Source organism: Zea mays, chromosome 2, assembly GCF_902167145.1.
Source record: "Zea mays cultivar B73 chromosome 2, Zm-B73-REFERENCE-NAM-5.0, whole genome shotgun sequence".
Taxonomy (NCBI): domain Eukaryota; kingdom Viridiplantae; phylum Streptophyta; class Magnoliopsida; order Poales; family Poaceae; genus Zea; species Zea mays.
The window spans coordinates 202,313,517-202,385,004 of NC_050097.1; the positions used below are offsets into that span (position 1 = coordinate 202,313,517).

The window sequence follows — 71,488 nt, forward strand, 5'->3', positions numbered from 1 at the left end:
AAGGTGGAAAACTTGGATGCCATTGAATGTGGGGTGGTTGGGGTATTTATAGCCCCAACCACCAAAAATGGCCCTTGGAAGGCTGTTGTCGCATGGCGCACCGGACAGTTTGGTGCGCCACCGAACACTGTCTGGTGCGCCAGCCACGTCAGCAGACCGTTGGGGTTCGACCGTTGGAGCTCTGACTTGTGGGGCCTCTGGGCTGTCCGGTGGTGCACCGGACAGGTACTGTAGACTGTCCGGTGCGCCAACTGCGCGCCCTCTGTCCTCTGCGCGCGCAGGCGCGCATTTAATGCGTTGCAGTCGATCGTTGCGCGTGAAGTAGCCGTTGCTCCGCTGACACACCGAACAGTCCGGTGTGACACCGGACACTGTCCGGTGCTTCACTGGACAGTCCGGTGAATTATCGCGGAGCGGCCTCCTGATTTCCCGAAGGTGGCGAGTTCATCATCGAGTGCCCTGGTGCACCGGACACTGTCCGGTGGCACACCAGATAGTCCGGTGCGCCAGGCCAGGGTGCCTTTCGGGATGTCTTTTGCTCTCTTTGTTTGAACCCTTTCTTGATCTTTTTATTGGCTTATTGTGAACCTTTGGCACCTGTAGAACTTATAGACTGGAGCAAACTAGTTAGTCCTAATTATTTGTGTTGGGCAATTCAACCACCAAAATCAATTAGGAAAAAGATGTAAGCCTAATTCCCTTTCAGTCTCCCCCTTTTTGGTGATTGATGCCAACACAAACCAAAGCAAGAATAGAAGTGCATAATTGAACTAGTTTGCATAATGTAAGTGCAAAGGTTACTTAGAATTTAGCCAATATAAATTCTCATAAGATATGCATGGATTGTTTCTTTATATTTTCATCATTTTGGACCACGCTTGCACCACATGTTTTGTTTTTGCAAATTCTTTTGTAAATTCATTTCAAAGTTCTTTTGCAAGTAGTCAAAGATAAATGAATAAGATTTTTTGAGAAGCATTATCAAGATTTGAAATTTTCTCACCCTGTTTCAAATGCTTTTCTTTTAACTAAAACAAAGCTCCCCCTTAATACAAATTCTCCTCTTAGAGTTCAAGAGGGTTTTAAGATACCAATTTGAAAATACTATTACAATAAGATATCAATTGAAAAATTCATCATTTCAAGACTTTTTCTTAACTTAAATTTTCAAAAATGGTGGTGGTGCGGTCCTTTTGCTTTGGGCTAATATTTTCTCCCCCTTTGGCATGAATCGCCAAAAACGGATACTAGAGTGAAATATAAGCCCTTAAACTACTTTCTCCCCCTTTGGCAAACAAAATATGAGTGAAGATTATACCAAAGTTGGAGAGTTGCTCGGAGCGACGGCGAAGCATGAGTTATGGAGTGGAGTGGAAGCCTTTGTCTTCGCCGAAGACTCCAAATCCCTTTCAATCTATGACTTGGTTTAAAATTCACTTGAGAACACATTAGTCATAGCATATAAAAGAGACATGATCAAAGGTATATTAATGAGCTATGTGTGCAAAACATCAAAAGAAATTCCTAGAATCAAGAATATTTAGCTCATGCCTAAGTTTGTTAAAGGTTTGTTCATCTAGTGGCTTGGTAAAGATATCGGCTAATTGTTCCTTGGTGTTAATATAAGCAATCTCGACATCCCCCTTTTTTTGGTGATCTCGAAGAAAATGATACCGAATGGCTATGTGTTTAGTGCGGCTATGTTCAACGGGATTATCCGCCATGCGGATTGCACTCTCATTATCACATAGAAGAGGAACTTTGGTTAATTTGTAACCATAGTCCCTAAGGGTTTGCCTCATCCAAAGCAATTGCGCGCAACAATGGCCTGCGGCAATATACTCAGCTTCAGCGTTAGAAAGAGCTACGGAATTTTGCTTCTTTGAAGCCCAAGACACCAGGGATCTTCCCAAGAACTGGCAAGTCCCCGATGTGCTCTTTCTATTAATTTTACACCCTGCCCAATCGGCATCCGAATAATCAATTAAGTCAAATGTGGATCCCCGAGGGTCCAAAGCCCAAACTTAGAAGTATAAACTAAATATCTCAAGATTCGTTTTACGACCGTAAGGTGAGCTTCCTTAGGGTCGGCTTGGAATCTTGCACACATGCATACGGAAAGTATTATGTCCGGTCGAGATGCACATAAATATACTAAAGAGCCTATCATCGACCGGTATACCTTTTGATCGACGGATTTACCTCCCGTGTCGAGGTCGAGATGCCCATTGGTTCCCATGAGTGTCTTGATGGGCTTGGCATCCTTCATCCCAAACTTGGTTAGAATGTCTTGAATGTACTTCGTTTGGCTAATGAAGGTGCCCTCTTGGAGTTGCTTCACTTGAAATCCCAAGAAGTACTTCAACTCCCCCATCATCGACATCTCGAATTTCTGTGTCATGATCCTACTAAATTCCTCACATGTAGATTCGTTAGTAGACCCAAATATGATATCATCAACATAAATTTGGCATACAAACAAATCATTGTCAAGAGTTTTAGTAAATAAAGTAGGATTGGCCTTTCCGACTTTGAAGCCATTAGTGATAAGAAAATCTCTTAGGCATTCATACCATGCTCTTGGGGCTTGCTTGAGCCCATAAAGCGCCTTAGAGAGTTTATAAACATGGTTAGGGTACTCACTATCTTCAAAGCCGGGAGGTTGCTCAACATAGACCTCTTCCTTGATTGGTCCATTGAGGAAAGCACTTTTCACGTCCATTTGGTAAAGCTTAAAGCCATGGTAAGTAGCATAGGCAAGTAAAATGCGAATTGATTCTAGCCTAGCTATGGGTGCATAGGTTTCACTGAAATCCAAACCTTCGACTTGTGAATATCCCTTGGCCACAAGTCGGGCTTTGTTCCTTGTCACCACACCATGCTCATCTTGCTTGTTGCGGAAGACCCACTTGGTTCCTACAACATTTTGGTTAGGACGTGGAACTAAATGTCATACCTCGTTCCTAGTGAAGTTGTTGAGCTCCTCTTGCATCGCCACCACCCAATCCGAATCTTGAAGTGCTTCCTCTACCCTGTGTGGTTCAATAGAGGAAACAACAGAATAATGTTCACAAAAATGAGTAACACGAGATCGAGTAGTTACCCCCTTTTGAATATCGCCGAGGATGGTGTTCACGGGGTGATCTCGTTGGATTGCTTGGTGGACTCTTGGGTGTGGCAGTCTTGGTACTTGTTCATCTTCCTCATTTTGATCATGGGCATCTCCCCCTTGATCATTGCTCTCCTCTTGAGGTGGCTCAACTTCTTGATTTTCTACTTCATCATTTTGAGCCTGATCCTCATCTTGGGTTGGTGGAGATGCTTGTGTGGAGGAAGATGGTTGATCTTGTGCATTTGGAGGCTCTTCGAATTCCTTAGGACACACATCCCCAATGGACATTGTCACACCCAGATTTTAGGGGCACCAAGACCCGGGCGCGAACATAATCACCAGGTGTGCTGGGACCAAGTCTCACACATATGATGAATCATGGCACAGGATCGAATGTCACATCTTTACTATATAATAGGAGTTCTATACAAAATAAATAAATAATTACATTATAAGGAGACAACGGTCCAGCAACCCAAAGTTGACTGGGAGACGACGACCTAGATCTCTCACGAACACATCGCAGCATCCTCCATGCGCCCCATCCTGCAGTACCTGTTCTTGACCTGTGGGGGGGTGTGAGATAGCAAGAGTGAGCTCACATACGTTCATCGCTCAACAAGTTGTGGGGAATAATGTGCATGAACTCGCCAAAGGTGGGAGCTCATGTGAAGTGTAAGGCTTACCAAAGAGGATGGTTAGAGCTGAGCATTGCTTTTAAAGTTGGTCAAAATTTTATTAGCAATTACTAAGTATAAGTAAATACCAACCCAATTAAGTAGTAGAACAAAAGTAACAACCTCACCTGCGATGCAATGCATATGACAAATTGAATTTAGGTTCCATAAATTAATCATGTGAGTGTCCGAGCTGCTCATGACCGTGAGCACGGCTAGTATACCAGTTTTACACTCTGCAGAGGTTGCGCATCTTTACGCACAAGTCATGTTACCCATCTGCCAAGAGACGGCCAATCCCATACACCTCTACCGAGGAGGCGAGGCAGGGTAACACTACGAGGCCTTTACAAAGTTCCACTAGCTTCAGAAAACCCGCTACAGTTTATAGGAAGCTCCAATGCAGGAATCCCTCGCATGACCGCCATCGCAGCAAAATCATCCCAAGGGCCTCCCTACACTGACCACTCCCCTACTGCCCTTGCCCCTTTCGGGTAAGATAGTCATCCACTAGCTTTCCTAATTAATCAGCCAAGGGCATCCATAAACCCTTGTGGTAGCACTATTTTCTCGGGTGGTTCTCCATGTTCCAATTAACATAATGATCTTAACATAAACAATAAATAACAACTGATAACAAGAGTATAATCATGAATAGTGTAATCTTCATACCCAAAACCACATAAAGCAATAGCAGGTACTACCCAAAAAGTTTAGTGGAGTCAAGGTATAAAGATAATCAAACTAGGGTAACCTGTTGGGTCCCATCAAAATTAACCTATGCAGATCATTATGATTAATCAGAACATGACTGGGTAAAAAGAAGTGATCAAGGGCACAACTTGTCTGGCACTTGAGATTCCAGGTATCAATTTGCTCTTCAGATGACACGTAACCTCGCGCTAGTCGTAGCAATACAAACAAACATGGTATAGACAAAATTAACATCACACCAAACATAAGAATAAATTGTGTAATATTATTCTACACTGCGTAACGAGATCGTAGAAACAAGAACCACTAAATTCGGAATTATGGTTATTAAGTTATGAATTTCCGAAATTATTTAGTGCTTAGAATAGATTAATCCAAATGAACAATTTTAATTCATGTTTCATGGCTAAACAGTGTTACTAGTTGATAGACAATATTAATACAAAATTATTGCAACTGGAATGACTCAATTTGGAGCTAAAATGAATTAACTATGAATTATACAAGTTTATAGAATTATTTTCATACTAAAAACCTATTTCTTTATTAATTTCTGAATATCCTAAGTGTTCTGGACTGGCTCAATATTTCTTAAAAGATTAGGGGCTAACCCGCAAGATTTACGCAGACTCAGAAATCCCTGAGTTGGACGGCGGGTTAATACTAATAAAACAGAGGGGCTCTTTTGTAAACTAGCTTCGGCGAAGGGGTACGGTTGTATTCTGACCGTTCGATCTATTCCGGATGGTCCAGATTAAATACGTGAAGGGGTACACAAAGTTCTAATCCTGAACCTACAACTCCAATCCAACGGACCCTATCCATCCTCAATCCTGCCCGTGGATCTATCCATCTACGGCCTGGGTTCAACCTCCGAATGGGTAAGTTACCTTCTAATCCTGGACATCCGCATTTGATCCAACGGTTCTAAGCTTTCTTCCCCACCGATCAACCGAAGCCGTTGATCCCAAGATCAACGCCCCAGTGTTGTCTTCTTCCCCGGTCACACGCACCGACTGAGGCGGCGCTCCCGCCGGAGTACCGCCGAGCAAGAGCCGCCCCACTATTCCTTAATCCCATCGGTTCAACGAAATTATGTGATCACCATAGAGAGGGTTGATGGCTTACCGAAGGCAAAGACGACCGCGGGGATGCTATCCACAGCAAGCGGCCGCATCCAAGCAGTGGAGTACCCTGCCTCATTGCCTTCCTATGCGTGCGGACAACATAAGCATGAACATCGGGGCGACGTTGGCGAGCGTGAACATGGGCACCCCGGCGAGCCGCAGAAGAAGCGCACCCCCAGCCGTCCACCCGACTCCGCCACATGGGCACCATGTGCTGACCGCACTCTCTTTCTTCTTGCTCCCGCCATTGCCCATGGCGGCATTCATCCCCAATCTCATTCCGATGCGCAATTCCGGCTCCACCGTTCGACAATCCCCCCGTTGCGGCTACGAGATCCCTTCCCAGAAGTTCGGCGAACTGCCCTATCGAGTGCTTGGCTTCTTCAACGGAGACGAATTTGGATGTGGTGACTTTCCTGCTCGGCTCCCTGTTGATGGAGCAGGCGCAGGTGTTCGGAGCTCGGTCCTTATAGTCGCGGGGTGATTCCGAGTTGGCAAATGACTGGTTGCCCGAGGACGCCGCCGAGATTCGCGGCCGGCGGAGCAACGGACAGAGAAGAGGATAAGTCCCAACGGCGAAGTAGCGGTGTCTGTTACGGAGTTCGCGCGGAAGAAGAAATATCCGGCCTGACCACTAGGGTCTGCATGGCAGCGATCCATGAGTGAGGCCACACACGCAAGGAGACGCTGGACAGTGGGTCCCAGTCGTCAGCGTAAAGCAGGCAGCACCAATTTGAGCTGCGCAGGTGGCCAGGGTTGGTGGGCCGGTGGTGATTTTGGCCCACAGCGCAGGTTAGGTGAGTCTTTTCCATTTTTTCTTCTTATTTTCTTATTTCATCTCTAAAATTAAATTTTGGACCCAAATTCAAATGTGGTTTTTGGGTTTTCATTTCAAATTGAATGCAAAATCAGAATCCAACATGGATGCAAATATACATATAGTTTTTTTGTATTTATTATTCATGCTTCAAAACATAATGATTTTGTAAAGACTTATCCCTTTCAAATAGAATTATTTCAAACATATTTAAATATAGTCCCTATTTATTACTTGCTTGTTTAAGGATATAGCGATTTACATTTTTTTTATTAAGAGTTCTTTTGATCCTTAATCTTTTTGAGAAAAAAATATATAAAAATCCCAAAATAGGATTTTAGGTGTTACAAACTCTACCCCCCTTAACAGAAATCTCGTCCTCGAGATTTGTAATAAAAGAGACATAAAATAATTGGTTTATGCTTTTAGCCTTTAATTTCTAATTGGTTCAAAAATTCAGAGTCTCACATTTTTTATAGTCAATAGTGGACGATTGGCAGAACATAGGTATCATGCCACTTATTATGTAGGATATAAGAGATGGATAGGTTTGTGTAAGAATAGCCAGGGGTAAGAAAGTTTATAGTGAGGAAGAACTCCGTGTTGGGTGGTAATGCATCTGAAGTTTGAGTTTGACTTCTCTCCTTCCTTGACGAGGTTGATCTTTTCTTCTCCAGTCTTGGTCTCATTGATTCATGGTTAGTGTATATCATCGGTTGGGGAATATGGTTAAGATAGATATGGATGAGATAGACTACATGATGTAGGTCAAAGGTTCGTTTGATGATAGGTGGGGATAGGCAGATTATGCAATCCATCATAACTCTATTGGTTGGGTTGGTCTATCAATCTTTATTTAGTGTAGGGTGAACTAGGTTAAAACATGTGGATAGGGTCTAATCTATTTCACAAGTATTAACTCACCTATTTGAGTGAGTTACATTAGGTTAGTTTAGATTAGATGGAAACTATATTAGTTTAGCGTAACTAGATTTGACTAAATAAGATCTAATTAATTTGATTTAGACCATGTTTATTACTCTAGGATGAGATAAGTAAAGTGGTTAGGATAAGACGAATCTTTTAAGATAAATTGAATCTATTAAGATAAGCAAGAATCTTGTAGGATAAGATAGATTTATTAAGCTAGATATATTTTAATTAGGATAAGTTAGGATCTTTTGAGATGGGATGGATCTATGAGTGTAGGATAGAATCTTTTAAGATGAGATGAATATTGTTAGGCTAGATACTTTAATGAGGGATAATCTAGTTCATCTAGTTATTTTATAAATATTATCCTTTATGCCTATATGTATATGCAGATGTAATTGTGGACATTACTCCACAACTCATCACACTCAATCAAAGAATCAAATCAGACAATTGTCATAAGAACAAACAGTCAAGTGCCTAGATACCTATAAAGAAAATATAGTTTCGTTTTTGTTCCTATGAATAGGTCTCCTATTCCTAAAGGTCACTTTAGGTATAGGATTTCAAAGTGTGAAATCCACATTTGTCTTTAGAAGGAAAAGGTAAGAATAATCAGAGTAAAGCGGAAATAGATGAGAAAAGATTAAGAAAAGTTTAGAAAGAATCAGAGTGGCAAAGGTAAGTAGAGAATGGTTGTCTAGTTCTATCTAGGTTTCGTCCTACAGTCAATATTCCTCTGATACCACTTCTGTCACACCCGGATTTTAGGGGCACCAAGACCGGGCGCGAACATAATCACCAGGTGTGCTGGGACCAAGTCTCACACATATGACGAATCATGGCACATGATCGAATGTCACATCTTTACTATATAATAGGAGTTCTATACAAAATAAATAAATAAATACATTATAAGGAGACAGCGGTCCAGCAACCCAAAGTTGACTGGGAGACGACGACCTAGATCTCTCACGAACACATCGCAGCATCCTCCATGCGCCTCATCCTGCGGTACCTGTTCTTGACCTATGGGGGGTGTGAGACAGCAAGAGTGAGCTCACATACGTTCATCGCTCAACAAGTTGTGGGGAATAATGTGCATGAACTCGCCAAAGGTGGGAGCTCATGTGAAGTGTAAGGCTTACCAAAGAGGATGGTTAGAGCTGAGCATTGCTTTTAAAGTTGGTCAAAATTTTATTAGCAATTACTAAGTATAAGTAAATACCAACCCAATTAAGTAGTAGAACAAAAGTAACAACCTCACCTGCGATGCAATGCATATGACAAATTGAATTTAGGTTCCATAAATTAATCATGTGAGTGTCCGAGCTGCTCATGACCATGAGCACGGCTAGTATACCAGTTTTACACTCTGCATAGGTTGCACATCTTTACCCACAAGTCATGTTACCCATCTGCCAAGAGACGGCCAATCCCATACACCTCTACCGAGGAGGCGAGGCAGGGTAACACTACGAGGCCTTTACAAAGTTCCACTAGCTTCAGAAAACCCGCTACAGTTTATAGGAAGCTCCAATGCAGGAATCCCTCGCATGACCGCCATCGCAGCAAAATCATCCCAAGGGCCTCCCTACACTGACCACTCCCCTACTGCCCTTTCCCCTTTCGGGTAAGGTAGTCATCCACTAGCTTTCCTAATTAATCAGCCAAGGGTGTCCATAAACCCTTGTGGTAGCACTGTTTTCTCGGGTGGTTCTCCATGTTCCAATTAACATAATGATCTTAACATGAACAATAAATAACAACTAATAACAAGAGTATAATCATGAATAGTGTAATCTTCATACCCAAAACCACATAAATCAATAGCAGGTACTACCCAAAAAGTTTAGTGGTGTCAAGGTATATAGATAATCAAACTAGGGTAACCTGTTGGGTCCCATCAAAATTAACCTATGCAGATCATTATGATTAATCAGAATATGACTGGGTAAAAAGAAGTGATCAAGGGCACAACTTGCCTGGCAATTGAGATTCCAGGTATCAATTTGCTCTTCAGATGACACGTAACCTCGCGCTAGTCGTAGCAATACAAACAAACATGGTATAGACAAAATTAACATCACACCAAACATAAGAATAAATTGTGTAATATTATTCTACGCTGCGTAACGAGATCGTAGAAACAAGAACCACTAAATTCGGAACTATGGTTATTAAGTTATGAATTTCCGAAATTATTTAGTGCTTAAAATAGATTAATCCAAATGAACAATTTTAATTCATGTTTCATGGCTAAACAGTGTTACTAGTTGATAGACAATATTAATACAAAATTATTGCAACTGGAATGACTCAATTTGGAGCTAAAATGAATTAACTATGAATTATACAAGTTTATAGAATTATTTTCATACTAAAAACCTATTTCTTTATTAATTTCTGAATATCCTAAGTGTTCTGGACTGGCTCAATATTTCTTAAAAGATTAGGGGCTAACCCGCAAGATTTACGCAGACTCAGAAATCCCTGAGTTGGACGGCGGGTTAATACTAATAAAACAGAGGGGCTCTTTTGTAAACTAGCTTCGGCGAAGGGGTACGGTTGTATTCTGACCGTTCGATCTATTCTGGATGGTCCAGATTAAATACGTGAAGGGGTACACAAAGTTCTAATCCTGAACCTACAACTCCAATCCAACGGACCCTATCCATCCTCAATCCTGCCCGTGGATCTATCCATCTACGGCCTGGGTTCAACCTCCGAATGGGTAAGTTACCTTCTAATCCTGGACATCCGCATTTGATCCAATGGTTCTAAGCTTTCTTCCCCACCAACCAACCGAAGCCGTTGATCCCAAGATCAATGCCCCAGTGTTGTCTTCTTCCCCGGTCACACGCACCGACTGAGGCGGCGCTCCCACCGGAGTACGGTCGAGCAAGAGCCGCCCCACTATTCCTTAATCCCATCGGTTCAACGAAATTATGTGATCACCACGGAGAGGGTTGATGGCTTACCGAAGGCAAAGACGACCGCGGGGATGCTATCCACAGCAAGCGGCCGCATCCAAGCAGTGGAGTACCCTGCCCCATTGCCTTCCCATGCGTGCGGACAACATAAGCACGAACATCAGGGCGGCGTTGGCGAGTGTGAACATGGGCACCCCGACGAGCCGCGGAAGAAGCGCACCCCCAGCCGTCCACCCGACTCCGCCACATGGGCACCATGTGCTGACCGCACTCTCTTTCTTCTTGCTCCCGCCATTGCCCATGGCGGCATTCATCCCCAATCTCATTCCGATGCGCAATTCCGGCTCCACCGTTCGACAATCCCCCCGTTGCAGCTACGAGATCCCTTCCCAGAAGTTCGGCGAACTGCCCTGTCGAGTGCTTGGCTTCTTCAACGGAGACGAATTTGGATGTGGTGACTTTCCTACTCGGCTCCCTGTTGATGGAGCAGGCGCAGGTGTTCGGAGCTTGGTCCTTATAGTCGCGGGGTGATTCCGAGTTGGCAAACGACTGGTTGCCCGAGGACGCTGCCGAGATTCGCGGCCAGCGGAGCAACGGACAGAGAAGAGGATAAGTCCCAACGGCGAAGTAGCGGCGTCTGTTACGGAGTTCGCGCGGAAGAAGAAATATCCGGCCTGACCACTAGGGTCCGCATGGCAGCGATCCATGAGTGAGGCCACACACGCAAGGAGACGCTGGACAGTGGGTCCCAGTCGTCAGCGTAAAGCAGGCAGCACCAATTTGAGCTGCGCAGGTGGCCAGGGTTGGTGGGCCGGTGGTGATTTTGGCCCACAATGCAGGTTAGGTGAGTCTTTTCCATTTTTTCTTCTTATTTTCTTATTTCATCTCTAAAATTAAATTTTGGTCCCAAATTCAAATGTGGTTTTTTGGGTTTTCATTTCAAATTGAATGCAAAATCAGAATCCAACATGGATGCAAATATACATATAGTTTTTTTGTATTTATTATTCATGCTTCAAAACATAATGATTTTGTAAAGACTTATCCCTTTCAAATAGAATTATTTCAAACATATTTAAATATAGTCCCTATTTATTACTTGCTTGTTTAAGGATATAGTGATTTACATTTTTTTATTAAGAGTTCTTTTGATCCTTAATCTTTTTGAGAAAAAATATATATAAAAATCCCAAAATAGGATTTCAGGTGTTACAAACATGTTCCTTAGCGCGACACACGGAGCCTCTTCATCACCTATCTCATCAAGATCAACTTGCTCTACTTGAGAGCCGTTAGTCTCATCAAACACAATGTCACAAGAAACTTCAACTTGTCCAGAGGACTTGTTAAAGACTCTATATGCCCTTGTGTTTGAATCATATCCTAGTAAAAAGCCTTCTACAGACTTAGGAGCAAATTTGGATTTTCTACCTCTTTTAACAAGAATAAAGCATTTGCTACCAAAGACTCTAAAATATGAAACATTGGGCTTTTTACCGGTTAGGAGTTCGTATGATGTCTTCTTGAGGATTCGGTGTAGATACAACCGGTTGATGGTGTAGCAGGCGGTGTTGACCGCCTCGACCCAAAACCGATCCGAAGTCTTGTACTCATCAAGCATGGTTCTTGCCATGTCCAATAGAGTTCTATTCTTCCTCTCCATGTAACACCCCAGGTGTTACCATGGCTAGAACCCACCTTGATACTAAAGGCTATGATCACATGTGGAAGAACTTAAGGAGCAAAAGCATGAGGGCCTTGGAAAGCTAGATGTTAACCAAGGATTGTGAGTAACCAAAAGCATTACTCTAATCCTTGCACACTTACTACCTTGGATAAGAGGGGAGAAGAACCCTAGACCTCTCTTAAACCCTATCTCCCAAAACCCTAGATAAGAGGGAAAAGGAGAGTGAACAAGTGTGCAAAGCATGAGTAATTTTTACCCAAACCTTAAGAAACCTTATAACCAGCAATTAGGGGAGGGAAATATTGCAAAAAGACCCCTGAAAAAACCCCAAATCAAATCTCCAAGTGGAGAGAGAGCTAGAGCTCTATATTTCTCTCTAAGTTAAAAACTACACCTACACTAAAGATCAGTTGTGTTCACCTCGAAGCTGGCATCAAATCCACCTATGTCCTATACCAAAAATGTGGCATACCACCCAAGGCACCCACTGGAAAAAGCTGAGCCCGAGACTTGGACGTTTGACATGCCTTGGCATGGTTTTTGTCGCGAGGTGGGCAGTGTGACACACCCGATTTGGCGACCAGAGATCTCCCTACCTAGGCCATATCTGCCATGGCAGCTCACGGATGAGAGACAGCCCTAGGTGCCAGGAAAAGACTCGCGCCGGATTTTTGCCAAGATTTGCACGTTTGCGACTTGGGTGAGCTGTGGAACACGGGCAGATTGAAAGCTCCACGTGTTCGACGCGCCCTGAGCTTGCCAGAGCACGCCCGCGCGCGCCCCGCGTCGCGCCAACGGCCAGCCGGCGCCCTGTCCCCCGCCCGCGCCTATAAAGCCCTCCCAGGCGTCGGTTACACTCTTCCGCGCACGCTCAAGCCTCACCGGAGTTTAATTCGCCGTCGTTTGCCCGTGCGCGGTGTGTCCGCGGCCACCCGAGCCACTGCCGCCGTAGACCGGCCAGTCCAGCTTTCCCCAGCCCTATCCAACCCACGGAGACGAGCGTGCACAACTCAGTGAAGCTTCCCGAGCGAGGAATCGAAGCCTGCTTCGCCGGAGAAGCCAGTCCACGGTCGCCGGAGCTCTCAACCCCGCCGGAGTACGTGGACCGGGTAATCCACTCGACCATTTTTCGATTCCTTGTGCACACGGTCACTACGTTACCCCGTGAAGCTCACCGTGTCCTTGGATTGAACCAGATCGCCGTGGTTTGGCCGGTACACTCGCCGCCGACGAGAACACCCGCCTGCGCACGTGGATCGGGCGATTCCGGCCATCCCCGCCGTCAAGCCGCACCTCGCTGTGACCGCCAGAACCTCCCCGAGCCAACCCTGCCCTTCGCCGGACCTAGCTCGCCGCCGGTAAGCCGCGCCACCCTTTTCTTTCCCGCGGGTACTGTTTACATTGGGGGAAGGACTGCGGGTGAGAGGAAGAAATGGTCAGGGGGCTTTTTGATCTGTCAGCGACTCAGGGGAATAGTGGCGCAAGGGTAGAACTGCGAGGATTGATTTAGTTTTAACCCAGGGACCTCGGTGTAAACTGTTTTTTCAGAAAACCTTATTAAACCTAATTTTAAATTTGAGCAGAAACTTTAAAAATCCATAACTTCTGTTTAGTTCATCCAAATTTGGTCAAATCAATTTTGTCAGACTCTAAATAATATAGCCTACTTAAGAAAAATACAAAACCCCCTATGCACTATAGAAAACTATAAGGTTATGATTTAATTATAGTTTTGGCCAAAAGCTCAATAATAGAAAAAAAATAGTTGCACTGTTTGGCTAGGGCTAGAAAAAAATTGAAGAAGTTTATATCTACCTACTGACCTAAATAAAAATGCTAAACCTCTCTGTCCACACCATTAAGTTAGTTTTTACCCTTTATTTTACAATATGCTTAAGGTTAAGAAAAATAGAAAATGTGATTTAAATAATGAACCAGAAGGCACCCCTATTTTTGTTAGGATACTTATTCAATATAGTTCACTGGAAAATATATCATACCCTGTTTTAGTATAAAATAAGTAGGATACCTTTTAATTGAATAAAACAGGGATAACTTAGAAAAACCCTACAAAAATAACCCCAAGGTGAAAACACCCCCACCCTTGGGATAGTAAATGTTTTGTTATTAAGAACCTAAGAAAAATATGAAATCTGCTGTTTGACATTTTTCAAATAGCCATGTAGTAGAAAGTGCCTTTTTGGCATTAAAACTTTAGAAAATCATAACTAAATAACCAACCCTTAGCTTTCTGTGATTTTTGGCACAGAAGCCTATTACTACTGTTTGATGCCAATAAAAATAACCCTTAGGACAGACCCCACCTCTAATTAAGAGTTGTAGTACAAAGTAGCCATTTACCCAACTTTTATTCTTTTTGTCTTCAGCATAGCCTTTTAAATGTTGAGCCTCAAATTCTTAAAACAGGCTAGGATGGCAAATGGCAACCCACTGTAATTTTTACAGAATTTTTGGAAATTATTAAAACACTGTCGTAGTTCAAACCTACACTAGAAACCCTAAGTAGAAATTAAAGAAAGGAAAATGAATAATGTAAATTAATGTCATCCTAAAACCTTTGTAATTTGTCCACTGAAATGTATCAAGACAATACAAATCCACTATGTTATCCTCACTGAAAACCTAAGCTTAAAAAAGTAATAAGCCTAACCCACTGGAAGCCCCGCATGACTAAGAAACCCTAAGATACTTCTTGACGTAGCTTCTTTTTAACATAATGTTATTAAATCCTGCATAATCATGACATACATGTTCATTGCATTTCTATAGATTGTAACCTTGCTGACGGAGAGTACGTCCTCGTGCCGGAGCAAGGAGCTGCTCAGGAGGTAGCCCCGGACCTAGCACCAGAGCCTGCATCAGAGGACCTGCCTGCCACTGCTTTGGAAGGCAAGCCCCGGTTTATGCATAACCTGTTAATTATGCTATTTTAATATACTTAATGATTGTAGGATTGATTGTGCACTTAAGTGTAGGAGTTGTTTGAAACCCTAGTTGCATGATCTCAGGGACCCCATTGAGATGAATACTAGTATGCTAAGTCGAGTAGCTGCTTTATTAATTAGGATCTCGGTAGAAGTCGAGTGATTTTTCTAGCACTCGCGCGAGGTCAGGAAATTGGTTGTATCCACTTTCTATCATAATGGTGTTGGTTTGTGGACAACAATCCATGGGGATTGGTTGTCCACGGGATAAAAATTGGAATAAGGATTAAGGTGTGGTACCGTGAGTCAAGCGTTTGAACGTACTAAGCACATGCCGAGAAATATGGTAAATCGGTAAGCCTAGTACCTGATTGAACCTGGCAGTGGACTTTACCCCTCACGCGACCTGAGACGTGGTCTCCCATTCCGGTTATGGTGGGTACAAGTGCGGTCACTGCACGACGGCAGTCGGGGTCAGTGAGGCATTGTACGCCAAGGCGGTGAGCCCTGATCTGCTGACGGGGAATCGATGGGGACGGTTGATGTGTGTGGGGACGGAGTGCCCCTGCATGTCGTGTGTTTAGGTTTACCTTGCAAGGATAAAAACTCGATTCGAATCGTCTGCTTCTCGCAGCTAATGAGACTGCTTGATCCATGCTGCTACATTGAGTAACAAGTGGAAATGTGATGAGTTGATATAAGCTGTTGATTGCTAATAATGCTTGCTACTATGTATGAGTAGATAGTACACTTTTAGCCTTAAGAGAGTCACACTTAAATTGACAAAGTTAAAACTTGACTTAGAAACTCAGCTAGTGCTTTTGGCAACCAAACCCCACCGCCAAACAGCTGCATGTCTAGAGGTAGAGGAGTAGACTCCTCACACCGGGTAAGTCTAGCTGAGTATTAGTATACTCAGCCTTGCTTGTGGCATAATTTTTTACAGGTTCTCTGGAGGAAATGGTTGCTGGAGTGACTTGGCCGTCCATCTTGCCACCGGGTTGGACTGTCGAGTGGGACCCTGCCTCGGCTGAGGAGGAGCATGAGGAGTGATGGGACAGGCTTCCCCATCTCTCTGTTTAATTATCGTTAGTTTTATTTCGCTGCACTTCGAACACTGATGGCTACTTTTGCAAAACTCCGATGGTGATGTAATAATTTTAATACTCTTACCTGCATGGTTTTATGCTTTATTGTATTTGCTCTGTGACTCACCTTCGAGTGAGATTGTGGTACTTGATCCTGTCAGTGGCCGCGTCGGACTAGATCCGAGGGATTGACGGGTTATTCCCCTTTAAGTGTGGTCCAGCCTCTAAGGTGGGGCTTAGGCACTTAAGTTGGAATAACTCGGGCAGTTCCGCCACACTCCACTACACCATTTTGTTGTGGCGTGTAGGGAGAGGAGAACTCATGCTTGATCCCCTCCTCCTCAAGGAAGCCTTCGATTTGTGAGTTCTTGAACTCCGTCCCGTTGTCGCTTCTTATTTTCTTGATCCTTAAGACGAACTCGTTTTGAGCTCATCTCAAGAATCCCTTTAAGGTCTCTTGGGTATGAGATTTTTCCTGTAAAAAGAACACCCAAGTGAAGCGAGAATAATCATCCACAATGACTAGACAGTACTTACTCCCGCCGATGCTTATGTAAGCTATCGGGCCGAATAGGTCCATGTGTAGGAGCTCGAGTGGCCTGTCAATCGTCATGATGTTCTTGTGTGGATGTTGAACACCAACTTGCTTCCCTGCCTGACATGCGCTACAAATCCTGTCTTTCTCAAAATGAACATTTGTTAGTCCCAAAATGTGTTCTCCCTTTAGAAGCTTGTGAAGGTTCTTCATTCCAACATGTGCTAGTCGGCGATGCCAGAGCCAGCTCATGTTAGTCTTAGCAATTAAGCAAGTGTTGAGTTCAGCTCTAACAAAATCTACCAAGTATAGCTGACCCTCTAACACTCCCTTAAATGCTACTGAATCATCACTTCTTCTAAAGACAGTAACACCTATATCTGTAAAAAGACAGTTGTAGCCCATTTTACATAATTGTGAAACTGATAGCAAGTTGTAATCTAAAGAATCTACAAGAAAAACATTGGAAATGGAATGGTCAGGAGATATAGCAATTTTACCCAATCCTTTGACCAAACCTTGGTTTCCATCCCTGAATGTGATCGCTCTTTGGGGATCTTGGTTTTTCTCATAGGAGGAGAACATTTTCTTCTCCCCTGTCATATGGTTTGTGCACCCGCTATCGATGATCCAACTTGAGCCCCCGGATGCATAAACCTACAAAACAAGTTTAGTTCTTGATTTTAGGTACCCAAATGGTTTTGGGTCCTTTGACATTAGATACAAGAACTTTGGGTACCCAAACACAAGCCTTTGATCCCTTGTGTTTGCCCCCAACATACTTGGCAACTATCTTGCCGGATTTGTTAGTTAAAACATAAGATGCATCAAAAGTTTTAAATGAAATGTCATGATCATTTGATGCAGTTGGAGTTTTCTTCTTAGGCAATTTTGCACGGGTTGATTGCCTAGAACTAGATGTCTCACCCTTATACATAAAAGCATGATTAGGGCTAGAGTGAGACTTCCTAGAATGAATTCTCCTAATTTTGCTCTCGGGATAATCGGCAGGGTACAAAATGTAACCCTCGTTATCCTGAGGCATGGGAGTCTTGCCCTTAACAAAGTTAGACAATATTTTAGGAGGGGCATTAAGTTTGACATTGTCCCCCTTTTGGAAGCCAATGCCACCCTTGATGCCAGGGCGTCTCCCACTATAGAGCATGCTTCTAGCAAAGTTAAATTTTTCATTTTCTAAGTCATGCTCGGCAATTTTAGCATCTAATTTTGCTATATGATCATTTTGTTGTTTAATTAAAGCCATATGATCATGAATAGCATCAATGTTAATATCTCTACATCTAGTACAAATATTGACATGCTCAATGGTAGATGTAGAGGGTTTGCAAGAATTAAGTTCAACAATCTTAGTACGTAAAATATCATTCTTATCTCTAAGATCGGAAATGGAAGCATTGCAAACATCTAAATCTTTGGCCTTAGCAATTAGTCTTTCATTATCATTTCTAAGGCTAGCAAGAGAAACATTTAATTCTTCAATCTTAGCACGTAATTCAACATTATCATCTCTAAGATTGGGAATTTAAGTATCACAAACATTAGAATCAACCTTAGCAATTAAACTAGCATTCTCATTTCTAAGGTTGGCAATGATATCATGACAAGTACTTAGCTCACTAGATAAATTTTCACATTTTTCTACTTCTAGAGCATAAGCATTCTTAACCTTAACATGCTTCTTGTTTTCTTTAATTAGGAAGTCCTCTTGAGAGTCCAAGAGTTCATCCTTCTCATGAATAGCACTAATTAGTTCATTTAATTTTTCTTTTTGTTGCATGTTTAGGTTGGCAAAAAGGATGCACAAATTATCCTCCTCATCACTAGCATTATCTTCATCACTAGAGAATGCATATTTAGTGGAGGATTTTAATTTTACCTTCTTCTTTTTGTCGTCCTTTGCCATGAGGCACTTGTGGCCGACGTTGGGGAAGAGGAGTCCCTTGGTGACGGCGATGTTGGCGGCGTCCTCGTCGGATGAGGAGTCGGAGGAGCTCTCGTCGGAGTCCCACTCACGACACACATGGGCATCGCCGCCCTTCTTCTTGTAGTATCTCTTCTTTTCTCTCCTCTTTCCCTTCTTGAGCGAGATGTCAGTCGACGAATTGGTGGGGAGACTCAAGGCGGCTGAGGAGCGCCTCGTGAAGGAACATGGCGTTGTGGCGTCGCGGCTCAATCTTACGGAGGACGAGCTGATCTCCAAAATCGCCTCGTGCCTCAAGGTTGCTGGCGAGGGTGGATCGAACAACATCAAGCATCCATCGTTGTCGGGCAATGCTCATGGTCGTGGGCGCAGCCGTGGCCACGGACGCGGTCGAAATGCAGGAAGGCGCGGTGGTGGCAACACCGGCCGCGGTGGTCGCTCGATCGCCAATGATGAGTGTCGCTACTACGGGATTACGGGCCACTGGGCTCGCGAATGCAGGAAAAAGAAGCGCGATGAACAGGTGCACGCCACGTAGGCTGACGTGCAAGTTGAAGAGGCGGTTGCGTTGCTGCTAGCGGATGCTTCCATCGATGGCGATGTGGTGACCCAGCCCAGGGATGTCACGTCAGGTGCAACAACACCACCGGAGGTGCATCTCAAGGAGGACAAGTTGTTCGTGCAGCTCGGTGACATGGCTGTGGCCGACGCCCGGTGGGTGCTAGACACGGGCGCGACGAATCACATGACTAGTGACAACACTGTGTTCTCGTCGTTGGACACTGACGTGCATGGCACGGTCTAGTTCGGGGACGGCTCCGTCACGACCATTCAAGGTCGAGGGACGATCTTGTTGAAATGCAGGAATGGCGCTCATCATGTCCTCGCTGGAGTCTACCTGATCCCTCGACTCACGACCAACATCGTGAGTTTGGGACAACTCGAGGAAGACGACCACAAGATACTGCTGCTCCATGGAAGGCTCAAGATCTGGGATATCAAGGGCCAGCTGGTGGCGAATGTGGCGCGCGCAGCAAATAGACTCTATGTCCTAGAGCTCGTGGTCGCGCGCCCGATTTGTCTCATGGCGCAGGGCGACAGCGCAGCCTAGAGGTGGCATGCACGGTTTGGCCACCTCAACTTTCGTGGATTGCGCCGACTAGCTGAGGAGAACATGGTGCGAGGGCTGTCATAGATTGATCACATTGATCAGGTCTGCGACAGCTGCTTCGCCGGGAAGCAACGTCGACGCCCGTTCCCGACTAATGCCAAGTGAAAGTCGCCTAGAGGGGGGTGAATAGGGCGAATCTGAAATTTATAAACTTAAGCACAACTCCAAGTCGGGTTAGCGTTAGAAATAAGAGCGAGTCTGAGAGAGAGGGCGCAAAACAAATCGTGAGCGAATAAAGAGCGAGACCCGATGATTTGTTTTACCGAGGTTCGGTTCTTGCAAACCTACTCCCCGTTGAGGTGGTCACAAAGACCGGGTCTCTTTCAACCCTTTCCCTCTCTCAAACGGTCACTTAGACCGAGTGAGCTTCTCTTCTCAATCAAATGGAACACAAAGTTCCCGCAAGGACCACCACACAATTGGTGTCTCTTGCCTTGGTTACAATTGAGTTGATCACAAGAAGAATGAGAAAGAAAAGAAGCGATCCAAGCGCAAGAGCTCAAATGAACACAAATGTCGCTCTCTCTAGTCACTATTTGATTTGGAGTGATTCCGGACTTGGGAGAGGATTTGATCTCTTTGGAGTGTCTAGAATTGAATGCTATAGCTCTTGTAATGTGTTGAAGGTGGAAAACTTGGATGCCATTGAATGTGGGGTGGTTGGGGTATTTATAGCCCCAACCACCAAAAATGGCCGTTGGAAGGCTGCTGTCGCATGGCGCACCGGACAGTCCGGTGCGCCAGCCACGTCAGCAGACCGTTGGGGTTCGACCGTTGGAGCTCTCACTTGTGGGGCCTCTGGGCTGTCCAGTGGTGCACTGGACAGGTACTGTAGACTGTCCGGTGCGCCAACTGCGCGTCCTCTGTCCTCTGCGCGCGCAGGCGCGCATTTAATGCGTTGCAGTCGATCGTTGCACACGAAGTAGCCGTTGCTCCGCTGGCACACCGGATAGTCCGGTGAATTATAGCGGAGCGACCTCCTGATTTCCCGAAGGTGGCGAGTTCATCATCGAGTGCCCTGGTGCACCGGACACTGTCTGGTGGCACACCGGATAGTCCGGTGCGCCAGGCCAGTGTGCCTTTCGAGATGTCTTTTGCTCTCTTTGTTTGAACCCTTTCTTGGTCTTTTTATTGGCTTATTGTGAACCTTTGGCACCTATAGAACTTATAGACTAGAGCAAACTAGTTAGTCCTAATTATTTGTGTTGGGCAATTCAACCATCAAAATCAATTAGGAAAAAGATGTAAGCCTAATTCCCTTTCACCAAGTACAGAGCAGCGCGCAAGATCAAGCTTGTTCACGGGGACCTCTGTGGTCTAGTGACACCAGCGACTCCAAGTGGCAGCCGGTATTTTTTCCTGCTAGTAGATGATTTAAGCCGTTTTATGTGGGTGACATTGATGTCAACAAAGGACCAAGCGATGAGGGCCTTCATAGCCTTTAAGGCACAGGCGAAAGCTGAGGCAGGAACAAAGCTGGGAACTCTTCGCACCGACCGTGGTGGCGAGTTCACGGCTCATTTGTTCGTCGAACACTGCACCCAGGAAGGCATCAGGCGACACTTTACTGCTCCACACACTCCGGAGCAGAATGGGGTTGTGGAACGCAGGAACCAAACTGTCATGGGGATGGCAAGAAGTATGCTCAAGGCTATGAAGTTGCCAGGATGGCTCTAGGGGGAAGCAGTATCGATGGCAGTCTACATATTGAATCGATCTCCCACTCAGAATGTTGAAGGGTGCACGCCTCATGAAGCATGGTATGGTTTTAAGCCCTCTGTTGAACACTTTCGTACATTTGGATGTCTGGCGCATGTAAAACAGGGGGCCAAACAGCCGTCAAAGTTGGAGGACAGAAGCACGCCGATGGTGTTCATCGGCTATGAGCATGGCAGCAAAGCTTGGCGGTTCTACAACCCTGCCACAAAGCGTGTGTTGGTGTCTTGTGATGTTGTGTTTGAAGAAAATCGAGCATGGGACTGGGGTGATGCCGAGAAGGTAGACTATGAGAACCCTTTCTGTGTTGAGTTCATGCAGATTGGTGGGATCAGTAGCTGGACAATACACCAGTCAGGGAGAAAAACTTTGCTGGACCATCCAGGTCACCATCCATGACACAGCACATGCTAGTCCAGTCTTCAGAAATCACTCCAGGTGGAAGTCAGTCATTACAGACCCCTACAGCACCCGGTGCTGTGGAATTTGCAACACCACCAACAGTGACCCCCGACCTTGATGCAGATCATGATGATGATGCTCCACGCAGATACAAGACTCTTGAACACATTCTTGGTTCAGGCAATGCTCGAGTGCAAAATGACATGGGACTCGTTGAAGAGTTACTAGCAGCAATAGGGGATGAACCTGCCACAACTGAAGAAGCTGTTCAAGACCCACTCTGGCGTGGTGCTATGATAGAGGAACTGCAGTCTATCGAGGAGAACAAGACTTGGTCACTTGTAACATTGCCAAAGGGACATAGGCCAATAGGTCTAAAATGGGTTTACAAGAAGCATGATGAAAAAGGAGACATAATCAAGCATAAAGCTAGATTGGTGGCAAAAGGGTATGTTCAAAGGCATGGAGTGGACTTTGATGAAGTTTTTGCTCTAGTTGCTAGGATGGAGTCTGTCAGAGTTATACTCATTCTTGCAGCTCAACTAAATTGGAGTGTACACCATATGGATGTTAAATCTGCCTTCTTGAATGGAGACTTGAAATAAGAAGTTTATGTCTGTCACCCACCTAGTTTTGTCAGAAAGGGTGAAGAGCAGAAGGTGTTGAGGCTGGACAAGGCTCTATACGGCCTAAGACAGGCTCACAGGGCTTGGAATTCAAAGTTGGACACTGTGTTACAAGATCTTGGTTTCATAAAATGCAAAATCGAACATGGTTTGTACACAAGGGTCAAGAACTCCTGCAGATTGGTGGTGGGAGTATATGTGGATGACCTCATCATTATGGGGGAGTCCAGCAGTGAGCTAATTTCTTTCAAGACTGAAATGAAGAAGGTGTTCAAAATGACAGACTTAGGGACACTATCATACTATCTGGGTATAGAAGTGCACCAAGGAGACAAAGGGATCAGCCTTTGTCAAACTTCCTATGTGAAAAAGTTGCTAGAAAAGGTCGGACTGAGCCAGTGCAACCCATGTTCAACTCCAATGGAAGCTAAGCTGAAACTGTCCAAGGATAGTGATTCTTCTCGAGTTGATTCATCTGAATATAGAAGTTTGATTGGGAGTCTAAGGTATTTGTTGCACACTAGGCCTGAACTGAATTTCAGTGTCAGTTATTTGAGCCGTTTTATGGAGGCACCAAGTCAGGATCACCTTGCAGCAGTTAAACATTTACTTCGATATGTAGCTGGCACAATGGAGCTTGGGTTGTTTTATCCCAGAGGAACACATAAAAATGTTGTGATCACAGGATACAGTGACAGTGACTTGGGCGGTGATTTAGATGATGGAAGAAGCACCTCTGGAACCATTTTCTTCATTGGTGATTGCCCAGCAACCTGGAGTTCACAAAAACAGCACGTGGTGGCCTTGTCTTCTTGTGAGGCTGAATACATTGCAGGGTCTGAAGCAGCCTGCCAGGCAGTTTGGCTTGCTCGGCTAATTGAGGAGATTCTAGGGAATTAGGGATGTAATATGGTTCGGAAAATATCCGTCCGGATTCGAATTCGAAGATGGTGAACACTGGTTTGGATGGAATTTTCGGATATTCGGACTTTTTTCGGATAACGGATACGAATACGGATATTTTGTTCGGATATTGAATTCGAATACAATATGTCTGATATCCGTCGGATATCGAATATCCGGATATTTTCTCGGATAAATCTTCTCGGATATCTGGATATCTTATCCGGATACCTGTGTGCATTTTGTTGATTTTTTGTAGAAAAAAATTAATAATACACAAATAGCCTTAGAAATTCATGAAAATTTATGGAGGCATACCATATGTTCATATATAATCCTCCAAAATATTTGGACCATAAAATCCACAATATGATAGTGTTTCTTTCATTTCACTTTCACTTGTTGTGTGAATTAAACGTGAAATCACTCTATGTATCCAGGTTCACTTTATCATTTTCATGTGGAGACTTGAAGTTATATTCTTATAGAATGTTTATTAGTTTTGGTAACTTATTTGCATTTTGATGATTTTATGCAAAATAAATTAATAACACGCACATAGGCTAAAAATTCATGAATTTTACAAAAAATGTGACATATGTACACATATAATACAAAAAATGTTTAGACTCAAGGAGTGGATACATGATTACAACCATGATATGTGTGGAATGATGTCTTACATGATATCCGACAAAAAATTCGTTACCGACAATATCCGTGTCCGACTAGTTCTGTATTCGACACACAGCTATCCGTATTTGTATCCGAGAACATTCGTATTCGTATTCGTATCCAAAGCTATCCGTATTCGAATTCGAATCCGAATAAAAATATGAAAACAAATATGGTTTTAGTGATATCAGTCCGTATTCGATCTGATTACATCCCTATAGGGAATTTTGTCAAGGCACCAGTGATCAAGATGGATAACCTGTCTGCGATTTCTCTGAGCAAGAATCCAGTGTTTCACAAGAGAAGTAAACACATAAAACTGAAGTATCATTTTATCAGGGAGTTCATTGATCGAGGGGAGATTGAGCTGGAAGTTGTTGGCACCTCTGATCAGTTGGCCGACATCCTGACGAAAGCTTTGGCAAAAGTGCGATTTCAAGACCTTCGGGGAAGGATTGGAGTAATCAAACTGCATTCGACTCTGAACTAAGGGGGAGATTGTTAGTTAGTTTCAGAGTTTAGTTAAGTCTGCATCTTTCATTTCAGTGTATGTGAAATAATAGTTGGCTGAGTCAAGGAGTTGTCCTGATCGCAGGGAGTGGAGGTCTGCGCAAAGCGCGCCCACCCGTGAGTTCATGCCGGTCTTCTCGCCCACTAGTGGCATGCGCGGCGTGGTCGCCATGGCGCTGAATGCGGAAGGAGCGAGAAGACCGTGCTGCATGTGTTGCATCTTATAAAATGGAAAAAACCAAAAAGGCGGCGGTCAGTGCGAGTTGTTCTGGCCGTCCATACATCGTTCGAGTACTCTGTGTTTTTCCTCCAAGCACTTCTGTTCGTCTTCTTCCTCAGGTGCTTGACGCCAACGACAGCGGGTGTTCGTGAGGCAATCGGGATCTAACAGTTTCCTCATCAAGAATTCATATGCATTTCAGATGCCTCCCGCTGCCTCCGCCGCGCTTCGGCAGCTTCGGTTGCTGCACTGCAGCAGCTCTTGCGCTCGCGCGCGCGGCGGATGGGGCTCGTGCCCGTGGGCTGGCCGGGTTGGTTTGGTTGGTTGGTCTGAGTAGGGCTCGACTCGGTGCCTCAAAGAGCTCGGCTCGGCTCGTCCATTCCACGAGCTGGCAAAAGAGGCTCGGCTCGACCTTGGCTCGCGAGCCGGCTCAGCTCGGCTCACGAGCCATATTCTGGTACTTATCGTTGCATTATTTGGTGAATTAACATTATATAAATTTGAAATATAGAATCATCAATCAACATTATGAGTAATTTAAATTATAAATTGTAATATATTCATTGTCAAAGTCTAAAAAATGAGCTACTATTCATAAAATTATCTAATATTCAATAAATTAATCAATTTTGCAAGGCTCGCGAGCTGGAACGAGCCGGCTCGGCTCGGCTCACTGCAAAAACGAGCTCAAAGAAGAGGCTCGACTCGGCTCGGCTCGTTCGAGGCTCACGAGCCGCTTCGCTCTGAGCCGAGCCGCTTCGAGCTCGAGCCGGCTCGCGAGCCTCGAGCTTATTTTCCAGCCCTAGGTCTGGGTGTGGGCGTGTGGTAGAGTTGGGGTGGGAGCGCACAAGGCGGTAATATAAGGAATTGCTGGGTGCACGCCTGCACGGTCACAGAGGATTTAGGCCCTGTTTGGGAGGGCTCTGGCTCCTCTAAAACTGGCTCCAATCGCGGCTCTTTTAAAGAAGCAACTTCTCTGCCGCAGCCGATGTCTTTTACAAATCGTTTGGTAAAACGACTCTTTACTGAACACCAGCGAGAGGCTGCACGTGGTGCATGCGCACGGGGATGGGCGTGGAGCTAGTGCGAGAGCAGGTTTTTTGGGCTCCGACTCTTAGGAGCTAAACTGACTTCTGCTCTCTTTAAAGAGTCATTTCAGCAGACTCGTTTGGGAGAGCTTCATCACGGAGCCGGAGCTGGAGCCACGGGAGAGCCGTCCCAAACGGGCTCTTAGAAGGAAGTTTTCGGCCGATGTCTGTGGGACCGTACGATATGTTTGCTGCGGTGGGCCGCAACTGGCAGTGAGGGGAGCGGGTGGGGGTGTTGAATGTGGCGCGAGTGGTGAGGCATGCCGCGTGCGTGGAGCATCGACAGGAGAACAACCCGTGGCCGCGTTGGTCCGGGGGAAAGACCCTCTTTGACCGCGAGCGACGTCGCGCTGTGCTTTCGGCGTACACGTACCGTACAACAACAGCACCGGCGACGAGCAGTCCAGGGGCTGCAGTAGCCTTAACGCGCATCAAACAGACAAACAGTTAGTGACTGTTAGTCTTTAGTGGTGTTTGAATGCATTAAAACTAATTGTTATCTGCTAAAATTAGTTGAGATATCCAAACAATCTAGTTAATAATTTAGCTATTAGCTACTTTTAGTAATATAACTACTCGTTAGCTAGCTATTGGGTAGCTAGCTAATTTTATTAGTAATTTTTAGTCAACTAACTATTAACTCTTGTGCATTCAAACACATCTTATATCAAACGATTCTCCCTTCAAATCCTCTACTCGTACTTTTTATTCATATTTAGGGGGTGTTTAAATGCAATAGAGCTAATAGTTAGTCTAAAAATTGCTAGTGAATTTAGCTAGCTAATAAATAGCTAGCTAACTATTAACTAATTTACTAAAAATAACTAATAATTGTACTATTAGCTAAAGTGTTTGCATGTCTACAACTAATTTTAGCCGCTAATTATTAGCTATAGTGCATTCAAACACTCCCTTAAATATATCCCGTCAATTGTTCTTTCCCTATTTCAGGGGTGTTTAGTTTTTAGGGACTAAATTTTAGTCTCTCTATTTTATTCCATTTTAGTTTCTAAATTGTTAAATACGAAAACTAAAACTCTATTTTAATTTCCGTAATTAGTAAAATAGAATAAAATATAGGGACTAGAAACTAAACACCCCTTCTACTCCTCTTCAACCTAGTTTCATAACACAACTGTTATCAAGTAACTTAAAAATAGTTAAATTTTACAGTTAAATGTGCCAATTAGTGGAAGGGAAAGATTAGAGCTTCCCATTTCAAGGGGCGTGGGCGAGCTCACCCTAGCGAGAGGGTGCATGAGGGCCGAGGGGGCGTTGTTAGAGCAGGAGGGGGTGATTTCGGGGGGGGGGGGGGGGGGGGGGGGGGAGAAATGTAGAGACGACCTTAGAGTATATTCAGTGGTTTTGTAATAAAAAAAGCTCCCTAAAAATATATATGAGAAAGTTGCTAAATAATAATAGGGAGTAAAATTTTTTCTCCAGTAGTTCTTTATTTTTAGTTGCTAAATATTTCAAATTATACTAGTAGAAAACTTCTCTCCCTCTCACGTTATAGTAAGTTTATGTTTTTTCTCATCAAACATGATATTGTTTTTCCAATGGTTCTAAAATCCGCGTACAAACAGACATAAATATATATGCCATCAATTTTAAATATAACCAAAATTGCTTGATTGGATGCTCTCTAGAGAAATATTGTAAACTGTAGAAATAAAAAAGTCTAACACGCAACAAAAATCTTTTCCACATAATAGCCAAAGTTTATTATTAAAAAATAAACAGAATAAAAATAGAAGACACATAGCACAAATTTTACACGAAAAAGTGTTTTGGAGAGTCCCTCTTGACTTGCCAAATGTGAGGACAAGAAAATATAAAATATCAACTTCTTAAATTTACCAACTTCGTTTATGAGTTCCATTAACGACATGTTTTCTCTCTCTAATAACTCGTTAAACTGAGATTTAGAAACCTTTTAACATAACAGTTGGAGATGCTTTAGAGCAACTTTAGTAACTTTTTAAAGGACTCTATAAATCAACAATTTAGGTAGTTGAACTAAACTCTCATATCCAACAACTCTCTAAATAAACTTTCTAAATTTAACTACTGATCATCTAGCTTCATTTTGTCTCTATATTTAGCAAACATTCACCAACTCTCTGAACAAAAAACTGATCATAATTTATATATTTTGTTATCCTTTTCCTAATCTACAGTAAAGATATATTGACAAAGTCTATGTGTCAGACGTCGACGATGCACGGTTACGATAGTCAGTTAGATTTTACGACTGACAATGCAACATTCGCACAAACGTTAACCCCGCCAGCCTCTCCCCAAACGGCAATGCAACCAGGTGGATAGGACTCACGTTAACCCCGCCAGCCTCTCCCCAAACGGCAAAATCACCAATGCAGCCATAACTCCGCCCCGATCTATCCGTCGCCCCTCCAAAAGCACGAGAGCGCAGGAAGTGAGAGAATAAAAATAATAATAATAAGGGGAAATAATAAGAAAAAAATTCTCGTGTTCTTCGACCGGTGGTGGTGGTGCGAACGCAAGGCGACCAAGGGGAGGCGAGATGAGGGGGGCGAAGCGGCCGCTCAGCGTGGTGACGTCGTGGGTGCGGCGGCAGCCGCCCAAGGTGAAGGCTTTCTTGGCCGTTGTCACCGGCATGGCCGCGCTCGTCGTCATCCGCTTCATCGTCCACGACCATGACAACCTCTTCGTCGCTGCCGAGGCTGCGCACGCGCTCGGCATAGGCGTCCTCATCTACAAGCTCACAAAGGAGAAGACATGTGCCGGTTCGTTTCCGCCTGCTTCTTTGCCACCCGTTCCCGATCTGTCGAGATCGCCCGTGCCGGCGCAGATAGGGTCTAGGATTTTTATAGGATTTGGCCCGCCAATTCAACGTTTCAGACGACGATTTTACTCCTGTGAACATCTAGGACTGGGAAAGGTTAGAATATTTATTTGGTCTATTTTGTATCTATAAATACCACTTATGTTTTTGTCCAATTTTTAGATAATGTTTGTTGTGACCTCAGATGTGTAGCAATGTCATTGTTTGGGGTCTTGTACGGGATTCAGTGCTAATGTATTCATCTGGTACATTTTGGAGCTGCAAGACGTGCTTGATTACATTATCCTTTGATTTGACTGGGGGAATTTGTATAGGCTTAGGTCCTATTTGTTTCGGATTATAATCTCTCCAGATTATATAATCCAGCGCAAATAATCCAGCAGGTAAACAGACAACTAGATTATAGGTTCAGATTATATAATCTAAAACCTAGATTATGATAATCTCAATCTCCTCAAGAGTAACTTATTTGAAATTATTTTTGGCAAAAGACCCAATACCCATGATTATGTAAATAGAAATTAAAATATATGTCATCCTTTTTTCCTCACCTCAAGTAAACAAACAAGGGTACTGTTGTCTTTGTGAATAATCTAGACTACCAAACAGCTACATATAGATTATAATCTATCTAGATTATAATCTGGATTATATAATTTAGATTATGTAATTTATAAGCTGAAACAAATAGGCCCTTAGGCCCTATTTGTTTACCCTCTAGATTATATAATCCAGCTTAAATAAGTTGAGAGGTAAACAAACAACACAGATTATTAGGTAGATTATGTAATCTAGGTATCTAGATTATGATAATCCATAAACAGGTCAATAGGTGCTTATATAATCTATAAGTTGGATTATATAATCTTGAAAGGAAACAAACAGGGCCTTATTTGACTCTTTTTTTAGATTGTTGTAGCATGTTGCGGTTATTTTGAAAAATATGGAGAAACCAAATCTTGAATAAGAATCACGTGGTTTCCAGGTTTTTTGCTCTCTTTACTCTTTAGTTCTTTCAACATCTATTTGTTTATTAGAATTCATTCTACTGCATTATGCATTCCTGTACCTTTTCTTCCAGTTAGCATATCCCTTATTCTAGTTACATAGATTTTGTTGTATATTGCAGATGATTCCATTTTTTATAGATTTTATATGATAGCTACTTGGCATGGTTTAGATTTGGAATTACCATATCAGAGCTCCAGAGATTATTCAGATGCGTGGTAAACTTATTGAGGGTCTACCTTGTGATTTAGTTCACATGGTGGATCTATTAATCATTTAGTTTGGTATTAAAACAATCCAACCTCAAACTGTGAAAATTACCCTAAATTTCACCGTTCAATGTATATGATTTCTTCAGAACGTCTGTTGTATGTGAGAAGATGGCCTAACACTATTACCCTGTCAGAAAATCCATTTTGCCATTCCATTTCTTTTATTTTGGTATCGTTCTCTACTTTATGTAGATTTGAGGGGTCTCAAGGTCTTTGCTTTTCATGTTGCAGGACTATCCCTCAAGTCTCAGGATTTAACTGCGTTATTTCTAGCTGTTAGACTGTACTGCAGCTTTGTCATGGAGTATGACATCCATACAATTCTGGACAGTGCTACACTTGTAGCCACACTGTTTGTTATTTATATGATACGGTTCAAACTGAGGTCAACTTATATGGTGGACAAGGATAACTTTGCATTGTACTATGTGGTAAGAAATAAACTTTTGCGTTGCTATTTTATAAATTTAGATCAATTACTGTTCTTAGCTAAGAATTCAGTTTCTCATACCCATGCTGATGATATTGACTTGGAGCTGTTCAGTTTGTGCAAAATGGAGCCACATTATCATCTCAATGTATAGTTAGAATGCACTGAAGTTGGTTAGGTTAAGACCAAGGCTGTGGTAGCTTCATAGCTAGACTGCACATCACCTTTTAGATCGTTTATTGTCGAAACATTTTTAAATCCATGTCTCTGTTTTGTTAGTAACTTGTTTCTTTCTCTTTCTGTACTTATGGGATCGGTGGTAGTGCTTCTAATGCCTCTGCGAACAGAAGGCATTGGACTTGTGCTGGCTAATTATACTTCTGCCTCAACGTTTCACGTCTTAGTTGTATATGGCCGTCTTATTGTGCTTGGGCTTTTGTTATTACCTTTCAAGGTGCTACCATGTGCTGGACTGGCACTACTTGTTCATCCTTCAACATCTCATAACATTGTGAACCGGATCTCCTGGGCGTTCTGTGTTTATTTGGAAGCTGTTTCAGTGCTTCCACAATTACGGTTGATGCAAAATACTAAGGTAATATCACCATCTTGCCATCTGGTTCCGTCGATTGCAGGATGATAAGTTTGACTTAATTTTACCATCTTTTGCAGATAGTTGAACCGTTTACAGCTCACTATGTATTTGCGTTGGGGGTTGCAAGGTTTCTTAGCTGCGCCCACTGGGTTCTACAGGTCAGTCTTTTTGGATAAACTCTTGAGCTAATGTACACAGCTTCATTGTTCTGTAGCAGCCTTTGTTTTTGTTGTTATTATTTTTTTACCTAATATAACTTTACATTTACCAATGCTTGTGTTTTAGGTCATTTTTGTTGAACAGACAGATTTCTTGTTTGACCATTGTAGATTTGTAGTCACTCTTAGCCATGAAAAAAACACGTCAATTCTGTACTCTGGTGTTTTCACATAACTGAACCACAATTAGACAAATGGTACTCAAACCCTGATCACCAGAAGCAACAAATTCTGCAATGTAGGTTTTGGATACGCGTGGCCGTCTGCTGACAGCTCTCGGCTATGGTCTGTGGCCGTCTATGGTGCTGTTTTCAGAAATCGTGCAGACATTCATCCTTGCAGATTTCTGCTACTACTATGTGAAGAGGTAAATCCAGTATTGCTGTTGAGTTTTAGTTGCCTGTTCCTTTGGGCGTCGTCTAATAGGTGATTGCCGTTGTACAGCCTGGTTGGTGGGCAGCTGGTGCTACGGCTTCCCTCAGGGGTGGTGTAAGAGAAGTGCAAGCTGCAGCAGAATACAAAACTTTAGTGCTTCACCGGTTCATATGTACTTTTAGTAGTGCCCAACCTGGGAGCCTTTTTTAGTTGATGTTACGAGTTATGACTATATGTATGGCAAAATTGCTGCAAGGGTCCTCTTAAAAGATAGGTTGATATTGAGACTGTTTATAGCTGCGCTTTTCTGGATACCCAATCTTTGGGTACTTGGCTTCTGCCGTATGACTGTCGTGGTCTTAGGATCAGGTGGTTAATGGTCTCTTTGGATTAGACAATTCTAGAATGCTTTCATAAATTGATATTGATCTATGCAGAACTGGCCACGTGAAAATCGTGGGACTAAGGTCATCAGGTCGTATTCACTTTAACATTGATATTACCAAGATAGGGGTTCCTTTCTGGCCCATTACTAATCTTTAGTACCTGTTTGGATCTACGGAATTAGATTTCATTTTTTTAATGATCACAATTTGGACACTGATTAATTAAGTTAATATGGCTACGTACGGAATATAATTGTATGTTATATGCACTTCTGCTATATTAGGGTGAGTCGTATAGAGTGCGCTGGAGAGAGTACTATAAGTTAAAAATATAATTGCAGAGCAAGAATATAATACGGAGATGTGTAGAATTTATTTCTGTATCTTACACTATGAATTTAAGATAGTTTTTATATCTAAACTTTAGAAAGTTGTAAAATGTTCAGTTCCTCCAAAACGAGAGGATCTCAACGGGCTCCTAATAGCCAATTTCAGAATTGTCTAGCTGAATTGAGGGTGGGTCGCAGTTGCCTCATGCATTCTTCCTGGCTTGTTGACCGAACGGACACAGAAATGGTGTGCAGGAGAGTAGGAGCCGTGCTATGGTAATTGCCTTCTCTTTGAGGCTTGCCGAGGGCTTGTCGTCGTAAAAGTTTTGGTAATTGCCTTCTCTGTCGCGACAAGCCTGCGCTTATCTGGCGCTGGCTGGAACTGAAACCTTGCCGCGCAACTCCGGATGCGGCGGGCGGCGGCCCAGAACTGACGTCGTGGAATCCATCAGCGAAGCCCTCACTATGCAGCAAAAGACATCGCGGCAACGCAACGCAACAGTGTCGACTAGCAAGCAGGGCCGGAGCTGAGATTTTGGTGGCCCGGGGCGAACACAGAAATGAGGCCCCCTTATATTATATAAATATATATTCTTTTATAATACATATATTTTTTATTTATAACAAGTAATATAATATCTAAAAAATATACTAAATAAAATTTACAATACCTTAAAAATTTCTTCTAATATTTCTTGAAGCAAATTCATCAATGATCTTGTTGACATTGATCTCATCTAAAAGTTTCTTCTCAATACATAAAGTGGCCAAGTCATTCAGTCGTTCTTGTGACATTGTAGACCTCAAGTAATTCTTCAATAATTTCAATTTCGAGAAGCTCCTTTCAGCTGATGCCACCGTAACAGGTAGAGTGAATAAGATCCGATTGCTTGCAGGGCCCATCTCTTTAAGCCTTCAACTGATCGAAGACTACTACATATGCATGCATGGGGTGGGGCCCCTAGGATCCCCAGGGCGGCCGCCTTGGCAGCCCTGTAGTCAGCGCCGGCCCTGCTAGCAAGCCAGTCGAGAGTCACGTCATCACGTGTGTAGACGTGGCCGGATGGGCGGCTCGCCCGCACGCCACGGCATCACGGCAGGCCAGCCAAACCCAAGCGCCGAACAGAAACCGCAGCAGACCAAACACGAAACTCTCGCCGAACTGATAAAAGGCCCAACCCATCGTCCCCCCTCGCCCTCTGGCCTGTCCGGTCTGCCTCGTCCGCTTCTCTCTCACCCTTCCTCCCCCTCCTCTCCCTCCCTCTCCGCCTCCCCCCCCCCCCCCCCCCCCCCCCCCCCCCCCCCCCCCCCCACCCCAAGCCCAAATCACCGGGCCTCGCCCCACAGCACCGGTTGCGTGGGAGGAAGGAGGGGAGGCGGCTGTCGGGCGAGATGAGCGACTCCTACTGCCCCGACTGCAAGAAGCATACGGAGGTGGCGTTCGACCACTCGGCGGGGGACACGGTGTGCACCGAGTGCGGCCTCGTCCTCGAGGCGCACTCCGTCGACGAGACCTCCGAGTGGCGTACCTTCGCCAACGAGTCCAACGACAACGACCCCGTCCGCGTCGGCGGCCCCTCCAACCCGCTCCTCACCGACGGCGGCCTCTCCACCGTCATCGCCAAGCCCAACGGCGCCCAGGGCGACTTCCTCTCCTCCTCCCTCGGCAGGTGGCAGAACCGCGGCTCCAACCCCGACCGATCCCTCATCCTCGCCTTCCGCACCATCGCCAACATGGCTGACAGGTACGCATCTCCGGAACTCCCTTTCTTACGCTACAGCTTCGATCTGGTTCTATCCAAGTATGTAGTAGTTTGCGCTGATTTCTAGGATATACTGTGCCGCGTGCTTGTTCGCCTGATTTTGGGTCTGGGACGATGGATTTAGGTGAGGAATGTGACGTGGGGTTTCAGGGCTGGTTATCACCGCGCGCGGGTTGGGGGGGTCTAGATTTGGAACGTCTGATTGATATATTTTCGTCGACGGCTTTTTCTATATTCTTGCTGGGTTTGGTGCTGGATGATTGTCCCTTGCATTGGATCTACTGAAAATCCGCTCTTTCATAGGATGGGAATCGATGTAATATCATTGATTTCATCAGGACCTCTCAAAGATTCGGTTTTTATTTGGGCACACACTAGGTTCGGCTAGAGTACTTGTGCTGCTCCCACCTACGCATCATTATGCTGTGCAAAATTAAGCATTGACAGGTTCATCGTGATGGCATGTAGTACCTATACCTTAAGGCACGCGATTTTGTTAGCAAATGATCATTCTAGACTGCGGCATTTATTATACACACATTAAAAAGATATTGTCACATATTTCTGATTTGGGCGAATAGTTGCACAGTACTCAAACTATGTCGATAGCTAATTTGATTTAAGCTGTGTGGACCTTAAATTTTGTAACATCTGCCAACCTTATGCTGACACGGACCATGTCTTCTGCAGGCTAGGTCTTGTGGCTACTATTAAGGTAATGGATCTGATGGTTATTGTCCATTATGTTAAGCTAAATGCAAACTTTGTTTATGTAGCTACATGGCTACTATGCTTGCTTGTGAGTGCTAGTTGTGAGCTTGTGATCTACCATTTTTAGGTGCTGATAGGGTGTCTACTAATAATTGGCCTATTGTAAAATACTGAAACTATTATGATCTCTGTTTTGTATGCTCCTTAATAGGAATATTTGTAGGTCATCAGATTACATGTTGATATTTTACAAAGTTTTAAGCCAGAGTATATACTAAGGCTCCGTTTGTATTGGAGAAATTCCAAAGGGAATTTGTAGGAATCACAAAACTGAGGAAAGGAACTTAGGGTGTGCCTTTGGAATACTGTAAGGGTCAATTCTTTTCCTTTGGAATACTGTAAGGGTCAATTCCTTTTCTTTGGAATACTGTAGGTAGATGCCCACTTCACAGCGTCTAAACGGTCGACAGCCTGTTTAGACATCGTTTAAATGCTACACAGTCATATGTAGTTTTCATGTAATCGATCGTTTACTGTTTATCCTGTTTAAATGGCTGTTATGCCTGTTAAGTTGGCTGTTTAGCTCAGGCAATGGCTAAACGACAAGTAGCCGACTGTTTACCTTTTAGGATAACACTACTTCACAGGAAACCAAACATCCACTCCGATCTCTGGTTTTCTTTTCCTTTTTGGATGCCCAAGACAGTGGGTACGAAGAGGAGAGGAGAGAATGAGGAAGACCACAAGAAGCTGTCTGTCCCTCCTGATCTTCTCTTCCACTGCTGCCACCGTTCCAAGAACCATCGGAACTTGGTAATATCAGGAGTCAGGACGGAGAGCTGAAAGCAAGGGTCGAGATTAGAATGGGGAAAAGTGCATATTATGACTTTTTACTGCATAGTGAATATATAAGGACTATTAGAGGAAAAGTATTTAATGAAATGGGTAAAGATGTTGCCTTTTATGCTGGTTTCCCATGTTATTTAGACCAATTTAATATTATATATTTACAACTTCCTTTCAACAAGTCAATTATACTCCACCTTTTGTATTCTGATTCCTGAGTTCAAAACACCTGCTTCTATAACTTTCCTATGTTTTTCCATTCCACTTCCAGACACCTGCTTCTACATCTTTTCTATGTTTTGCCATTCCACTATTTACACCCTCCTTCCCTCCTTCCCTATTCCTACATTTTATACAGTTCCTGTATTCCTCGTTCCTACATTCCAAACACACCCTGAGAGTAGGGTCCATGTTCTATATGGTAGCATTTCTTCTCTTTTTGAAGATAGATTACACGTTTAACACTTTCCTGAATACCCATCCCATTGTGTGATTGAACATATTTCTGCTTTAATTGTTTCATAAAACAGTAACTCATAACTTAATTCAGGTAAATTACTGCTATGTAGTAATTATTTGATTTTGTCTTTACTCTTCAAGGACCGAGCAAATGAAATCTTCAAGAAAATTGAAGATCTCAAGTCTATTAGGGGAAGAAATCAAGATGCCATATTAGCCGCATGTCTATATATTGCTTGTAGACAAGAAGATCGCCCTAGAACTGTGAAAGGTACAATATTGTTCTTAGAAATTCTGGATTTCCTAGACATCAGAATTTATTACGTGGAAGACTCAGTTCGTCTGCTTGTTTTGTGTTGGATTGTTGCAGAAATATGTTCGGTTGCTAATGGGGCCACGAAAAAAGAAATTGGCAGAGCCAAAGAATTTATAGTGAAACAACTGGAAGTTGAGATGGGGCAATCTATGGAGATGGGAACCATTCATGCTGGAGATTTTCTGGTATGTTTGTCCAAATATATAGCTCCACATTTGTTATTGGAGTTGGTAATTTTGTTAATTCTTAAGTTGCTAACTTATAAACTGATAAAAATTGCAGAGGCGTTTCTGTTCAACTCTTGGAATGACCAATCAAGCTGTTAACGCAGCCAAGGAGGCAGTTCAGCGCTCAGAGGAGCTTGATATAAGGTTTGGAATTTCAGACTCTACATGCTAGCAACTGCCTATTTCCATTTGATTGCAGTTAACCTGCTGTCGCGTGAAAGTTTGTGTGTAGCCTCAATATTGCCTGTTTGTTTGATCTGTGCTTTGAATCACCTATGCTTGAATTCAAGTTCAGGCCGATTTTAGGCAAATGGCCTAATATGATCATAGGAACTACTCATGTAGTCAATTGCAGTCATGTTTAGTTTATGTGCCAGGCCACAACACAAAAATCTATTACAAGCCATGATTTGACTTACTGTTTCGTTTGTATCATGTACAATGGACTTTGACACCTAGACATGGTCATTTCAACTTGGGTAAATCTGTAGTGCACATTTCTGACAGAACAAGGTATGTTGACACTTCCTTTCACCCTTGTGTGCAGGAGGAGCCCAATCTCAATTGCAGCCGCCGTCATTTACATGATAACCCAACTCTCAGAGGACAAGAAGCCACTTAAAGGTTTGGAATGCTGCCCCATTGTGTTCTTCCATGTGACTGATATACAGGTAATAATACTGGAGAATCTGTTGCAGATATATCCTTGGCTACTGGTGTGGCAGAAGGCACCATCAGAAATTCGTACAAGGATCTGTATCCCTACGCCTCAAGGCTCATCCCGAATACCTACGCCAAGGAAGAAGACCTGAAGAATCTCTGCACACCTTAGGAAGCTTTACTTTTTTTCCCTTCTGTTATATAAATCGGAATTAGATTTGTCAAAGAGGAGTGAGTGAAGTTGTTCCTGTTGTGACCGACTGTACTGAGCAATGTGTCGTCGCCGGCGCGCTTAACTTTGTGGATGGACCAATGAGAACATAAGTTGTCATCATCAGATCGAATTTCTTTTCAGAGCACCTGCCACCTGAAGATTTTTTTGGGATAGCAAAGGTGTCGTTTTCGTATACTCCCTTTGGGAAAGGATGTAGATAGCAAGCAGTCCTTGGAAGTGCACAAGATTTTATTTAAAAGAACAGGATTCTGTTCCCCATCTTCAGAAGAAACCGTCATTTATCCATCATTCTGAGTCAAACAAAATGTTTAGCCAAGTTGTCAACTCGCTATTAGCCAATTAGCTGATCAATCCTAACTTACTGATCAACCCAGCAAATTTAAGTTAATTTTAGCCCTGGCCATGGCAAGGGGGAACATCCTTGTCCTTAACGTTGCAAGGGGGAAACATCATGTGAACCTTTCGAAGAAAAGTCTCTGTTCATGTAGTATTTGTCAGCCGTGGGCAGGTTAGCAGCTGCCTGTCATGCCGTGCGTCATGTACGGTCGCCTGATCGCGCTGATCGATCCGGTAAAAAGGTTGTTGTCCTGGGAGCAGCGCCGTTCTGGGGGTAGGCCGTCCATCCCGTGGATGCGGCACAACGGAAGCAGCAGCGCGAGGCCGCGAGCTGTGGACGTGCACCTGCCATTAGCGGCGCGTTTGGCGCGCAAGTGGGTGCCGCACTCATTGTGCTAGAGCTGGCGATCCTTGGCCTTTGGGTGTCTCTGTCTTGGCAGCCTCACATGGGGCGCCCCCGCCGGTAGCTGTGGCTTGTGGACTGACTATGCCCCTGTTTGTTTCGGCTTTTTGGAGCTTCTGGCCACCAAAAGCTGTTGCGGACTGCCAAACGCTTAGCTTTTCAGTCAGCTTCTATAAAATTCGTTTGGTTAAAAACCATTCGAAATCAACATAAACACATAATCGGTTGAGTCGTTGCAATAGTAGGAATCCGTCACTTTCTAGATCCTGAGTCCTATAGACACCTTTATCTTTCTCCGCACGTAATCCTAATGATACATAAATTCTCTATACAGCTAGATTCTCCCCACAGCCAGATTCTCAAAAAAGCTGGTCAGAAAAAAGCTGAACCAAACAGAACCTATAGATGGCCGAACAGGCTGCCAGGTAGGGATGACAACAGATATATTTTACCCACGTGCCCGCGCGTAAAAACCCTATAGGGCGCAGGTTTGAGTGTGAGTTTGTACCCGTGGATACGGATACGAGTTTAATTCTCAACCTGACGGGTTTTTTCTCGTGGGTATGAAAATGTTGTACCTGTGCCCGCAAACCCGCATACTCGTGTCCATGTCTGCGTATGTGTGGTGTACTGGTGTGCATTGTGTGTCTGTGTAGACTGTAGAGCACATGCATCTCAATTTAGTGTCACTCCGAAAGCTTTGAGCGAGCGGAGCCAATCAAATGATATAAAAGAAGACTACATACGCTAGGGAACTCGTAGAATATTTATTATTACGTGCTATCAGTATAATAAATATTTATTATATGATTGTGTCCGCGGGTGTACCCGCGGGTGCTATAAACTCGCAGGTAGCGGGTTTGGGTAACATACGCTACCCATCACGGGTAGCGAGTGCGAGTTTAACATTAATTTCGCGGGTACGGGTTTGTAATCTCTGTACCCGCGGGTTTTAAACCCGTTGCCATCCCTACTGCCAGGTCCTCCATTAACACCTAATAGTGCCTATGTTAGTCTGACACTATTTTACTTTTAAGAGCCTAAAAAACATAGAAGATCTTTAAGATTATATGTACAATTTTAGAACTTACATGTATATCATTACAAAATAAATTTATTATGCTTAAAAAAGGCACTTACCATTTCTACTACAACTTGTAGTTCAAGTACCGAGGCATAAAAAAAGCACTTATCATTTCTCCTCGTCTGTCAACAAATTATTTTCCCCTTACAAAAGGACAGAGCAAAAGAATATTCTAAACGTACATCGCCAACGTGCAACTGAACTCCCGTAACGTACACAAGGTCTACGGACTACGAGAACAAAAAAAAAATTGTGACATCTTGCGTTATTTTCTGTTTCCGTGGTGCTGCAAATCAGCAAAGGCAGGAAGGTGACGGCACACCATCACACGGATCACCTCCTACAGGCTTTACGGCGTGGCAGGTGAGGTTGAAACACAGATGACCACTTATTTCTAACAGACAGGGCTCATCAGGCTGCAACTTTCTTAGCGGTCACCGAGTTGATAATGGTGGCGAAATCAGGGCCCTGCCAAGACCAAGAAATTGGTTAACGAACCAGAGATTATAGAGCAGACTAGGTACATTGATGGTTCAAAATTTTGACAGTTTCTTGAAGGTTTTACAACCTACGTGCTGCATATGGGGTGGACACATCAAATAGCATAGCCCTATTCAACACCACTGAGAACAAAGGCAGAAAAAACAGTGCAGGTAGACGATTTTAAAACTAGTACTGGACAGTGGACAGTGGACAGAGATCAATATACATAGTCCTGTTAAACAACATTGGGATTTGGAAACGCATGATGAAAGTTGCAAGAGGAGTTTAAAGAGCTACAGACGGCAGCTACTGACAACAGAAGTAATACAAAGGTTTGAGGTTAGTTTGCCATACCTTCAAAGAGGCACCACCAACAAGAAAACCATCAATATCTTCTTTCTTTGCTAGCTCCGCACAGTTGGCTGCATTCACAGAACCTGCAACACAAGCAAAGGAGGATGGTCAGTTGGTCACATCGCAGTCAGTAAGTACGTTAAACACCCCACAACAACACTGAAATAAAATTTAACAGAACATTTGCTGAGATATTTCAGCTTATGAGTTAATGTTTCTCATACTGATTTAGTAAACCACAGTTCCAAGTTCAATCTTTCCATCGTTGAATTGAATGGAAAAGAAATATGAGAAACACACTTGACACAGATACGAGTATGTGACATGAGAAACTAACCTCCATAGATTATTCGAGTGCTAGAGGCAACATCGGGTGATATGTTGGTCTTCAGCCAATTGCGTACAGCAGCATGAACTTCCTGGGCTTGTTCAGGAGTAGCAACTTTTCCGGTTCCAATAGCCCAAACAGGCTCGTATGCAATTACAACATCTGCCCAGTTTGAAATACTATCTGCAGGCAGATACATGTTGCATATGCATCAACACCTCAGATTAAATCAATGCCTACAAACTTCTCTAGAATGCCAATAAAAAAGTTTCTTAAGATGAAGAAAGTTTCACCTGCAAAAGCCTTCATCTGCCTAAAACATACATCAAAAGTTTTGCCTGCTTCCCTCTCTTCCAGCAGCTCTCCTATGCAGGCAATAACCTTAACATTTTGGCTCAATGCATATGCAGCCTTCTTTCCAATAAACTGCATTTGAACAACTTGTTATATTGTAATCAGAAACTGTGATTCTCCAAGTTTCAAACCAGTAGCACATGCGCATAAAATAATCACCTCATCATTTTCACCAATAATATGTCTACGCTCAGAGTGTCCAAGAATAACCCATTGACAGCCGATGTCCACCAGTTGTTCGGCACTGTAATTTTAAGGGAAAGATAAAACTCTATTAGCAAAACCAGAAGTGAAGAAAAAGCTCCCAATCCCTCGTTAACTATTATACAAAGTCCATCCAGTAAAACCAACAGACTGGATTTTATAACCGCTTTACAGATAGTTGCAATCTCTATGTATATAGTTAGCAAAGAAAAGGGTGCTCAGTGTCCAGTGTACCCAACCTGATCTCTCCGGTGTAGGCTCCTCCTTTTCCAATCCACACATTCTGAGCAGAAACCTCAATGCGACCAGTTAGTGAATTCTTAACCTGATCAATATAGATAAATGGAGGTGCCACCACAACATCTGCAGATTTGCATAATGCCACACATTAGTTTTGATTGCTTTATTCTGCAAGAAACAAGCAGCAAAGTGGCATATAATTTCTTAGATAATTCCCTCTACTGTTGTGTTTCAAACCCAAAATATTAAGTCCTGATTATAATTTGGATCCCATGATTAGAATCCCATCTAAACTGCCATAGAACAAATTGCTCCTATAACTGCATTTGCAGAACCTGAGATAGACATTTTGTATTCAACAGAAGAGCCTGCTAGAAACATGGAAGAAGTGTTTCCATGCTAGATGGTACTCATACAGGATACAGGTAGATCCTATGCTCTACTTTCTTACAGTTACATAAAAAGCGTTCAGGAAAGTCATTAGCAAATCTAAGCAAACATTTTCCCAACAGTATTTTTTTCTATGAGCCAACTATCCAAACACTGAATTAGCGACGGATGCACACTTTAGCAGATAGCCTTGTACAGAACACAAAGAAAATAAGTGATATATTAGTAAATGCAAATACACAGTAAGGTATACATATCAAAACATTTACGGGAACCTATGTGCAACAGGAAAACATAAGAATACCAATCAGATGCATGCACCAAATGTTAATATCATAGAAAGAGGAAGATTAGGATATGTGAAGATGAAACAAATGAGCTTACCTACATCAGTTTCAAGGGTAGCAGCATTCAATTCAGAGACAAGTTTGCTAATGGAGTCCTTTGTTCCATTCTGAAGAAGAGGGAAAAGAAACAGACATCAACACCACAAATTCTAAGATGAGTAACTAAATACACCAAGGGACATAACTTAATGTTGCTAGCAAGAGCTCCTGAAGTGAAGAAGCTCCGTATATGAAATAGGATGTTTGTTCAAAGCAAATAAGCCATGTTCGCTGATCCAAAGATGAAGCCCAAAAATGAATTTACAAAGTTGAAGCTTGAGTTTTGGCTGATGAATCTTGCAGACCCATTACTAATAGACAACCACAACTCAAAAGTTCACAACATGCATCATTTTGCATTGCCTCCTTCGGCCAGGCCTCTCAAAGCTTAGCAAACAGGGTCAAGAAAACACCAAGGCCTCTCTATACTCAGGAGGCAAGAACTGGCAGCATTCCCTGGCATCTCTCAGCTAAAAGTTTTCTAAAAGGTGAAAGATACAACAGCAACTTTATTACCACCCTTTCGGGGGAGAAAACACTTTTATATACCAAACAAAACGGCTTTGGCTGTCAGGCCAAGCTGGGAAGCAGACAAGCGATTCTATTTGTAGAAGTGGCCATGGACAGAGTAAACCACGATGTATATATGGATGACGACAAAATCTCGTCCCGTTCCCGTTGAAATGCCCAATGCGGCAGCAGCCAAAAGATCATACAGTTACATAGCATCTCCAGGATCATCAGTTCTAGACCCCAAGGCGCGTAAAGCTGGAGAGGCAGAACAAGCACTTACGCACTTCCAGTTGCCTCCGACGAAGAACTGCAAAGGAGAGTCAAGCGGGAGCATGAGCGCAGAAATCACAGGGGCAGATTAAAGACGGCTGGTTAAAGAACGGCGGCGGCGGCGCACCTTGCCGGATCCAGCCATGGCAACGATGCGCCCGGCGCGGCGGCGGGAGCAGCCGATGCGAAGCTGATGTGGGACGGCGGGAGTGGACACCGCCGCGATTGGGGAGAGGTGGGAGGACGCGAGGGATGACGGCGCCGCGGCCATTCTAGTGTCGCTGCTGCGGTTGGTAGGGCAGACGCCAGGTTCGGGGGCGGGGTAGGCGAGGGACTAGAAGCCGTCCTCGTTCGCGAGGTGGGATGATGCGGGCAAGGGGCAACCGCAACCACCGGACACGGGCAGGGGCGGGGTAGGGAAGGTAGAATTTTTTTATTTTAAATAAAACATCATTTTAAAATCAATCTCATTTTTTTCTATTTCTCCTTTTAGTCTCGCGCCAATATATGGTATGTCTAATAGCACTCTAACAATGTCTTAAATTGGTGCCTCAAATTAAAATATAGATCTTTATACAAAAAAAAACTACTTTAACATTGCATCATTTCATAAAATTTAGTTAAAAATTATAAGTCACTCTCTTAAATGCCTTAAATATACTACATGATACCCTATAATCTAGATTTGATGCGTTACTGTTGGAGTGGAATGTTTTTGTTGATGTTCTAAATTATATAAAATATACTCATTTTTAAATTATAGGTCATTTTTGTAAGTCACGTTGTTAAAGATGGGACATGTTTGTTTCTCTCATAGATTATATAAGGTTTTGTTCGGTTATTCCCATTATACATGGATTGAATGTAATTGGAAGAAATTTAGAAGAACTTTAACTTGTTTAAGATTTAAACTCATCTAATCACACTCAATCCACCTGGATTGAGAGCTAACCGAACAAGGCCTAAGTTGAATTATAATGTAATGCTAAAAGAGTAAAATATCACTTTGAGATCACAATTAAACTAAAATAAGCTACTAATACTAGCTTATTTCAGTTTATTTATGATTATAAAGTGATATTTTACTCTCTTACTTTTGCTTACTCTTGCACTATAATTCAATTTATAATTTGCCATCATAGATAATACTTTATGAAATACATCCATTTGGCGCTGCAGTAGCGCCACGCTAATCGGATAAGCACGATAAAGTTTAACCTTAGAAAAATAGTATTCTTTCCGTTCTAAAATATAATTCGTTTAACATACATTTATTAATTAACCTATAAATTATTTATCATCATTTATTCAAATGTGGATAGGTTGATAGGAAAAAACAGGGCTTAGAAAAAACTATTTTGAAATGAAGAGAGTATTCTTTCGTATGATCTCGAGCCAAAATGGTTTTTATACAAAAGTTATAAGCATAAGATTATAAAGTGTTATACTCTCAATAAAATATATAATTTGTTAATTTTATTTTTTATTCAAGTTAATTAAGACGCTAAAAATAATACAAAATATCAATAGTATATCATCCCATCTAAATTTGTTGTGTTAAAAATCATATCTTTTGCTGTAAAATAAAAAATATTTTAAAATAAAAGTTATATTTCTTAATGAGGTATATAATTTTATACTTTAAATTTTTTTATTAAAGGTTATTAGAATTCTAAAGTAATAATATAAATTTTTGACATTATATTAATCGTGCATAAATGCTTGCTCTTATAAAAAAATTATCTTCTTATACGATGTTAGATAAAGATGCTCTTTATACCAAGAGACAGACATGTAACGTTGCATCAAGTTGTATCTTCCCTAGATAAACTGAAGAGATGCATAATAAGTCCTAAAAATAACTGGAAAATAAAAACCCAAGATTCTTTCGTGTAGGTGCAATCAAAGAGATCAAGTTTGTTATGCAAATCCTGTTGCTCTATTTTTATTTAAGCCTTGTTCAGTTATTCTATATAGATTTTGATGAAACCAAACAAACCCTCACATGGAACATCTGGATCATTCCCTTTCCTTTATTATTTTAAATTGAAATAATAAAGTTGTAGATCTCATAAAAACTACAAATTTTTTATATAATTTTTTTATTTAACATTGCACCCTTGAAATTTTATATTGTTTTTTACCATCTACATGCATCAAAGAAAATTCTGCAAAACTTTAAAGTTATAGATCTCACGGAGAGACAATTTTTATATAAACAGTTTATTTATTTGATGTCGTACTAGAAATATATGATTTTTCTAAATGATAAGACCTAACACATGACCATTTTTAGTATCTTAACAATCTTAAATAAAAAATTCAAAACTATACAATTATATATCTCATTAATAGCTAACTTTTATGCAATAATATATTACAAGAAAGATATACTTTTTCTAAGATGATAGGTCCTATTACACAATTAATATTTCGTCAGATTTTGTATTATTTTAGTTTTTATGTTATCTAAAAAACTCAAAACTGATTATAATAAATCTCGTTCAACACCACAACTTTTCATAACCATCTTCATAAGATTTCACTATGAAACTGCATTCATCCCTTTTGTGGGTTTTGCCGTTTTGGTGATTTAGATAACAACACATTTAAAGGTCTAAGAAGTTTGCTAAGTGTTGAATAGGAAATTCAGTATGATAAACATACTTAAATAGTGTACTAGGTAAATGCCCGTGTGTTGCTACGGAGGAACGTATTATGATAAAATATATTAAAATTCACAGAATAAGACAAGCATCGAATTATTTGAGTCAGTGCCAGTTTGAGCATCCCACAAAATAAGATAAGCATCATCGCCCACACTGCAAAATTTCTATGCACTTCATTCCCCAAAACAAAAAACAATATAGGGTATTAATATAAATAAAAATGAAAAATAAGGCATCTGTCAACATATACCTTTACTAGGTACGTGCCCGTGCGATACCACGGAACGTGATTACAATAATGACGACAAAATCCGTGATTAAACATAGATACATAACAATATAAATACGTAATATTATTATAAATATTTCGACCCAAATATTATTATAAATAACGCATAGCGGAATGTCAGTGTCGCGGTATGGAATCCCTTTGTGTGTTATTTCTTAGACGGCGACGTGGGTAAACCTGGCCCAGATATGTGTGATCAGTAGTAGGCACCGGCGACTACAATATGTGCCCCAGAGTAAGCCAAAACTCAGCAGTTAGAATTATATTGCGATATTCTTAACGAAAGAAACCCAGAGCATGTAAGCACTGATGTCTCGTGTAGTTAAGGGAATAAAAACACAAGAAACATCAAATAGATAACCACCATTCAACGTGTGTGGGATTCATACTCTGATAGATCACAAATTAAACACAATTACCTGAGAAAAGAGGGAGAACAAATAGAAAGGGAGATCGGTGTGGCTCCATTTATAGCTGGTGAGGGCACTGCCGATTTCCACCTTTTATCAATGGAGAAATTTGGGAAGGAAAGAGATTCACACGTTCAAAGAAACAGAGCAGAGTAAAATATAGGAAGGGATCCATCTCGCCTAAAATTTGGTGGTTGTACATCACTCGCACTCGCATTTGTTTGTTGCACGGAGGTAAATAAGGCAAGAAATAATGCACGGAGGGAAACTTGTCTACACAATGTGAGATGTTAGCAGAAAACCGTAGGAAAAATAAAGTAGATCAACCAACAAATCACAGAGCACGACACACAAATTAACGTGAAAACTCCTTCAATGCGAAGGGAAAAACCACGGGCATCAGCCAGACAAAACCTTCACTACATGTGTAGTGTTTACAAAACGTCATCCGTAGACGACGACTTACAAGAGGAGTAAAATGACTACGCGAAACAAACCATAATTAGCCCCCCTGGCGTGCAAGGCTGCTGGCCGACGGGCCAATTTGTGTCGCTACGCTCCGGTCCAAGCCTCCCGCGCGACGGGGCTCCGTTCCGCTCGTCAACATTGTCTCCATATGCAGAATTTAGATCACAAACTCAACATGAGAGACCACGACACACAAATTATTTACTACTATAATGCACTACTTTTAATAGCTCCAGTCGTGGTTTTTTGTGCGTCGCGTTCCCACCCGCTCGCTCGTTCTCCACGCTTCGCTATCCAGAAGCGTCCGCTCGCTCTCTAACATCCGCAAACACTATCCTTTGAGCATTACATATCTTTTTGAACTGATTTAGTTGTGCATTATCATTTTATTCAATATTTTGTATGTCGTCGCAACGCACGGGCACCTACATCGTGGTAAAAAGGATTAGATTAGTGTATGGTTGTCGACATATTTGTCTGTCATTACAAAATTCTAAATTGACTCTTTAGAAATAATTTGTGTAATATTGATAATGTTTACCACACGGATTTTACATATTATAGTGATATTTGTTGTTCCGTTTATATATTTCATACAATTTTTTTTACTCCCGTAGCAACGCACGAGCATTCACCTAGTAGGGATAAAATGTCTGGTAGTTTCGAAAAATGAGAGACACGTGTAAACTTTAAAAAAAATAGAGTAAAAACTGAGTTGCATCTCTGATTAGGGATAACCATGAAATTCACTAAAATTTAAAAGAAAAGAGAGGAGATAGATTCGTTCCTAGGTATCTTGTCGATATTTTCTAGTGAATAAAGAGCCATATAATATATTTATAGTGATGTTAATTAGTTAATACATAATTAAAGCTTGTTTGGATACTCTCTTGTTCACCTCGATCCACATAGATTAAGGCTCTTATTCATCTCAATCCACATAGATTAAGATAATTTATGGTGTAAATTAATTCTATACGTTCACTCGATCCACATAGATTAAGACTCTTATTCACCTCAATCCACATAGATTAAGATGATTTATGGTGTAAATTAGTTCTATACTGGATGGTATTGAGCCGATTTAAATCTATAGAAGTCAAAGTCCACCCTAATCCACTCCCATTCACGTGGAATTAGAATAATGAGTCTGAGAATACTTACAGCTCCTTATCTCCGTTCCCGTGAATAAATGTTGTACGAACCATTTTGAAATTAGATTTATATAAGCTTGTTCGTTGTGAAAGTCAATTTTTTCACATGTGCCTTCCCAAGAACAATGGCATGACTTAAATACACAATTACACGAACACACATACTCTAGAAATATTTTACTTCATCCGTCTATAGATCGTGACAATACCCGAACAAAAAAGCTTCCATCCGTTCAATAGAACTGGTGATATAAGAACAATGCAATCAGTACCGAACAAGCGTGAGTTATTCCTTCTGCAGATGTGTCACAATTCTAGCAATGTGGTACTGCAGGCAAGTACCAACGTGGATCTATGAATACAATGGCATGAATACCAGAGTAGAGTGATCCAATGCAGGCAATATGGTAAAAACGCCAGCGAAGCAAGAATGCTAGCTAGGTGTCTACTCTGACAGGGTCGACTTCAAGTCTCCGCTCTTCTCCATCTCAAGAACGATCCGCCTGATTGGTTGGATGACTCCCGCGCGCAAGGCTCCGGCGCGCCTGGCTCCTCAGGGATCGATATTAGCGCCATCTCCACGAGCGCAGGCTGGTAGTGAAAAAAAGGCCTAGCCTACACGCCCGCATGCTGGCCAGCGTCCTCGTATCCAAGCAATCAATCATAATCTCGTGCTTGGTCAAAGCACGCGGGGAGCCAGGTTATCTCTATGCAGTCAACCAATCATGTAGGATATCACATCCCCACAATCAGCTCCGATTTGTAGTAGAGCTGGGGGAAGGTAGGCCAGTTGGAGTACGTCTTCAAACCTTGCCTAACTTCCTCGTCAGATAAGATGTCGAAGGACCCAAAGCTGACCCCTTTCTTCTTCAAGGCGTTCACAACCTTCGAACTGAAGCCGCAACGAGGAGCATCTGGAGTGCCCTTCATTAAAAGCATCACCGGTGCAGAGGAAACCAGGGACTTCAATCTGTCCTCCAGGCTTTCCTTTGGAATAACCCCTTTCTCAGACAGAACCTTCTTCAGCTCACCACTCTTGTGCATCTCCATCACTATGTCTGAGCCGCCAACCAGCTCACCTTTTATGTACAGTTGAGGGTAACTGGGCCAGTTTGAGAGCACTTTCAGCCCCTGTCTAACCTCATCATCTGAAAGGATGTCAAAACTTGAGAAAGGAATATTCTCTTGCTTAAGTATGTGGACCAACTTCCCACTGAACCCACACCTTGGTTCCTCTGGTGTACCTTTGATGAATACCATCACTGGGCTGTAATTAATAAGGCTTTCCAAACGAGCTTTCTGAGCATCAGTAAGCCCGATTGGTTCAGCAACTGCACCACCCTTCTCAGTTGAAGACTCGGGCTGACCTGCTTCTTCATTTTTGCTACCCTGTGGTTTGAGGGGAATATTGTGCTCCTCAAAAACATCCTTCAATTCACCACTGTCATGCATAGCAATAACAATATCACATCCACCAAGAAGCTCACCTTTGCAGTAGAGTTGAGGAACAGTGGGCCAGTTGGAGAACTTCTTCATACCTTCACGAACATCATTATCTGTAAGGATGTCAAAGCTCCCAAATTTGACCCCTTCTTGCTTCAAAATGTTGACCCCTTTTTGCTATGAGAAGATGTTTTTGTGTTATTATATCATGCTCTTAAACTTGAAATGATATGCAGATGTCCTAATGGCCTCATATGGAGTGGGAATCTTAAACTCATTAAAGTGAATGACAGAAATTACCATAGGTAAGAGTTCTAAGATAAAGATTAGAGTATATTTCAAGTTACCTTCAGAAGACCAAGATGGTGAGCAGTGGCTTTGTTCTTCTGTGTCCTTGCCATCTGCATAGTCAAAAAAATAGACAACATATTTAAGTCACAGCAATAGAAAATTAGAAGATATATGAGATTAAATTTCCAGCTCCATGGTCTACATATTACTCAAAAAATGCAATACCATCAATTCATCACCATGGAACCAGGGTCCACAATTTTGTTTGGAATGATCCAAATTTCATTTTGTTGACCAAAATTTGACTTTTGTATTTTTATATTTTGAATCCAAATCCATTTAAAATTGGACCAAAATTCGTTTTTCAGTTAGTAGAGAAAACTAAAACCCCTTGAAATTCGGTGATTTCGAACCAAAAAAAAGTAAACCTTGCATGGAACACAACCAAAAAATAGTTTAGATGTTAGCACTGGCTTTTAAAAACCTAATAGCTATCGATCACATCTACAGAAGAGTGGGCGTGACAATTCCACTTGTTGCCTATCAGTCCTGGGTTTAAATCAGCCTACGAGCAGAATTTTGCAGGGTTAAGGCTGTCTAGAAATTCCCTTCCCAGATTCCAACGTTGTCAACGATGGGTATTCCCTTTTTAAGGAAAAGCAATCAAATCCAGCAATGTGATCAGAGGCACAGAACATATAGTATTTTTCGACACTACATATTGATGTGATAAACTAATCAACCCACAAAATAGACTATGATCGTTTCACAGGGATGGAAGCATTTAAAAAGCAGGAAAACCCCATATAGACTAAACTTCCACACAAACCTCACCAGACACTTAATCATCAAACACAAACAGTACAGAACCCAAGGTTAGCATCCCATCTCTCAAATAAAATAATAACCTCTTAAGACAATCCCAATTTCACAGCAGCACTAACACAACATTCTCCCACAACATCAGACACATACAAGGTGAAACTAATGATAGTTCGAAACTAGAACGGAAGAAATTTAAAACCTGTAGTATTTCCGGCGTCCCAAACTATGAACTATCTAAGCGACTCAACATCAAAAACCATCATTTTCTTGGGTCAAGAATAAAATCAGACTTTGTATCTCATGTGAAGGCAACTTCTGGGTACAGTATGATATCTGTAATCTAATATTAAAACTTGCAATGAATACCATGTGGGAGATATTCCTAAGCAATAAGGCCCGGTTCAAAAGCACGTTATATAACAGATCATGAAGTGACACATATCACAGCACTCGACAAACATTGAGCATTTATGTTCCCTACTATGAAGATTATTGGTTAATTCCTCCATTTCTAAAATACTTTATCAATCGGTTTTGGAGACTACTATTATATAATATTACTAACCAATTTAGATCATTCCTTCGAGATACGCACTGGAATGGTAATTACAGAAATGCTTACTTAGCAGACCAACACAGAAGACTGTCACAAAATGGAAGTGGACTTGCCTTCATGTACCTCCCGGCTTGCCTCAGGAGCCAGATTGGTGCCCTCTCGACCTTTTTCCCTCTGATTGCGCTCACCAGCAGTGGCTCCGCCACCGTCCCGAGCGAGGCCTCCTCCATTACTGTCTCTGAACCGGGCCATCACATAAAAAAAGAGCAGCTAAATTAACTTCTCAGCCCAAGCCTCGCAACCTGTGAGCAGAAGAGAAGAAGATTCACCTCCGACAACCGGTTAAGTAAGGAATTAATTTTTTCTGAAACAAGGAAATTGTTGAAGAAGTGGTCAGTATACCTTGGAGGTTAAGTCAGGAATCGATTGATGTTTTGGATGAATTTCTGGTACTCGTCGTCACTATCCCAAGAAGAATATTCCGCCTCTTCATCTGCTAATGCTACTTCATGAAAAGAAACAAACACTTCACTCAATATTGAATCGAACTGCAGTTGCAAACCAGAAATGCAAGAAAAAAGAAGTACGATCGCGTGCATACGGTGATTGCTATGACATACATGCAGCACCTGTCATGTATAACCATTTCCAAATAAGAACAAAGATCACTGCTTCTCAATGCAGCAAGGCTACGACGTGATGCTTCTCAATGTCATAGCATGTGCTGGTACTGAGAACATAAAAGCTCATGTCACCTAGCATGTTGTGTCAGCATTTGAGGCTTGTTACCTGCAACACGAGGTGCATTTGCTGTGGCCTTTGGGGGGGTTGAGGCAGCAACGGGCCGACCTAAAAGTTTATCAGGTTTGCCAAGAGATCTCTGGATCGAAGCACGGACATTATCAAATAGTTCAGTCTCAAGGCTTTCCATCGCCCAGGTTTCACTTTCCAGAGTTGAGGTTGTTGACTCCCCTGATCTCCTCGTTTCCTCAATGATTCCTGGTAGCCTGGAACCTTTGGCCTTACGAAAGGTGCTGTTTACAATGGCTAATTCCTCAGTGTCGAGAACCCCTGCATAGACCAGGAAAGATTAAGAGTTGCGATCAATCTGCATAATTAAGGTTTACCAGAGTGTATAACGAGAGGCAATAATTCCAGTAATCGATGGCGCATAAGTGACTCTAGAACTGCTTACTCTGCGAAAGTTGCGGCATGAGAGTGGAGGATCATCTTACTCTGCGAAAGTTGCGGCGGAGGCGGAACAGCTAGCGGGCGGCGGCGGAGGCAGGTGAACGCACGAGACAGCGGCTGCTTCGGCGATGGTGGAGAAGCCCTGGCGCTTCTTGTGCTTGGCGTTGGCCGTGCATTTGACGAAGACGATTCCCCGACGCTTCACCACCTTGCAGAACCGGCACAGGCGCTTCACCGCCGCACGGACCTTCATCTTCTTCTTTGTTCCCCCGCTCGCCTCGGGGCCTTCTCGTCTTCCTTCCGTCCGATTCGTCTAGCGCGGAGTCGGATTCTTGGTTAGGGTTCCGTGGGAGCGAGGATTGCGCGAGCGGGGGCATGGTGTAGGAATCTAGACGCCCACTCTTGGCTCTTGCGAACGCGCGGTGGGGGAGGCGGCGAGGTGAAGCGGCGATTTCTCCGTAAACCCCGTCGCGAGCCTGGGCCCCGCAACCGGCGTCGGAGACGTGACCGCGGCTGTGGGCGTCCCGGGCGCGGATGGGGACGGGGACGCAGACGGGGACAAGGACGCCGTGGGGGTCTCGCTCCCGGACCTCACTGCCACCGTGGGGGTCTCGCTCCCGACGCCGGAGACGGGGGCGCGGTGGAGGTGTACGGCGGGGGCAAACGGCGCAGTTATGGGGAGAGGAGGAGGAGGTGGTGGATCCAGGGCGTGGAACCATGGCGCCAGGGCGGGCGTACGGTGGATCCGCGGCGCTTTCGGGCGCGGCGGGGGAAGGGGCGCGATGGAGGGGTGTGGCGGGGGAAGGGGCGCGGTGAGAGGCAGAGGCAAAACCTGCGGGCGTTGATGCAACGTGGAGGGAGCACGGAGGGAGACGGCAGAACCGTGCGCCACTGTAAGATTGTGGACGCCTACAATCTCTACTACTACATAAGTGTGTAGTGTAGACGTACACAGATGCAAGATGGTGCACAGTTCTGCCAAAACCGCGTCCCTGCGCTTTCTGCCTTTCTCCACGCCGCACTTTCTTCTCCACGTGTTGCCCCGCCATGCCCCCGCTCCCGCACATCGCGCCGCCCCGTCGTCCCACCGCGGAAATTTCGCCCACGAGATCCACCCCACCGTCACCCCCACCCACCCACCCCGCCCGAGATCGCCGCATGATCTCGCGACCAGCCGCCCCTGCGCAGGACGCGGCCCCCTGCCTCAGCCCCGGTGGCGACGCGCTGCCCCCCCGCCCCCCGCCACGAGCGGGCACGACGCGACCCCCACCCGATGGCGCGGGCGAGGCACGCTGCCCTCCCGGCGGGGCGGACGTGGCTTCTGGCTACCATGGCGGCACCTGCACCAAGCGGTTCTCTCCGTTAAACCCTACCACTGCTCTCGTCACCATCTCTCCAACTCACCCCTCTGTCCTCTCCAGGACACAGCCCCCGGCCTCAGCCCCGGTGGCGGCGCGCTGCCCCACCGGCCCCCCGGCGCGAGCGGGCACGGCGCGGGCCCTACCGCTCGGTGCAGGTGCTGGATCCGTAGCGGCGGCGGCAGCCATGGACAAGAGGATGCTCGGCGACCTGGATGCCCTGCAACTTCTCCTCCTTCGTCCGCCAGTTTGTATAGAGTTCGCTACACTTACTTGTGATTTCATTAACCAAAGATCTTCTCGCGCCCGAGCAGGACACCATGGATGGAAGCAGTTGGTGGTACGGGAACGTCCGCACGCCGAACCCAGTCATGTCACAGGCGGCGTCCATATCCGGTAAGCACCATAAATGATACTGCCCTGCTCCTGCAATCTATACAAACTGGAATTTAACTGTGTTGTCAAATGCTATGACCTCTGTACAAAGGGTAAAGTAATTATGATCAACTGTTGATCAGATATTATGTGACACCACAACCATCAACTATTTATGACAGTTTGCACATGAATCCTATTGCTAAACATGCCTATCTGAATATATGTTAACAGCTAGCCGAATCGATTTAGAGTACTACTATCACATCCAAACTATGCAGGATTTTTTAAAAAAAAACATCCAAAATAGACTCATGTCAAGTATTGCTCACCTGCCGTATTGCACTGGTCACAGCTAGCCCCGGGCTCACCATCTCAACGAATCATGCTCTTGAAAGCGAGTCAGACTCCGATAGCGAATCGCTGTATGAGGTAGAGGGAGTTCCATACGAGCGAGGTAACAGATCCATTGAGACGAAGCGAATAAGAAGGTACGAATAGATCAAGCATGTGTCAAAATTATCCAAGTTTCCAACAAATGTCTGAACAGAGAGGTCACTTTTTGTTGTGGGATGCATTGCTCTTGTAAATTTCAGGATGGTGTCCAACAGGGAGTCTGCGCGGCGGTCTAGGAGGAGGAAACATGCACAGTTGTCTGACCTTGAGTCACAGGTACCATAACCACCTCACTCTCCTGGCCAGGAATGACTTCCAACCAATGATGTATACTGCAAGTTTGTAGGATGCGCACTGACATGTTGCCTCGTTATCAGGTTTGAACGACTCAAAGGTGAAAACGTAACACTGTTCCAGCAATTTTCAGATGCCAACCAACAGTTCAGTACTGCAGTCACAGACAACAGAATCCTCAAATTCGATGTAGAAGCGTTAAGAATCAAGGTGACCAGTTCGCTTCTCACAGCTTCCACAACCACTGAAATATCACAAACGTTGCAGCTCTCTAACAGTAACCAACCCGTTTGAATTTGCAGGTAAAGATGGCAGAGGATATGGTAGCGAGAAGTGTTGTATCGTGTGGCCTAGGTGACCTTGGCCTGGCACCATACGTGAACTCAAGGAAGATGTGTCAAGCTTTGAATGTGCTCACAGGGTTGGATTTACTAGGGAGTGATGCGTTCAGTGGTCCAACCGCAGGTACACGAGTACAGAAGTCACCAGTACAGAGCACTGCAAGCCTAGAGAGTCTGGATAACCGAAAGTCCAACGAGGTGACCAGTTGCGCAGCGGACATTTGCCCTTGAACTTCAAGCCATTGATCTGATTCAAAGCTTGCTCCACCCCCCCAAAAAAAGGACCAGAGTTTGTCAACTCAAATAGCTGGTGGCTTGAGCAGAGCTTGCACATTTTTGCCAATAGTGTCTAGAGTTCTATTTTTTTTACTGTTATTAGCTGCTATTTTGACTATCTTCTGTAGGCACTTTTCCCATTTCCCCTAATGTCGACTGCCACTAGAGTGCTAAATATGTTGTCGATGATCCTTGGGTTTAATAATATCATCTTTAAGCTTCTCCATAAAGCAGCACCTCTGAAAAAACTGAACTAATAAATTAAGTTGTGTCGTAAGATCCGATATAGTGCCTTTATTTATCTTATATTACTATTTTTGAGGTTTTCTAATTTGGCTTTCTAATCATGCAATTTCCCTCCTAATTGTTTATGCGTGCTTAATTTCTCGAATTTGGCTCTGGTTGCTCTTAGTTTGGACTAATTTGGACTTATGAAGGGAGGTAACCTATGTACCAACAATTGTTAGCATTACTCAGATATCAGAGTCCTATAATTTTTGTTGATTCGGCTACCTATGTACCAGTGTTGGATTCAAGTAGAATTTGGTGTGAATTGTTTTAATGTTTCTCTTCAGCACATTTTATTTACTGCCTTCATGGTTCACTTGTGGTAAACCTCTACTGCTTAATCTCATACATAACCAATCCGTAATTTTTGGTTTTACTGGATTGCTTTGGTAGGCCGATCGCAAGTGCACCAGAATCATGGTTTGATGTTGTTGAGCGAACCTCAAAGGACAATAACAAGACACTACAGTAAGTATTTATTCTATTAGCTACCACAACGGAATTAAATCCAGTTACTGTGTGACATCATAATGCAATCTTTCAGGAAGCTGAAGTATGAGGAAATAGTTGCCAACATATGACCAGATTTTGGAACTAATGGAAAGGAGTTAATAAAGGTACCATATACTATCTCATTGGCTACTTCCTAAATCCTAACAATAGTTCTTCTGTCCTAACAATAGACTATCTGATGAAAACAACCCAAGGGTCTGTCGCCTTTTCTTATCTGGGTTGTTCCTTTTTTTCCATTTAACCTTGGGGAAACGCATGTAGGGGATCTTAGGGGATAAGTGGGAAAAAATCAAAATACCATCTCTTCGCGAAAAACTTGTCTCATATATGGCTTTTCAAGTGTAAAAGACTCTGGTATGTGTACCCTCAGTTATACTCGTCCCTTGAACTATCTTTAAAGGTAATATATTTATAATTTAGAGAAATTTTGTTGTATAGATGCAGTTTCTTAGTTTTTTTTCTGCTTGTAAAACCAATCAAAAGACTTAGGGTTGCACATACCCTTAGAAGACTGCGTATTAAATAAGGTTATATATGCCCTTCGACCATTTTCAATCAATTGTTGTTCTATATTTTTATTAAATGATGTGCTATGTCAACAATCAGATGATATGCAAACAATTAATGGAACCCGACCGAGCGCAGCAACGCAAATCTTCAATCTCAAATCCCTGCTGCGAGAAAAGGTATTTTTTCAAGATATTTGTGCTCAATAGTCAATAGCTCACATCAATTTTGATTTTCGCCAGTGGCAAATTTTTTAATGAGAGCTTCCGCGTAGAGAGTTCCCACAACTGGTATGGCTCGATAGAGGTTATTTGGATCTGTGATGCGATAGAAATTCATGGGTTTTTAGGATCTGTTGTGTACATGCATGGTTTAATTGAAACTAGATGAGTCTGTCTGTTACTGCGAAAAGCTACATACAAATTATAATTGAGGGCACATTTTCATTACTAATAGTTTTTTTGTTTTCCTTCTTTTTTTACCTGAGGTTACAAAGGGTGCAGGGTATTCTCCACGACAGTGTGTCCAATGATCCTAAACAAGATTAAGGCCAGCATTGGTTTTCCTGGTGTCTAGAGCAACTGTTGAATTAGCTGGTTTGTCGTAAATTCTCTTAGTTATTCTGACCTTACGGGTATGAGGTCCCTTTTAGCACATTAAAGTCGAGTATGAGGTCCCTTTACTAATGTTTCACGTTTTCAGGGTGCAACTGTAGATTGAGGATGATATGAGAACTCAGAAGCTTCAGCTTACATGTTTATTGTTATTAGAAACACGTCAATGTAAATTTCAGTGTAACTGGCCAGATGGGTAAATTTCAGTATAATACCATGAGGCTATAGATTACTACCAGACTCAAAGCAACTTAGGTCGGGAATCTGGTAACGATATTTAGTGTCATTAAATAACTTTATTGTTATCTACACTACTATTGTTTTTTGAATTTTAGTAACTTACGTGTACCATATCAGTGATATGATTAGTGTGATGAGCTGTGTTTCACGATAATAATGTCTTGTTGGCTTTGATAACTTTTGTTTTAGGGCTCTCAAGCTTGATGAACGCGAAGGGCGAGGAGGGGTGGGCACCTTTTCACTCTCCTGCAACTCTCTAATCATTGACATCCTGCTTGAGCGAGGTATGAGACCTGTCTTTTTCTGAACTAATGTGATGATTGTTACTATTATTTCTGTTCACTTAGACTAATCTATGACGCTTGTTAATTTATTTCTGTTCACTTGGATAGAGACACCCTCTTTGTTTCTATTCACTTGGACATAAGATGGTAATTTAGAATTTGCTTCCTAATCTGCATATTCTGCATGCTTCCGCCTAAACAAGGTTGGGAGTAGGCATAGTTCACTCTGAGTCATGTCTCCTGCTGCTTAAGTTCAATATTTTTGTGAAGTCTAAATGTTCGAAATCTGGTGTCATCTTCTATAGCTATGCTTTGCTTTGATCACTTTTTTAGTGCATGCTTCCACCTAAACAAGGCTAGGAGTAGGCATAGTCCACCTTGAGTCATGTCTCCTGCTGCTTAAGTTCAGTATTTTTGTGAAGTCTAAATGTTCAAAATCTGGTGTCATCTTCCATAGCTATGCTTTTCTTTGATCGCTTTTGTTTTAGTGATATCTAGCTGAACCTGTTGTCAAACATTACTGACATGGAAATTTTTGGTTAACCTTAAAGCCAGAAAGAGCTTGCGAAATTATGTTTGTAATTCTCTGAGTTATTCCCGAAATATCTGTAAGTATAAGATTTGATCCCTGCTACTGTATAGATCATCGTTAGGAATGAATTGCGGTGCTGCCTTATTTCCACCCCACATAACGATATTTTTATCCATATGAGTCCTTTCTTTGGTTGTTAATTTATGAATTATTGCATCAATGCCAAAATGTGGATAATGAGCACATACAGTGATCTTAAAAACTTCAATAGAGGAAAATGTCTTTCAAGCTCACATGCACGTGCAAAAATCAGAATTGCTTGCATCGGTAAAAAAAGCCGCACTAAGGGGACCGAGGGACATAAGCGGGAGCCAGCAGCTGTCACTACTTATGAGCATTGTACTCATTTCTTAGATTTTATACTTCTTAGATTTTGTTTTTTTATATTCATGTTGTAATATAATTTGATTTGTATCAGTTTAGCCGTGTATTGGTTGTCAAATAATTTCTAAGATATTGAGGTCGATAATATATGTTCGTTTTTATGTAATTGTTGTGCATTTATATTTTATCAAATATTTTTTTATGACGTTGCAACACAGAGACACCTAACAATCTTATATATCTTTTAAGGTATGTAAACATCTATTTTAGTAATGCTAACAAAAGTATAGAATAACAATTATTGTTTTGTATATCAATATATTGATTCCGTAGCAACGCACGGGCATGTACCTAGTAGCTACTTAATTAGTAGTAGAGATAGAGAAGACCACTGATCCTAATTTAATTGACAATAACATCATTAAACAAATAGAGTGTTTTAACAACGAACATCTAAAGATTGGAGTATATATCTGCTTATGTGTGTCTATTGTGCGTTCTATTTGGATAGAAAAGGCATTTAACACAAGCATGGAACTAAACAAAAGGAATGCATGCACTAACTTCTCATGTTGCTCTCTGCATGTCTGTCTCCAAGGAGAAGCCTTGCACCTTCGTCAAAGTGAGATTGTCTCAACCTGCACAAAATACAAGCCCCATTATAGTTAAGTGCGAAAGAGAAATAACCAGAACCACACAGTGTGATTTTAGTCATCTAACCTCCATGGTGAAGAAGAGCTTGACAAAATTCTGGGTGAGGAGCCCAAGGGACTTCTCCTTCACAGATGTCAGTTTTCTACAGAAATATCATTCAAGCTTTTGGTCCCTATTTGAAACAGAAAATACTTCCAAAATTTGGTGATTAGTTTGGCAACCTGCGAGTTGGTCAAACATTTCCAAGAAAAAAACTACTTCAGGTGGGTGGGACATTTGCAAGAAAAAACTATTATTGCAGGTGGGTGGGACATTTGCAAAAAAATAAACTAAAAGTACATGTGTGTGGGGCATTTGAATGGAAACAAACTGGATTGCCTCTATTGATCTACCTGAAACACACAACTAAGTTGTACAATAGATCGATACAAACGTTAAATAAATGTGAATCATTTTAACTAATATGTAGCTCATACTTACATTCTTTTTGAACTAAGAGGGTAAAAAGCCTGAAAGAAAAATAAAGCATAAACCATTGATGTGACTTATAAGAAGCTCGCCTAGCCCTTTGTTGATTATCAAATTGCGTGCATCAAGATGTATGCTGGGGTGAAACCTAAAACTCATACAAACGTACATGGTGTTTACAAACCCTGCTAGTTGTGCCATCAGAACTTGCAGGTAGCAGTTTGATTCATTAGTATGTCATATGAATCATCATCAAAACAAGGAAACCAATTGGTTACAGTACAATTCATCAATATAGGATGCCCATATTATATTGGTACTGCCTCCATGAACAGAGGATGTATTTCCTGGCCTATATGACATTAGAGTCGAGCATAACAATGAACTAATATGCGTGTGAAAGTTTCCTAGAGGGGGGTGAATAGGCAAATCTGAAATTTATAAACTTTAAGCACAACTACAAGCCGGGGTTAGCGTTAGAAATATAATCGAGTCCGAAAGTGTCACACCCGGTTTTAGAAGGCAAACCGAATGCGAACCATGTACGTGTCAGGATCAGCAATTCACGTACACAGCAGTTACATAACATGGACATCATCACATAGTGCTCAAATAGTAATATAAAAGGGGAAAATAGTCGATTACATCATATGTCTGAGACATCCACATAGTCTTTACAATAATCAAAGTGCGGAAAAGAAACGTAGATAAACGTGGCCTTCACAGGCAGCCGACTGGGGGTTGCCGCTAACCCACGCCTAGAACTCGTCGTAGTCTTGGAACTCCTGGAAGTCTCCTTCCACGACTTCATCTTCTCCTGAGCAGTGGTTGCAATGCTGACAACCTGGGGATGGGGGGGGGGGGGGGTTTGGTGTGTAGAGCAAGGGTGAGTACACATCAACATACTCAGCAAGTATCCTGTTTTTGTTGTAGTGGACTAGCTTTATGTGGGGGTAAGTCAAGCAGTTGCTTTTAGTTGGTCAGATTATTATTACTAGTAGAGAAAGCCAAGTTTTAGAGTTAACCCACGTTATTAACCCAAACGTACTCCTTTCCAAATGGAAAGAGTACCACTTACCATTACCAGAGTCAAAACCAAGAACCATCAGTCTCATTGCCACCTGCAATCCGAACATCTCTGATCAAGTACCACTAATCACTAGAGCTCCCTTGGCCGCTCATAACCGTGAGCACGGCTGATATATCAGTTTTCTAACACTCTGCAGAGGTTGCGCACTTTACCCATGAGCCGTGATTCCCTTTTTGCCTCGGGTTGTACGGACCCTTGAACACTCCCAAGGTGAGTAGGCAGGGTCTCACTATGTAGCCTTTACAAAGATTCCCCGAGGCTGTAGCCGCCCGTTAGGTTTCCTAAATGTACTGCACTCCTCTCCAAGGGACAAATCAACCTTGGCAGAGCGAGCCGCATACACCGAGCCCCATTGACGGCACAACGGCGAAGCGAACTACACCCTGGATCATCTAATTATTCAGATAAGGGCACCCCATTCCACCCTCATGGTTGCACTGTTTTCCCGGGCGGTCATCCAACGAACAGGTCCTTACGGAGAGACACTCGAGAAACCGCTCGAGCCCCCTTAAAGGCCACAAGTATAACATCATAATAAGAAGAGGGAAAACAGCGTATCATTGATCATTCTCATCATGTTCATTGATTAGAGTTGAGCAATAGCATAAGACTAAGCAATAATAATCCAACCCAAATAGGTAAGCAAGGACATGGATAACAAAAGCTAGTAAATCCTTAGGTATAACTGTGAAAAATGCGAGAGGTGAATTAAAGAATGAATAGGACAGAGATAGGTCAAGGGACACTTGCCTCCACCAACCGACTGCTGCTCAGGGGCTTCTCCTGCGAGTTCTTCGGGCTCCTCAACCGGATCGTTCTCTATGCGAGTGCAAGCATACATGCATCCATCCATTCGAATTAGGAAACAAACAGTACACCATTACAAGAGAACAAATAGAGTAAATATGCATAGAGTATCACATACGAAATTGCATATGCCATGGTTAGAGAAGAAAGGTCTCGCAGTGGTTAAAGCTATACTCAAGGCGTATTACGGGTAGACGCATAACTAGCCATTACGTGCTCTAGTTCCGCTTAGTTCCAATAATAAGGATTAGTCACATGCGCTAATAGAATCATAACCCTTACTACATTGACAACTCGGTATGTTCATGTTAAGAGAAAGAACGAACTTAGCCACTACATTTCATGTAGTCATACTAACAGATATTTAATATAGGTGTAAAGATAGCTATTATCTAAGCATAACTAATCCATGCCTAGTTATTGCCGCTTCTTGACACAGTCCCATTAGTACTAGCACTTTTAATTGGCGAAGAGCATCGTAGCGCGACAATTCGCACCTAAAAGATAAATGACTAAGCGTGATGGTTAAGCGTTGTACGGGCGAATAGGCTACGCGAGCGAGCGAACGGGGCCGCGGACCACTGCTGCACACACGAGCGAGCGAGCGAGACCGCCACGAGCAAGTCGCGCGGGCTGCCGCAAGCGAGCTGGGACGCCAGGGGGCACGCCACGCCGTGACGTCGCGGTCGAGCCACGCGAGCAAATCGCGTCGGGCGGGGCTGCGCAGGACGTCGGGCGTTGGCTAAGCCGGGCCGCGGTCGCGGGCGGGCGAGCCACGCCGCCACGGCGGGCAGGGCGGGCGCAAGGCCACGCCGAGCCGCGGGCAGGCGAGCCACGCCGCCACGACGAGCAGGGCGGGCGCAAGGCCACGCCAAGCCGCGGGCGGGCGGAGTGCCGCGTGGGCGCGAGACGGCGGGGAAGCCGCACGGGCGGGGCGCCATGGTCGAGCTCTGGCCACCACGGCCGAGCCGGGGGCAGGCGAGCTGCGCCGCCGCGCCATGCCGCGCGCAGGGCCGGGGCCGGACCGCGGGCGGGCAGGCCGCGCCGCCGCGCCATGCCGCGCGCAAGGCTGGGGCCGGGCCGCGGGCGCGAGGAGGAAGGGGGGCGCCGAGGGCGGGCGAGGCCGGGGCCGATCGCGGGTGGGCGAGACACCATGGCCGCATCGCCGAGCGAGCCGGGGCCGCTGGCGGGCACGCCGCGCCGGGCCGCGCCAGCCGGACGGGTGCGAGGGAGGAGGGGAGGGGGTCGGGGCGGGCGCGCCCCGCGCCGAGGCCAGGATGCCGCGCCGCGCGCCATGGCCGAGCGCCAGAGGCCGGGCCGGGGCTCCGCCGCGCCGGGAAGAAGGGACGAGGGTGGGAGGAAGAAAGGGAGGGGGCCGGGGCTCACCACGGACGGGCGGCGGGCGGCGGGCAGCGGCGTCGGGCGAGCCGGGGGCGGGCAGTGGAGCGGCGCGAGGTAGGGGAGGGAGGAGATCGTGCAGGGGGGTAGAGGGGAGGAGAGAGAAAGGGGTTTGGGGAGGGGGAAGCTGACGGGTGGGCCCCGCGGGGGGGGGGGGGGGGGGGCGCGGGCGGCGGTTCCTAACCGCACGCGCCGCGAGCGCACGTGGGGAGCGGGGTGGCCGGCGGGGGCGGCTGGGCCGGCACGGGGCCCATGGCGGGAAGGGGAGAGGGGGACAAGGCCGGCTTGGGCCGGCTAGCCAGCTGGGCCGCGCGCCAAGGGGGGGCGGCTGGGCCAAAAGGGGAGGAGAGGGGGGAGGGAGAAAAGAAAAGGTTTTTCCTTTTTTTCTAAAACCTATTTTCTAGATGAAGGCTTTCACAATTCCAACCAACCAAAATAAATGCATGGTTCGGCATGGTGCAGTCAACCAAAATAAAGTACTTCTAGGGTTTTGTTTTACACGAGATCTCGAGCCGAATCTCGCTATAGCTTTGGAAATGATCAAGGCTTAGCGAGAAGAAAAGGAAAAAGGAAAGGGTAATGTCTGAATTTGGTGGGTGAAAAGAAGAAAAAATTCCATCCCCAAATTCAGGGCTTTACAAACCTATCCCCCTTAAAAGAATCTCGCCTCGCCCTCGAGATTCAGGGTTGGCTAGCAAAGAGCTCAGGGTATTTAGCCATCAAATCATCTTCACGCTCCCAGGTTTCTTCTTCCTCAGAGTGATGATTCCATCTAACTTTACACATTCTGATGGTCTTCCTTTGGGTGACTCTGTCTGCGGTCTCAAGGATTTGTGTTGGCTTCTCAACGTAGGTCAAGTCCTCCTGGACTTCAAGACCTTCAACTGGCAATTGCTCCTCTGGCACACGCAAGCACTTCTTCAATTGAGACACATGAAAGACATCATGCACAGCAGACAAACTTTCTGGTAGGCTGAGCTGATAGGCCACTTCTCCACGTCTTGCGAGAATCTGGTACGGACCGATGTAGCGGGGTGCTAGCTTGCCTTTGACTCCGAATCTTCTGACTCCTCTGATTGGTGACACTTTCAGATAGACAAAATCTCCAACCTCAAAACTCAGCTCCCTTCTTCTTGTGTCTGCATAGCTTCGCTGCCTTGATTGCGCTATCTTCAAATTTTCTCGGACCATCTTGATGTTCTCTTCAGCTTCAAGCAAAATGTCTGGCCCGAACACTTGCTTTTCTCCAGGCTGATCCCATTGCAATGGAGTTCTACAACTCCTTCCATTGAGCGCCTGAAATGGTGACATCTTCAAGCTGGCCTGGTAACTGTTGTTATAGGAGAACTCTGTATAAGGCAATCTCTTGTCCCATCCGGACTGATCTTGCAACGCACATGCTCTCAACATGTCTTGAAGGATTTGATTGGTTCTTTCGGTCTGACCATCTGTCTGCGAATGATAAGCTGAACTGAAATTCAGATGTGTGCCCAAGGCTTCATGCAACTGCTACCAGAAATGAGAGGTGAACTGTGTTCCTCTGTCTGACACTATCTTCTTTGGCACACCATGAAGACAAATGATCCGAGACATGTACAATTCTGCCAAGACTGCACTATTGTAGTTGGTCTTGACAGGTATGAAGTGGGCTGACTTGGTTAAGCGATCCACCACTACCCAAATGGAATCGTAGCCGGCTCGAGTGCGAGGCAATCCGACTATGAAATCCATGCCGATTTCATCCCATTTCCACTGAGGGATTTGCAATGGTTGCAACAATCCAGCTGGTCTCTGGTGCTCTGCCTTGATCCGCCGACAACTATCACACATAGCCACATGCTCTGTGATTTCCCTCTTCATTCCGTACCACCAGAATTTCTTCTTCAGATCCTGACACATCTTCTCACTACTAGGGTGAATCGAATAGGCTGTCTCATGAGCTTCCTTGAGGATCAACTCCCAAATGGACTGGACATTAGGAACACACAAGCGGTCTTTGAACCATATCACACCTTCTGCGTCTTCCCGAAAATCTTTGCCTCTGCCGTCTAGAATCAGTCGCCGGATCTCACTGATCTTCTCATCATTCTTCTGTGCTTCTTTGATTTCCCGCTCCAGGGTAGGTTCCAACTCAATTGTGACTCCTCACGTGTTGTTCAGAAATCCGAGACTCAATCTGTCAAACTCTTTGGCCAATTCATAAGGCATCGGACGAGCGACCATCAGATTGACTTGACTCTTCCTGCTCAAAGCATCTGCCACTACGTTCGCTTTGCCTGGATGGTAATGGATCTCCAACTCATAGTCTTTGATCAGCTCTAACCATCTTCGTTGCCTCATATTCAGCTCTGACTGAGTGAATATGTACTTCAGACTCTTGTGGTCTGTGTAAACATCACATTTCTATCCATACAGATAGTGCCTCCATGTCTTCAATGCGTTAACCACTGCTGCCAACTCTAGGCCATGGATTGGGTAATTCTTCTCATGAACCTTCAGCTGTCGGGACGAGTAAGCCACAACTCTTCCCTCTTGCATCAACACACATCCCAAACCTGTGTAACAAGCATCGCAATACACCGAGAAGGGCTTGTGCACATCAGGCAAGACTAAGACAGGCGTTGTAGTTAACTTCTCTTTCAGCGCTTCGAAGGCCTCTTGGCATTTTTGGGTCCACTTGAACTCAACCTTATTGCCTAGCAACGCTGTCATTGGTTTCGCAATCTTCGAAAACCCTTCAATGAATCGCTGATAGTATCCGGCCATTCCAATGAAGCTCTTGATTCCTCGAGCATCCAACGGCGCTTTCCAGTTCAGAATGTCTGTCACCTTCTTCGGATCCACAGCCAACCCTTCTTTGTTGATTATATGACCCAGGAACAAGACTTCACTGATCCAGAACTCGCACTTGCTCAATTTTGCATACAACTGGTGCTCTCGTAATCTCTGTAATACCATCCTCAAATGACTTGCATGATCTTCTTCGCTTTGAGAATATATCAGAATGTCATCGATGAATACCACCACAAACTTGTCAAGATAATCCATGAATACACTGTTCATCAGATTCATAAAGAAGGCTGGTGCATTTGTTAGACCGAAAGACATCACTGTGAACTCATACAACCCATACTTGGTAATGAATGCCGTCTTCGGAATGTCCGAAGGTCGGATCCTGAGCTGATGGTAACCTGACCTCAGATCTATCTTGGAGAACACACTGGCTCCTCTCAACTGGTCGAACAGATCTTCTATTCTGGGCAAAGGGTACTTGTTCTTGATCGTGACCTCATTTAGAGCTCGATAATCGATGCACATCCTTTTGGTGCCATCTTTCTTCTCCACAAATAGGACAGGGGCGGCCCAAGGCGAGGTGTTTGGCCGAATGTAACCTTTCTCTGACAACTCATCAATCTGCTTCTTAAGTTCAACAAACTCTGGCCTGGATATTATGTAAGCTCTCTTAAAGATGGGGGCGGTTCCAGGAAGAAGTTCTATAGCAAACTCAACCTTCCGCTCTGGTGGCATACCTGGTAAATCCTTTGGAAACACGTCTGGGAAATCGGACACAACCTTGATACTCTCAATTGGGTCTGCTTCACTGCTATCAACAGCCATCTGATAACAACTTCCTTTCTTCAGCTCAGGCGGGACTAATTCGGTCACCACTTCCTCTCCTAGTGGGGACACCAACTTGATTGTCCTCTTATCACAACTGATAATTGCCTGATACTTATCTAGCCAATTCATCCCTAGGATGACATCTATCCCCTGAGTACCCATTACTATGAGGTTAGCGGGAAACGCTATCCCCCTTATTTCCACACTTACATTCAAACAAATGCTATCGGCTCGAATTCTACCACCGACTGAGTCAATTTGAATGGGGGTTGACATGATAGTTATTGGAAGACTATGTGCTCCTACCCATGATGCAGTAATGAAAGAATGTGTTGCTCCAGTACCAAATAACACTTCTGCAATATGGGAGTTGACTGGGAACATACCTACTATCATGCCGGGGGTCTCCTGAACTGCTTCAGCCTCCAAGTGGTTCAGTCTTCCATGATTATAGCACGGTTGAGAGCGGTTGCCTGCTCCAGGCTGAGACACATTCTGCTTTGCTGGGCATTGGGGCCTGATTGCTGCTGGGCTTCCTTCTTCGGACATAGCATCACCCAATGGCCTTGCTCTCCACAGTGGAAACATGCTTTGTTTCCAACCTGAGCTGGTGTTGCCTGACTGTTCTGCTGGTTTGCTGGGGCAAGAAGACGAGGTGCCTGCTGATTCTGCCTCTGGAACTGACCTCCTCCTGACTGATTGTTCTGACGATTCTGATACTGGTGCTGAGGATACTGCCTTTGAAACTGCTGCTGCTGAGGTGGACGCTGGTTCTGCCTGAACTGCAGAGATTGATTGCCTGAGAAATGAGGACGATTGTTGCTTCCAGGCTTGCGATCCTCCATCTCTTTACACTTCCTCTCTGTCATGATTGCTCTGTCAATCAGGTGCTGGAATGTCGGGAAGGTGTGATTCATCAGCTGATACTGCAGAGGGTCAACCAAGCCTCTCAGGAAACGGTACTGTCGCTTGGTGTCAGTGTTGACATCTTCAGGAGCATAGCGAGACAACTGCAGAAACCTGTCCCGGTACTCACTGACAGACGATGACCCTTGCTTGAGGGCCAGAAACTCCTCCTTCTTCACTGTCATCAGACCTGCAGGAACATGGTACTCATGAAAGCTACCTCTGAACTCTTCCCAGGTGATGGTGTCGGGGTTGGCATGGGTGGCAAGATAAGACTCCCACCATGACTGAGCTGCTCCTCTCAACAAACGAGGACCATACAAGACTTTCTCCCTGTCATCACACTGAGCGGTATGCAACTCCCGCTCCACAGTGCATAGCCAATCTTCAGCATCCATGGGATCAGAAGAGTGAGCGAACGTTGGGGGATGACCTCTCATGAATTCAGCACGCTTGTCCCTAGGCATCTGAGGCATCTGGGGTTGAGGTGGGGCCTGCTGTTGTTGCTGCTGCTGGATGGCGGCTAGAGTCTGTCCGATGGCTTGAACTGCCTGAGTCTGCATCAGGAACATCTGCTCGATGGACATCGGGGGGCGGGGGCGGGGGCGGCAGCTGCTGTTGCTGGGGTACCTCTTCCTGCTGGGCGGCTTGCTCCTGCTAAGCACGCCTTCCTCCTCTGCGTCTGTTCTCTGACATCTGCAGAATGCAACCACACATCAGAACTGATCTTGCAAGTCTTGTAGCATAAGAAAAGAGTATAGAATTCTTCAACAACATTGAACAGATGAGCATCTTCACTGATCTCCAACACAGACCAACACGACTTCTCAGATAAAGAGGAAAGTGGAATAAAAGGCTTCCTAACTAGACATCCAACTTCATTAACATATAACAGATAAACCCAAATGCAGGGGATACCCACATTCTGGTGACAGTCATTACAAAGATCCAAATCAAACATAGTTCATCATGACAAACATGGATGCATAGGATATAGCAAACTACCATGTCTAACTAAGACTAACTAAGAGCGAGACTAACGCTAAGACTAAGACTAAGACTAAAACTTCTATATTAAGCATTTATTACAAGACTCAACACTGACAATCTATGGTTCTAAGTATATCTTGGTCTTGCAGTCGGGATTTCCATAAGGCTGGTGTCCACGCCGAGGTGAGCGGTACGGGTGCTGAGTCCCGACAAGAGCGGGGAACCATCATCCAGGTGACGACGTTCCGCGTGCTCAGCCCGCAGCTGGGCGATCTCAGCACGAGCCCTACTCAGCTCGTCTAGTGCATGGTCCAGCTCCGTGTTTAGCACGACGGCTAGGTTGACTGTGCTGCTCAACCTAGGATTGTCCTCACCAACAGGTGAGACAATCACACCTCCTGTGCTGCCAGATGGATGGTGGGGGTAATACTTTAGGTTGAGACCGTCAGCTACCCCGCCGAGCACTGAGCAGTAGTGCAAAAGCACACGCCGTGCGACATCTTGCATGGTCGCCTCAGCTGAGTCCCGCTCAGAGATGGAATAGTGCTCTGAGCAGGCCTCCGCACCTTGGAGACTATTCTCCGGACGGTGCACCAAGCAGGTCGCCTCCCAGCGGTTCGGGTAGACCCCGCGACTATGCTGGTAGACTACACAGCGATACTCGATAGACCAAGTACGCCGGTTAAGTGCCCGACGTAGCAGGGTGTCGAGCGCATCGTGGAAGTGACACCCGCGAGCAGCGTCGCGAGTGATGGGTCGAGCAACCCATCCTTCCGGCTCCTGGTCAGCAGAAAAGTCGATGTTGTGGCTCGAGCTATCGTCGCCACCTCCGTCGTTCTGGTCTCCTCCAGCAGCTACTCCAGGGACTGGGGCGCTCAGTGGTGGTGCAGGGGGCGCCTCTAGGGGGAGCACGGGGGAGCAGCTCCTCACAGACTCTATCTCCTGCTGGAGCGAGAAAGAAGAGCCATGCTGCTCCTGTCATCGACGTTCCTGCTCCTCATGCAGGCGGTGGTGCAGCCTCTCCAAGTGACTGGACTGACCGGCCATGGGACGGCGAAGCGGACGCTCCGCGAGACGAGAGGGTAAGAAGGGGATGACAGACTTCCGTGCGGTGTGTCTAAGACGAGCCATCTACAAAAGACACCGCAAGCAAAAGAGTGAGAACAGAACTAGTATGACCAGCAAGTAATGAACCATAAATAAATGAAGGATTAGAATGAAACACAGTTTTCAGCAAGGTATAATATATAGTAGAACATAGTTTTGGTCGATATGACCAACTTTTGAAGGGATGCCAAAGTCAAGGCAGGGACAGAGGTCTATAATCCTTAGAACGACCATTCTACTCTAGGTTAGCGGTCCTACAGTCAGCACGACTTTGATACCACTTATGTCACACCCGGTTTTAGAAGGCAAACCGAATGCGAACCATGTACGTGTCTGTTGGGGACTTGTTCTCAAATGCTATGAATTAAGAACAAGGCAACATAGAATGTTAAATGTTAATGCCCTTCGCCCGCTAAAGCACTATTCCCTCAAGGGTTTAATGAACTTCGGACGAAGGTTAAAATAATACAATTACGAAGGTTGAATCTTCGTAATTGAACTCTTAGAGATTATATAAAATAATGCGAGATATAAAGCCTTAAAGACAAGTAAATTATAAGTAAACGACATCATTCACATATTAAATGAACTTGATGTATTCAAATATTAAATACATTTATACCTCTGCCTTGGCAAAGAATAATCTCCGAGTGATGCAATTGCAATTACAGGAATGCGTAAACAGTAAAGGAATACTGTTCACTATTTATAGGCACAGGACACAGCCTGTGAGGAATTACAATCATGCCCCTCATAAAAGTTTACAATATTGACTCAGACCTTTATGGACTAAAAGGTCATTCTATCTTTAAGTCGGTTCGACCCTTCATCTTCGGATATGTTGTAATACCGAAGCTTCATGAATGGTGCCTTCGGCGTCACGTACGGGCAACTTCAGCCGAAGCTGTCTCTTTCTGCAGGACCTTCGGCGACGAAGCATGGTCCCAACAGTAGCCCCTTCGCGGTGCTAGATCGTTTTTCGTAACGAGCTTGATCCGTGAAAAAAGTCTCTTAGGCTTCAGGAAGCCGAAGGTCCGAAAAACACCTTCCCTGAGCTCGTTGTCGAGAAACGATACAGTTTCCGAGCGCGTAGCGGTCCCACCCTGCAGGTTTACTATTTGGTCTTTGTGGCCCACCGCGCAGCGGGTGCGAGCAGCTGTTTGCCTGGTGTAAAAATCCTGACGATTCACCTTCTTACCTGCAGCACTATATAAACAGACGGGTAGGTGTGAAGTTACCACAACATTCATTGCTATTGCACTGTTTTGCTGCCAAAATTTTTAACCATAGCCGAAGCTTGACTCTCGTAATCAGACGAAGCTTCAGTTTAGTGCCTACTTCGTCAGAAGAAAAGCTTCGGGAGAAGAAGTTATTTAGCTCCCAAGAAATCTTTCAAGAATTTCAAAATTAAATGGTCAGAGTGCGCTCTACCGCTAGATTTGAGTGTGAGGGAGGCGAAGCCGAAGGAGCGGAAACTGTTCCTATCTCCGAAGCAATGCAACGATCCGGATTAGTGACCTCGGAAGGAATCCCCACTGCCGAGACAGAACAGACTGTTGTCGATACAGAACAAGCTGCTGCCGAAGCGGAGGAAGGAGATATTGAGGAAGCTGATTCCGATGATGATTACCATATCGCCGTACCGAGCAAGCCCAGCCATTTGGACTTCAGAAAGTCGACTGTCTCCCAGACTGATTTCTCCAAAATGGTGAAGTCGGGCTATTTCAGTGAAAATGAGAAGAAGCTGCTTCGCTTCGGGGGGGGGGGGGAGGAAACTACCCCGAAGCCAGAAAAGGATGAAATAGTTATTTTCAAGAGTTTTCTGAAAGCTGGGTTGAGATTTCCTTTGAATAGAATGATTTCTGATGTGCTGCAAAAGTTTGGGATCTATTTTCATCAACTGACTCCTAACGCCATTGTCAGGCT

The 71,488-nt window shown here is 44.0% G+C and overlaps 4 protein-coding genes and 1 pseudogene across 5 annotated transcripts; 2 read left to right on the forward strand and 3 right to left on the reverse strand.

Moving 5' to 3' along the window:
* The first annotated feature begins 28,266 nt into the window (after positions 1–28,266).
* LOC100273790 (ER lumen protein retaining receptor family protein) lies at positions 28,267–32,016 on the forward strand. Its single transcript, NM_001360445.1, has 6 exons — positions 28,267–28,589; positions 30,160–30,359; positions 30,813–30,953; positions 31,031–31,111; positions 31,414–31,538; positions 31,616–32,016. The coding sequence occupies exons 1-6, from the start codon at positions 28,367–28,369 to the stop codon at positions 31,662–31,664; spliced, it is 819 nt and encodes a 272-aa protein (NP_001347374.1). The 5' UTR covers positions 28,267–28,366; the 3' UTR covers positions 31,665–32,016.
* A 1,455-nt stretch (positions 32,017–33,471) lies between these two features.
* Positions 33,472–37,629, forward strand: LOC100283348 (transcription initiation factor IIB). Its single transcript, NM_001156249.3, has 7 exons — positions 33,472–34,006; positions 34,715–34,739; positions 36,182–36,311; positions 36,411–36,541; positions 36,639–36,727; positions 37,131–37,207; positions 37,282–37,629. The coding sequence occupies exons 1-7, from the start codon at positions 33,654–33,656 to the stop codon at positions 37,413–37,415; spliced, it is 939 nt and encodes a 312-aa protein (NP_001149721.1). The 5' UTR covers positions 33,472–33,653; the 3' UTR covers positions 37,416–37,629.
* A 1,751-nt stretch (positions 37,630–39,380) lies between these two features.
* Positions 39,381–43,210, reverse strand: LOC100193000 (uncharacterized). The gene is made up of 9 exons (NM_001138170.2): positions 42,951–43,210; positions 42,834–42,860; positions 42,039–42,108; positions 41,264–41,387; positions 40,980–41,064; positions 40,760–40,892; positions 40,476–40,649; positions 40,139–40,221; positions 39,381–39,769 (listed from the first exon to the last, which is right to left on the reverse strand). Exons 1-9 carry the CDS (start codon positions 43,092–43,094, stop codon positions 39,713–39,715), a joined length of 897 nt encoding a protein of 298 aa, NP_001131642.2. The 5' UTR covers positions 43,095–43,210; the 3' UTR covers positions 39,381–39,712.
* A 5,345-nt stretch (positions 43,211–48,555) lies between these two features.
* On the reverse strand, positions 48,556–51,941 carry LOC103649219 (uroporphyrinogen decarboxylase - glutaredoxin - rbg1 pseudogene; annotated as a pseudogene). The gene is made up of 6 exons (XR_004549333.1): positions 51,718–51,941; positions 51,331–51,433; positions 51,042–51,166; positions 49,604–49,657; positions 49,352–49,433; positions 48,556–49,254 (listed from the first exon to the last, which is right to left on the reverse strand). The product of XR_004549333.1 is annotated as a uroporphyrinogen decarboxylase - glutaredoxin - rbg1 pseudogene (transcript).
* A 6-nt stretch (positions 51,942–51,947) lies between these two features.
* Positions 51,948–52,526, reverse strand: LOC103647620 (50S ribosomal protein L36 2). Its single transcript, XM_008672132.2, has 2 exons — positions 52,164–52,526; positions 51,948–51,999 (listed from the first exon to the last, which is right to left on the reverse strand). The coding sequence occupies exons 1-2, from the start codon at positions 52,370–52,372 to the stop codon at positions 51,984–51,986; spliced, it is 225 nt and encodes a 74-aa protein (XP_008670354.1). The 5' UTR covers positions 52,373–52,526; the 3' UTR covers positions 51,948–51,983.
* Positions 52,527–71,488: the final 18,962 nt, after the last annotated feature.

Coding starts and splice junctions, on each gene's coding strand:
- LOC100273790 (NM_001360445.1), top strand. CDS start 28,367: ATGAGGGGGGCGAAGCGGCCGCTCAGCGTGGTGACGTCGTGGGTGCGG. Junction 28,590..30,159: donor AAAGGAGAAGACATGTGCCG/GTTCGTTTCCGC, acceptor TTCATGTTGCAG/GACTATCCCTCAAGTCTCAG. Junction 30,360..30,812: donor ACTTTGCATTGTACTATGTG/GTAAGAAATAAA, acceptor TTACCTTTCAAG/GTGCTACCATGTGCTGGACT.
- LOC100283348 (NM_001156249.3), top strand. CDS start 33,654: ATGAGCGACTCCTACTGCCCCGACTGCAAGAAGCATACGGAGGTGGCG. Junction 34,740..36,181: donor GTCTTGTGGCTACTATTAAG/GTAATGGATCTG, acceptor TTACTCTTCAAG/GACCGAGCAAATGAAATCTT. Junction 36,312..36,410: donor TCGCCCTAGAACTGTGAAAG/GTACAATATTGT, acceptor GGATTGTTGCAG/AAATATGTTCGGTTGCTAAT.
- LOC100193000 (NM_001138170.2), bottom strand. CDS start 43,094: ATGGCCGCGGCGCCGTCATCCCTCGCGTCCTCCCACCTCTCCCCAATC. Junction 42,861..42,950: donor CCATGGCTGGATCCGGCAAG/GTGCGCCGCCGC, acceptor TCTCCTTTGCAG/TTCTTCGTCGGAGGCAACTG. Junction 40,222..40,475: donor CACTCGAATAATCTATGGAG/GTTAGTTTCTCA, acceptor CTTGTGTTGCAG/GTTCTGTGAATGCAGCCAAC.
- LOC103647620 (XM_008672132.2), bottom strand. CDS start 52,372: ATGAAGGTCCGTGCGGCGGTGAAGCGCCTGTGCCGGTTCTGCAAGGTG.